This window comes from Chroicocephalus ridibundus, chromosome 3, assembly GCF_963924245.1.
Source record: "Chroicocephalus ridibundus chromosome 3, bChrRid1.1, whole genome shotgun sequence".
Classification (NCBI taxonomy): domain Eukaryota; kingdom Metazoa; phylum Chordata; class Aves; order Charadriiformes; family Laridae; genus Chroicocephalus; species Chroicocephalus ridibundus.
The window spans coordinates 88,667,875-88,739,603 of NC_086286.1; the positions used below are offsets into that span (position 1 = coordinate 88,667,875).

At 43.1% G+C, this 71,729-nt stretch overlaps 2 protein-coding genes across 5 annotated transcripts in view; one reads left to right on the plus strand and one right to left on the minus strand.

The window, feature by feature from the left end:
- The first annotated feature begins 15,808 nt into the window (after nt 1–15,808).
- Nucleotides 15,809–49,063, plus strand: LOC134513385 (gamma-aminobutyric acid receptor subunit rho-1). Of its 2 annotated transcripts, none has more exons than XM_063329995.1 (10): nt 15,809–16,449; nt 32,631–32,684; nt 34,424–34,530; nt 36,298–36,365; nt 40,067–40,290; nt 44,001–44,083; nt 45,305–45,445; nt 45,908–46,060; nt 47,755–47,951; nt 48,776–49,063. In XM_063329995.1, exons 1-10 carry the CDS (start codon nt 16,328–16,330, stop codon nt 49,061–49,063), a joined length of 1,437 nt encoding a protein of 478 aa, XP_063186065.1. In that variant the 5' UTR covers nt 15,809–16,327. The 2 variants fall into 2 exon arrangements, with proteins under 2 accessions (XP_063186065.1, XP_063186066.1); XM_063329996.1 differs by lacking the exon at nt 15,809–16,449 and adding an exon at nt 27,659–32,489.
- Nucleotides 49,064–54,731: 5,668 nt separating this feature from the next.
- Nucleotides 54,732–71,729, minus strand: part of PM20D2 (peptidase M20 domain containing 2) — a 17,678-nt gene continuing 680 nt past the window's right edge. The window contains exons 2-8 of one of the 3 annotated variants that reach the window (XR_010070402.1): nt 71,651–71,729; nt 67,957–68,099; nt 64,799–64,953; nt 62,550–62,685; nt 60,659–60,794; nt 58,091–58,198; nt 57,271–57,300 (exon numbers count right to left, since the gene is read on the minus strand). The exon at nt 71,651–71,729 is cut by the window's right edge and continues 70 nt beyond it. Coding sequence is in view for 2 of the 3 variants with exons in the window: in XM_063329997.1 (XP_063186067.1) it covers nt 57,098–57,300; nt 58,091–58,198; nt 62,550–62,685; nt 64,799–64,953; nt 67,957–68,099; nt 71,651–71,729 (824 nt within the window). In the remaining variant the exon portion in view is untranslated. The other 2 variants (XM_063329997.1, XM_063329998.1) reach the window with 2 other exon arrangements.

Sequence of the window (71,729 nt, forward strand, 5' to 3'; positions counted from 1 at the left end):
TCCACAGTGATGCCAAGCTGCTGAAAGCAGATTAAATCTGTAAGAAGTGTGAGAACAAAGTAAGTTCTGTGCAGGCGAAGGACTTCAAACGGGGAGGAAGGCTGGCGGCGGAGATACTGTCATAGGCGGAGACTTCAAACGAGACGCAGCAGGTGATTAACTTTGCAACTAATCAGTGCAGCCGGAGCTAGGTACGTAGGCTACGTGAGCGAGGCTTCGTGCTGCAAATTTCTGTTTACATCATTCCTTTGAGTTTTTGCCATTTTCCTACACCCGTGTTAAGGGGATGTGGAAGAGCCCCGTGCCCGTGTCTGGGAGCACAGCGTTGCCCATAAGGGCTTCCCCTTTCCCTGAGCCCTGGGGATGGGAGGGCAGGGGCACCGCCGCTGAGGGATCGGGCTGCCAATGCAACAGCCTGGCCAGCAGCACCCTGAAACAACTCCATGGCTTAAACTAGACGCTGTGGCAGACAAGAGAGGCAAAAGGAAACACCACTGGGGCTGCTGCCCAGACTAACGCTGCCCAGGGAAGACATCTCCAGAAGGCCCCAACCACCAAAGGGCCGTCAGCCGATGCTACCTGGGTGTGCGAACAAGGCTTCCTGACAGGCTGCCATGCAAGCAATGGGGGTTGGGTACTGGTGTGAGCAGAGAAAATGGTCATCGCCCCCTCTCTGAGCCTTTTTCACACAAGTTTTTACCAGCAAAGTCCATCAGCAGCTTTATGCTTCTCAGCACAAAACAAAATCCAACTTCTTTTTACTCATGGGCTACTCTGCATGTGCTGTAATGGAAATCACAGGCCACATTTATAACAATCAGTAATTTTTGTGACGCTAATACAAAGTGAGCAATGTGATGATAACATTTGGTTATCGATATCAGAAGTGGAACAGCAACAATAGACCATCTCTCAAAAATGCTGAATATTTTCTAGTACTTTATCTGGGCTACAAAAGAAGTTACTGTTAAAGGGATGCCAGCCTGGAGATTGTTGATGGCTTTTTTGGCTCTGGCACACTGAGCGATACTTTAATGCTGACTGGAGAGATGAGGTCTTCTAAGGAGCTGCAGAAGCCATGTGCAAAAAGCATGTACAAATTAATAACAACCATTTTTTTATTTGCTCCAGCACTAGAGAAAGAAAAAAAGAACAGTCAAGGTTCTGGAGAAATGCTAGTATGTTCTTGGGCTTTGGGGTTTTAAAAGAATCAAGTCTTAAAAAAAAGTTCACCAGCATTTTCTGTCTCAAAATGTTCTGCTTTAGAACTGTTTGCTTTGTAGTTTTTCTGGTTTTATTTCACTTCCTTGCTCAGTCTTGCTATCAAATGAAGCTAGGGAAATGAAGGAAGTGAACAAAAGGGAAAAGATTGAAAGGCTTCCAGAAATATTTTAATGGAGAGGGGAAGATGATTCTGGGGTTTTTTTTTGCTCTGTTTGTTTTTTTTTTTTTTAAATGTTGGAGAAACAGCATTCTCAGGCTCAGCTCCGGATGGTAGCGTAGGACACCACACACTAATGGCTGATGACAATGTGTGTGCTGGGGCTTCGCGGGCACATAGGGCAGCTCTTCCACATCTCCCTCCCAGATATATATCTACCATTAGTTTTTTTTCTCTGCCAGAACTATAGTGACCCTACCTGGTGCCCACTGTAGACAGGGGAAAGAAGGTTTGTCCCATAGGGAGTCTCCTCTTACGTAGGGAATTCTTCAGTGCAATGGCCAAAAAGAAAGATGTCTTCTTCCTCTGACACCATACACGCAGAGGAGAGGAGTATCGCCATAAAGGAGTACTCACTCACAGCAGTGGATATGCTCAGTAACGCAATGAGACACCCCAAGTCACACTTTGAAAGTGGCCATGTTTGGAAAAACCGTGCAGTTTCATTTTTCTACAGTGATTACAGGTTTATAATCCATAGATGAATGTAATCATGTCATATTTACATTTTTGGTCATGGAAAACCAACTGTTTTCCTTTTAAAATTAAAACTTAAGTCTGATCTTAGAATATTTTTTTCTTTTGGCGAGGGCATGTTGTTTTCCCAGACATGTTAAGTTTTATATATTCAGCACAAAACTCAGCCATCATGCTCCTACATACCATGGTCTGGTTTCCAGAGGAGATTTTTGCTTTTCCTGGACTATTTCTAGGCTGACATCAGCACGCTGTGCTGCAAAGCCATAAACTTGCAACTACACATGCCAACAGTCTGCTTTTTGGGTCCTTGCCCAGAGCATCTCAAACCACTGTCTCCCCTTCTATGAGCTCTGCTCTGGATTTCTCTCTGAAATAATTACATTATTTTCCTTTAAAAAGAAACCATTCAAATGCTATTAGTATCAAGCCTCTGATAACAAATTCACTCGTGCCAGAGAGGGAGGGGAAAGGATTTGGCCTAAGAAATCAGAGCTCGTTTTCAAGTGCCTGAGAGTTCAGTGAAATTGCTGTTCAAATCAGAGCCATAAACAAAACCAGTAATGCTAGGCAGCTTTCCATAATTAAAGAGTGATGTCTTTTGAAGAGTGAGGGTGAAGAAAGGAGAGAGATATTTTATTTTGGTTTCTTTTCCATCTTTGAGTGAGTTTTACCACCCACAGGAGCTGCTCGGCCAGCTCTCCCTAAGTCTCTGGTTATCTTCGCGTTAGGACGGCTGTGGGCTGTAGCAACCTGGATTTTTTCACACTTCCCCCACTCTGGGCAGTTTTATGGGCCACGAGGGACCTCCCCAATCCTCTCCCTTCTCCAGAGGGTACCAGGAAAGTGTCATTTCCTTCCAGTACAAACACACATCTGCTTACAGTCTCTTTTTCATACTGGGGGAAACTCCCCTGATACACCAAATTGCATGAGTGAGATGTTCAAAAGCCACGCATATACTAAAGAAGAGTCTCCTGGTCATGGGGTTTTTGCATGAAACAATGACTCCTCCCCTTAGGAAGAGTTTTTTTGTATTGCTTTTACACCTCCTTCCCTTTCCACTCCTGCCACGGCTTGCTCAGGGTGACCAACATACAACCAGCCCTGTGCTGCTCCCCAAACCCCCTTTACCTCCTCCCCAATCCACCCCGGCCCCTGGGCGATGATGCTGGGGTTGCACAGTGTGGACATCCCTGCCATCCTTTGGGAACCCTCTTTGCCAGGCAGCTGGGATAAGTAGCTGTGGAGCTGCTTGTCTCCAGCAGGTGGGAGCCTGCCTGCACTGCTGCTGCCTGCCTGCCTGCACTGCTGCCTGCCTGCCTGCCTGCCTGCACTACTCGCAGCACCACTGCCACAGCTGCTGTCCCCCTGCCTGCACTACTGTCCCCACTGCTTCCCATGCCACTGCCTGCACTGCTGCCCACATTGCGCTCCGAGAGGCAGAGAGCCAGCCTGCGTCAATGTCGCTTCCCGGCACAGCCGTCTGTTGCAGAGCTTGCAACTCTGGCAAAGAAAAAGTACCGGGCTGGTAATTCCAGATGGAAAAGCACAAGAAAAATAGAGTGAACAATAACAAAAATTCCCCTTTTCTTTTCCTTGCCTTCTATGTCCCTGCACAGCAACAGAAATAAAAAATGCAGATGATCCTGTTGCCCTGGCTGCAATTACAGGTGCAGCCAGAGACTTCAGTGCTGGGTGTAAGGCCCATGCACCTCCCACCCCATCTCATCCCCAAAGGTCCCCAAGGCCAGTCCCAGGTGGGACACAAGCGAACGGCACTGGTGTCAGAAGCAGGGCAGCCACGATGCAGACTCATGTCCTGGGGGGCAAGCAGCTGCTCAGGGCTGTGTTGTCCTGCTGCCACCGCGGCTCATTTGCTGCTGGATACCTTGGCTTGAATGTGCAATGAAATGAGAGCAAGAGGTTGAATTAGGAAGGTGAGGTGCTGGTTGTGACATAGGGAAAATAGGACAAACGTGCAGGAAGAAGACAAACGTGCAGAAAGCTATGATATGAGAACCCAAAACAGTCATAGCAAAAACTATATTAATTATGTTTGTGCTTTTGTCGAGGCTTCCCTCTTTCATGGGTGCATCTAATATGTTTTAAACCACCACTCTGCTAGTGTGCTTGTAGAAAGGTATACATCCAGTTTTCTCTATTTTATCTGGAAACATAAATGCTGCCCCTTCTATCTGTTCCCTCTCAGTGAGCTGCTGAGACCTTTCTGACAGACCTTTTGTGTCCTGGTCCCCCCGGCGCTGTGCCTCGTGCTCGCTCATGCACTTCAGTATCTCTTTTTAATGGCTTCAGCATGTGACCGTTTTAATGGGACGGGCACGGATTCATAGAACTGGCATTGACCTGGTTTGGAAGGGAAAAGAAGAAACAATGGTGAAACCACGTGGGGAAGTTAAAAAAAAATAAAAACACTGGCTTTTTCTAGAACGCAGCTCACCTACCGCATTACAATCCTAATGTTGTACTCCTTCCCTTTCAACATCTGGCACTCTGTTTTTCCTACACAGCTTCTGCTTGCAGCAGGTCAAGGCCTCTGTGACCTTGCTGAGCTGGATGTCCCCTGCTTAATCACCGCTCCCAGGTCAGCGCAGGAAGCACTGCTTTGCCCAGTAATGGTCACAGCACATTCAGGAGGCTTTTGTGTTTTCTGGGTGGCATAGACCTGTTCTCCGTGATGCTCGGCGAAAGGCAAAGTGTCAACAGTCACAAGCTGCAGCAGGTACAAGAAGAAAGCTGCTCAGAGAGGCTGTGGAAACTTCACCCTTGGAAGTATTCAAAATTCAATTGTATGGGGCCCTGAGAAGCCGGGTCTAAGTTGGATCTCCCAGGTTTAAGAGCAGAAAGTACCATCAAGACTTTTTTAGTAGATTGTACAGGAAAAAACCAAGCCTGTTCCTCCCTGTATGCTCATCAAAAAAGAAATGCACTCATCAAGACTTCCTCTTAAGGCTGAGTTCATACTTGTATAAAGATTCAAATATCCTTGCAAACCAGAGGGAGAAATTAAAACCATGGCATGGGATAAATACATCAGTGGTTGTGTTAATAAAAAGTCTGGCTCCCAAACAATTTCTTGGAATAGCAAGAAACCAGATACCGAGGCTGATGGTCTACATCCAAGCCCCATTGCTTTATGACTTTGATTTGAAATGAGTCTGTTGAATACTTCAATAAAGTCTCAAGAGATCAATGATAATTTGTCCTTCAAAAGGAACGTCAAAATGACACTAATAAAAAATTGTAAATTATATCAAGACTAAAATTAATAAAAGCTCTGTTCCAAACACAAACCTGTGACGCCACTAAGATGTGACAGTTAATAGCTGCTTCTGGCCATGCAGTCTGGGAAATGACAGGACTAAAGCCATGACTTGGTAGCTCTGCTGAATCCCTGAGAAATCTCAGCAGCCTCCATGGAGGTAACATTAGGAGCAGAAGAGGCTAAGATGGGCAAAGGGGCACCTCCTAACTGGGAGCAAGCTGCCCAACACCAGAAAGCCTACCTTGATGGAGCACCCGTAAAGGAAGGATAGCACTCTGTGTGTCACCCTTACCTAGAGAGACGCCCCATAAGGACCAAGAGTGTCCTGTGGACACTTCAAGAAATATCAGACAAGGAGAATTATTGATGTCAAAAGGTAAACTGGTCATAAATAGAACTGCTCATGAGTAATGTAAAACTGGAGACTAGAAGATTTCTAACTATCACCAATGTTGAGGAACTGTATTACTCACCAAGCAGTGAGGTCAGAGAAGCTAAATTGTTGCAAGATGGGGTGTAATGAGTTTATGCAGATGAGTATATAGGCTTTGGGCATCCATTTTCCTGGTTTCTTCACAAGGGTGTTGCAAGAAAGCTGGTGGTGAGGGAAGTTGATGGTTGTCAATTGTTTGGATCACACGGGTTTAAGACACATACTTTGGTACTGACCTGGTCACCTTCACAGGCTGGGACGCTGCCCCACTTGCTCTTCTTCATACATGTCACTTGGGTGACAGACAGGCCAGGGGGGCTTTGGTTTTTCTTTTGACAGTGCAATGGAGCTTGGCAACAGATGGAGGACACTGAGCACTGAGTTCTCCTCTTCAGACTTGTCCTGAAAAAGCTTTTAGGTGTATGCTTGATGCATTTTGATGTTGGTTTCCTTGGGTGATTTTTTGATTTTTGTTTCCCTCTGTGACATGAGCCACTTCCAAGAATGGTCTGTGCTGACACCTAAGGAACCCTCTCATTCTGCAGAGGGACAAGCAGGATAATCTAATACCCAAGAAGCTCGACAGACATACTAAGCTTGCTCATTTGCCAATGGCAGTGATTTCTATGCTACATAATCTGTTGATTCCTGTACACTTGCAGTCTCTTGCTGCAAAACAAGACCTCTTATTAGTATTTTATTTCAGTTAATTATTCCAATCAGACTAATGTTCTACTAATCACAGTCTTGTGTCTTCCCATATTGCACCATATGGTATCTGCAGGCAAGGGGCAGAAGCTAAGCTGGTGGAGATACACAATGTGCTTCATTGTGGATCTAGCCCACTATCTGTATAAAGGCATTAACAACCGCAGTAAAACAAACTGGGCAAATTAATGTCTTGCTAAATTGAGATCGTGGGAGACAATAAAGCAGGCAACTGCTTCAGTTAAAATAAAATTTAAAAATAGAGTGCAAATCCAAGCCGTATCCAGTACAAGAAGTTTTGACAGGGAATTAATTTGTTGAGAAAATGGTCTAAAATAACTCCAGTTGCCCTATGTAAATCTGGAGGACAGAGCAATTGCCCAGCAGTGGGATTACACTTATTGGCAACAGACTACATTAGGCAGCATGGGGAATGTCTGCCGTGGGATTTCTGTTTTGTCACAGATCTGAAGACCTGGAAGGCGTGGAGGCAGTTCGAGATGCAGAGACAGTAAACAGTACCAGCTGTGGTGGTAAAACTGTGTCAGACAAGTTTATCTGTGCGATTTGGGTCATCTGCGATAACCCATCTAGTAGCTTTTAGAAGCTAGCCACTGAAATCAGAACTGCATGTTAGAGATTTGTGGCTCCTGTTTGCTGTTCTCTTCCTGGTGAGTTTCTGTGCAGTTCATAGTACCTTGTCAGTTTGTTTTTTATTGCTGCTTTGAGGCATCAGTGTTCTAGTGATGAAGATCAGTAGCAGAGGAAAAGGAGCCAACTGGTAATTTTCCAAATGACCATGTATAATTCACAGAGCTTTGGTACTTCCAAATGTCAGACTAACGTCATTTAGGACAGAAATTCAAGGAATATTGTTATTAGAGCTGCCTGGATCTGCAGTCATGTTCCAATGTCAGTGCAAAACCATGAAATATCTCAAGAGTTGACAGAGCTGGAGATGCTGCAGCATATTCACAGAGGAAAACAGAAGATTCTGTATTTCTTTGTGCCAAAAGGAAAAGGTTGCACTGACTCCAGTGAAGGGAAACATGTAGGAAGCCATGGGGACAGGTTGACCATGGGCATTCAACATAGAATCATAGAATTGTTAGGGTTGGAGGGGACCTTAAAGATCATCTAGTTCAAACCCCCCTGCCACGGGCAGGGACTCCTCCCACTAGACCAGGTTGCTCAGAATAGAATATACGTATGAGAACATATGAGATTCTGTGAGAACAAAACAAGAATAGAAAGGTGGAACTTGCTGACATTAGTCACATCATTGACTTTGCACACTTAGAAAAATACTCTCACAAGCCCACAAGGAGGATCCCACGGTGCAGCTCTCTAGGCCAGCCACCTGCACTGGGCTGCCGTCCTCCTCAAAGATGAGAGACGGCGCAATGCACCTGACTGACTTAAGACAGCTGCCTCCCGATAAAATGTACCATTTCCTAGAAACACTTCCCCAGCAGCCCCTGATGGCTGGCTCAGATGTAGCTGTTCATGCTCCAGGTAAGGAATGTGGACAGGCAAGGCCCCCTGGCTGCTTACACGCTGCTGGGAGGTGCAGGGTGCTTCAGGGACAGTCCAGAGGCTGCCAGTAGACTATGTAGCTTTAAAATGCTTTTCTCAATTGTCCTGTTCTTGTGTTGATCCCTGAATGATAAGCTATACAGATGCCTAGTGTTTGACTGAAAAAGTTAAAAGTGGTGATGAAGCCGTATTTGAAAAGTGCGAGTCCTGTGAGCGATGGCCAGACAGGCCATTTGTGGCTGGTTGGTGGGTCCGTCAGATGGCCACCCAGGGAAGTGCATGATTCCAAGAAGCAGCTTGCTGAAAACCACTGTGTACCTCAAAGTACATCTACCAAGGGAGAATATTGTGATATTTGCTTCTCTTTATTTTTAAAAATACCAATTGATATTAATTTGTTATTTGCTTAAGAACTTCTTTTTGACCAATAATTATGTCAAACTTAACTGTTACACTGCCCTCTGAAGTCAGTTATAACTGCCAAATTCAACAAAGGTTGTCAGATCCAAACAAACCTGTCTTTCAAAAGCACTATTAGAATTTGCCACATTAGCTTGTGCCAATAATTGATGACTCTAAGACTGTCTCGTTGACTATTTAATCATCTAATCAGCTCTTCTTTATGGCACTAGCTATTGGACTTCCCCAGATTTATCCCTGAGAAATAGCCCATGTCCTTCAGAAAATCATAGTATCTTCAGTTAAAAAACACACTAGAAGAGAAAAAAAACTTTCTTGGTTACTGTTCAAAAAAAAAAAAGGGGGAATGTATTTCTATTTGAAATTTGTCTTCTGTGGTCTTCCAAACACTGCAACTTGTAACAGATTTAATAAAGCTATTTTAATAAATCTCTAGCTTTCTGGATAGAGGAGAACACTTGCTTTCAAGATTCAGACAGCTTGCACCATCTATGTAAAGAGGTAATATAACCTTCATACCCTTACAATACCCTCTTTTTTAAACACACAAGCAAGTAAAAGTGGGGATTTTTTTTGGCCACTTTTTTGTATGGGAAGCTACTGTCCAGTCAGTTTTCCAGGAACATTCTCCATTGATGTCCAGAACTTCTCCTCCCTATCCTAAAATTGTGACCCACATTCTTGACTGTTAGATGGGTAGTTTTCCAGCAAGCTGTAGTGAAATGACACAAGTAGTTTCTGGATCTTTCCCTAAGTTATTCCGTTTACTCTTTGTCAGTCATCCTTCAGTTTTTCTGACCTACTTCATGTTACTGCAAGCTTAATCAGGAAGCAGTCTGCATTTTATTCTTGCTCATTCAACAGGACAGAACAGGACAAAGACCCAGTCTCTTGCTTCACCTGATGAAGATTTGCCATTTACAGTAATATATCAACAAGGGGTTTTTTATCCAGTTTTTAAATACAGAATCATAGAATGTCTTGGGTTGGAAGGGACCTTTAAAGGTCATCTAGTCCAACCCCCCTGCAGTAAGCAGGGACATCTTCAGCTAGATCAGGTTGCTCAGAGCCTCATCAAGCCTGGCCTTGAATGTCTTCAGGGATGGGACCTCCACCACTTCTCTGGGCAACCTGTGCCAGTGTCTCACCACCCTCATTGTAAAGAACTTCTTCCTAATGTCTAATCTAAACCTACCCTGCTCTAGTTTAAAACCATTGCCCCTCGTCCTATTGCTACATGCCCTTGGAAATGGCCCCTCCCCATCTCTCCTGTAGGCCCCCTTTAGGTACTGGAAGGCCGCTATAAGGTCTCCTTCTCTTCTCCAGGCTGAACAACCCCAGCTCTCTCACCCTGAATATATAATGAAAATATTGTCATTATTTTATCTTGATACTGTATTTGTGCAGTTCCTTAATCAAAATGCCACGTGGTACAACATCAAGTGCCTTACAGAAGCACATTGCATAGCTTCATTTCCTCCAGCAAGCACATTTTAAATTAATCAAAAAAGGATTAGCTTGGAAAGATCTATTTTTCTTTAAAGCCATGCTAATTGACATTAATCAAATTACCGTCTAACTCTTTATTTATTGAGTGTCATATCAGCCATTCCAATGTTTTGCCTGGGATCAGTGTCAGGCTGAGGGCTGTAATTACTCCAGTTGTTCATTTAATCCTCTCTGAATATTGGCAGAACAACTCTCTTGTTAAGCACCTCTGCCTTCTCTGAATTGCTATTGACAGTTCTGTAGCTGTTATTCATACCTGCCTTAGCTTTTGCCTCAAGATGGCCCTGTTGGAGTCTTGGTGTTTGTGTATAAGAATTTCTGATTCACCATCCTTCTTTTTTCTTCCATGTTGTTGCTGTCTGTTGAAAAGCATTTTGAATTATTTCCTGGTCGACAGGCAGGGGCCCTTAGCCTATTGCTGGTGAAGTTCCCCATGGGGTGATGCAGATGGGCTGTAAGAACAATAGAGAAAAGTGGGAAACCCTTTTTAGCTAGGGTTGTATGTGTAAGAAATGTACTTATTGCAAAATAAGGGGAATCGTGTGGGCAGGATAGGAGGGCTGAGGACCAGAATCTAGTAGTCAGAGTGAAATTAGTCCCTATCCAGGATGTGCAGAGCATAATTTCAATCCAGTCTGAATGCTCTTGTAACTTTTAGCTCTGGATCTTCCAACAAAGCTAAACTCACACCCTTTAAGAGAGCAGTGCCTCCTGGTAAATGAGTGTACCATGTGCTCTGGGGATTAGGATATATGGGGGAGCATCAGGTGAATCCTTAATACCCATAGCATCCTGTGTCTGCCTCCTCTAGTATATCTGCTAGTAGCAGACAAAAATACTTGCCAACAGGCTTCACTAGGCACTAATGTCCATGTTTCAATATTTTAATTCACCCCTCTTAAACTGTATGTGCAAGTATCCTTCTAAAAGTGTCTTTTTATCTTTTATTTCTCTTTTACTTTTTTAAGTATCTTTTTCCAGTTTTAGTAGCAGAACCTTCGTGCAAAAAACTCAGGTGCCCCACGGCCGAGCGCACACAAAGCCGCCTAATCCAGCTAATGCAGCTCCGGGAAATTGCAGAACAGGCTGAAACAAAAGGACGCAGCTCAGCACGCAATGCACATAATCTCTCAGACAGAGTGTAAGACCACGTAAAGACACTTGCAAACTCCAGTATGTCTCCACTGGCACAATGACACATCATGTGGGGGGAAAAGAAGCATTCGGTGGACAAAGACATCCTTGAGCAAAGAGCTCTAATGAAATCAGAGTGGTATTAAAGATGTGCTTCGTTGGGGTGCCGTAGCATTGTTATTCATTTCAGCAGTGAGAAGCAGCAGCTGAATGCATTAGTCCTGAGGCACGGCAATTCACTCAAGCACATTGTTCGCTGCAGCCTTTCAGGTTTCTGCCCAGTGCAGGCTTGGCCTATTTCCCTTGCCTTTCATACAGTGCACAATCCATTTAGGGATTTATAGCGGCTTAGAGGCACATGTACAGTGCCTTGCCTCTATCTGATTTTTGTTCTGTGATAAGAAGGCTTGGGGTCATGGGTTCATTGGCACTTGTCTCCTCCCTGCCATTCTTCTTGTGTAGAAATCTAATTATTCTTTAGTGTTTGGGATTTCTTGAGGTCTACTAATGTCCTCATCACTACCTGGAGAAGTCCCAGGGTTTTCCACAAAGAGCACGTGAATCAGCTCTGATGTGAGGTTGTAAGTGAAGGGGTGCAAGAAAGACCAGAGAGGAGCAGGGCCTTAAAGACAAATATGATAATAAAGCACAAAAGTTATTGGTGGTGAAATCTTTGGCCAGTGTAAAGTGGCATGATTCCCATCTTTGTGCACACTTAATGCCAGCTCTTATATTGGTCTTCACAACTGAAAAGTAAAATCTTCCTGTTGGGACATTCCTCCCCACCCCACTCTTGCTGGCAGCTCCTGGTCTCCGCTCCCCACAAATGCAGCCCATTAAGTTACAGATTGGAGAAGAGTGTCCTTGTCTCTTGTGCCTGCAGAGGAAATATTATCTTTCCCTTTCTGCATGGAATCCTTTGGTTTTAATCACTTCAGTGTAAATACACGTATTCACACTTCTCTCATTTTCTCAACTTCCTGGAGAGTTTGATTTCTAGTTGTGCAAGAGCGGAGCTACAAGTGCTATGAATGGACACCAGCTCTGCTGGCACCACCATAGTGAAACTCAGTGGGTGTGCCACTTATCCCTAAGTTGTTCAAATTCTATTAATCATCTGTACTAATATTCTCCTCGGAGATGGTCCTGTATCCAACAAACACAAAGGATACAGCTGACATATTTAACCTTCTGCGGAGCGATCAATTTTTTCTTCTGACTATGCTCTCATTTAGGAGACAAACAGGTTTTAAATAGAATTGGGCAAATAGTTGACTTTTCGGTGGTCAAATGGAAAAAATGTATCTTTGGTTGGCTTTAAACTTGTTTATTTAACAAATTATAATAATTTGTTAAATTATTTCCGTTGGGTCAAACGGAATGAAATGTTTACTGTTGTGACATTTCTTATCATCCTTTGTTAATGAAACGCCAGGAAATACAGGATTAGAGTCCCAAGCAGCCTGGGAAACCTGCATTTAGATGGCCTCTAAGTAAGTAAAAGCCCACGGTCCCATTGAACTCCTCTGAGGAGCGAAGTGACTGAAGTGCTAAAGCCCTGGAGCAGGGACAGCGGTGCCAGCTGGTGGGTGTCAAGTGGGCCCCTCAGCTCAGCAGGAGCTGGGGGTGGCATCTCCAGGGAGAAGCCAAGCCTCTGTGCACGGGGTCAGCTACTGGGGACTGCCCTCCAAGACGAAGGATTCGAACTTTATTCATTTCTGCTTGAGCAAGAGATCTACATTTTGTTACCTCTCCTGTTTAATATCGTTTGTTTCAGGTGCCTAAGATGCTTTTTTTCTTGTGGATTGTTATTTGCATTCAGCTCCTACTCTAACCCATATAAGCCTGGTATCCAGCTTCAAGCACAAAACCATTCCAGGAAAGGTGGCTTCGGCCGTAAAAAGGAAAAAAGCCTTTCCTACTGCAAAACTCAACATTGAATTGACTTCAGGTCTGCAGTCCACCCCTACTTCTTGATCTGTTCCTGGATCAGCTACTGACTCTCTATGAGAGATTTGGTGCAATCATTTCACATTTGGGTGGCTGTCTCCTATCTCTACAACTGGTGTTAAACTTAGGAAAGTCAAAGGGAAGTCAAGAAAATCAATGGTATTGTAGCTTTCAATTGACATGTTAAAATTTGCTCTGGGATCTGGTGAATGTTGTCAGATGTGGGTGGAAGGTTAGTGCTGAAGTTATTACTAGTTGGGAATCTGGAAAGCAGAGGTTATGTTTAATTTCATGTTTGTGAGCACTCATTTGACGGGTGAACAGGAAAAAAATGCCTAGGGATTATCAAAGCAAGTAAAACTAAATAACAATTCAAATTTAAAATATTTTGTCACAAATCCCTAGGATCCCAAATATATCAGCAGATAAGCTTAAAAAATAAAGTTATTTGAGGCGACTGCTGTCAACTTACAGCTAGTCTACAAACTGTAAAAGCAGATGAACTTGTTGAAAATACTGCTCGCTGCAAAATAATCACTCTTTTCTTGTTTCTATCTACTGAATGAAAACGGTGCTATATCTTTAGTCTCTAGTTGTCCTTATGGAGAAAACAGACAAAATTAATTCTCCATCTAATCAAGCTCAAGATTAAGCAAAATTTGAGGACAATATTGAAAAATATATTTTGTTCAGTTTTTCTGTTTTCTTCAATTTTTTTTAGTTAAGGCACATAGCCACAATTTGTCTTTTGCCTGGATATTTGAATTTTCCACGTTTGTTCTAATTGTCGTATGCCAACTTTCCACCATTTTTCCTCTGGGAAAATCAGAAAGAAATAGTGCTGGAAGTGACCCTGAGAAGTAATATAGTTTAGCCATTTGTCCTAAAACAGGATTAGCATTACCTGTCTTAATTGTAATGACGGCAATTGCAAACCCTGCCCGTGTAATCTACTGCAACGCTTCATTGTCCTTATTGTTAGAAAATATTCCTAGTATGTAATCGAGTATCTAATCTCATTTTTCCCTTACTAATCCCTCAGCCCATTATTTTTTGTTCTGTATATCATAGCCATTGGGAACAGAGTATTTTTCTCTTTGAAGTGAGTTTACATACCTCAAGACATATACTGTGCTATTTCTACCCTTTCAAGCCTTCACTTTGGGTTATGCACCCAGGTGGTTCACCACTTCCTTGCAGATCATTTGCAAAATTTGCTACTTTCTTGCATGTTGGTAGAGTCACAGATAACTGCTCTTGAGGTGCATCAAGATAAAAGAAGCTAAATCTAGCAATGTTTTGCATCAGCCCTACAAATATTTCATGAGGACCATGCTTCCCTGTCTTGCTTATGAGAATGTTATGTGAGATGGCATTCAAAGTTTATCTAAATCTACTGCTTCTGCCCAGGCTATGAAGCCTTTTGGCCTGTTGGGGAAAGAAATTAAGTTGATTCAACATGTTTGTTCTTCATGGACCCACGTCTATTCCTCATCCAGTCATTTTTTTTCCAGGAGTTTAGAAGTTGTTTGACGATTTGTTCCAGGGTTTTTCTATGAATTGCTCATATTTGAACTTTTCTGTGAACAACAACCCAAAAAAGGGGAACTGAACACATTTTTTTTTTGACTTCTCTATGTCTTCTTTTATTAAATTCCCTCTGTTAGTGAGAGGATGAATGTTTCCCTCCTTCCACGTGTACCAAGGGACCTCCAGCTTTTCCAGGGCAGCTGAGTGAATTCATAGTTATCCCTTGCTTGTCAATCCCCATTGCTCCTCCGGTGCATAAGCAAGGGACTAGCATTTTTTTAAAATGTGTATGAAGGAACAAAAATGTATTTCAAACAGAAGAAAGAGTTCCTTTGATGAAAGATGTCATAAAAATTCATATAGATTATTGCAAAGACTGAAGAGAGTATATCTAGAATCGCCACAGGTGAAAAGAAGAGTTATTAAGGTACTTTTTATCCTCCTTGAGAAGGATACGTGAATCAGTGGAGACCGAATGCAGATAATTTTCAAAGATAAAATGGGTACAACTTCTTTGAACAGCAACAGCGATTAACCATTGCAACAAACTGCTGGTGAGTGATTGCCCATCTCCTGAAGGCTGCATGACATTGTGTAGGAAATGTTTTAGCCCAGCAAATCATTAAATTGAATCTTGGTTGATGGATTGAAATTTCAGTAGCTTTTGATGTGTTGTTTCTGTGGATCCTGAGGCAGGGTAAATGCTCACTGAAATCAATAAAGCTGTGTCAGCTTAGACCAGGTAGAGATCTGCTCCCCAGGGTTTTTAGAAAGGGATTTCATGAAAAGAGAGGGGTGACTTGACAAACTGGTCTAAAATAAAAATCCATGGGTAACTGGCAGAGGTAGAAGAGCCATGTCAGCAAAGGGATGGGATGGGCCTGGTGGTGTCTGCAGAGCACTGGGCAACATCTCCGTCATAAGGCATAGGTGGGACCAGAGCCGTAAGGCCTTGTGCGGAGGCACAGAGAAGAAGAGTAAACACAACTGTGGGTTATGCAGGAAGGGGGGTGAGCTCCAACGAGACAGCAACGTGGGTGGCTCGACTGTGTATTTTTGCCCATGCTGTTTTATTTTCTTTAGTACCAATGCTAAATTTTGTCAGCCACATGAGACCCAACACACCAGCCCCTGAGCCCTCCTGCAGCTCTGGCATTTGCTCCTCTGCTTCGGCAGGATTCCTCCAAACATCCCTGTGCAGAGAGGAGAGCTATTTCCCCCCATGCTGTCCTCCCCCCTCCCTCGGTACACCAGGATTCTTTCCGGGGACCCTGCTCAGCAGGGCAGTGAGGTACGTGACACAAGTCCTGAAAGCACCGACCGCTCCAGCCACAGTGCCACTCTCTGTTCAAGTAATGTAGAAAACAACACAGGGTCAAAATACTGTCTTGCAGAGCTAAACGGAAACGAGTTTTTGCTGGAAAACTATATACTTATGATCACTTTTCAATCTATTGGGATGCCCGTAACAAACATCACTGCTACACAGATAAGTTCGGTGATTAAAGAACAACTAATGCCACCTGCCTGACTAGCTGCACTATTTTGGTTAACCAGGCAGAGAGAGAGATATGCCATTTCCCTCAGGTACTTGAAAAGGGTTCAGTTTAAACTAATTAACAAAATAGCCTGTTTAGACAAAAAATAATTGTTCTCTGAGAATATGTGAATTCACCACTGCTAGAAAATCCCTGCCATCTGACGTAGAAGGATTTATAGGTTTAGTGGAAATTGCTTTCCCCACTGTCCAGATTAAATACTGCAGGATGATTTTTTGTATGAGTAAACATCCTTCCAATAACGATCAGACCGATAATGTCTTAAAAAGAGGAACAGGATCTTCATTTTGGTTTTCTTCTTCTTCTTGTATGGACTATTTCTGGATACAGAACCTTCAGGTAACATGTTGACTGTCCATAAAATGCATTTTAGCATCTTCCTGCTGTTGTGGGGATGGGTTTTATCCACTGAATGCAGAACCCACCGACAAGGAAAAGAAATACATGAGGTATACAAAAAAGGCAGGTGAGTCTCTTTCTTTTTTTCATTCAAATAGCTACAGTTTGGACAAATGTCATGTTTCAGGTGAAGATATAATGACTAACAGATAATTAGAGTTTGCATTTGCAGATTGTGATCTCTCAGTCAAAAATATTTTCTGTTGCTGTTTTTGCCAATGAGCAAGTTTTAATGCATTTTCTTATTGCTCCCACCAAAAAAATCAGTTTGTGAGGTATCTCAAAGTTTGAAAGGGTGCAAAAAAAGAAGCATTTGCTTATATTTATTGTAGTTAAAATGTGGTAGAGTATTTACATGAAAGTGGAGAGGAAATTTAGGTGCATGGGTACTGTTGCGTTCACTGAAGATTAGACTGACTTGAGATCTCAGATCCCAACATTCAGAATTTATTTTATTATTCCCATACTATTTGTTTTATAGAGCTTTTGAGAGGAAAAAATGAAAGTATCTCTGCAAACTTCAAGGCTATGATCAGTTATCAGAGGAAACAGCATTCAGTGTATTGAATTAAGATATTTAAAATTATTTAAAATATTGGCTGTTCTTCTCTTTCTCTCTCTAACAAAAAGGCTGTGTGATATTTTTCTCCCACTATCTTGTAGACAGCCATTTTAGGAGGTTTTGAGTTGAGGAAGGTTCTTTGCTACAACTGAGTTCTGATTACTTGTATTCTATTTGGGGAATATTTGGAACTTTCTATGAGGATTTTTATACTTAGGCACATAACGACATACCCCTGGAGGAGAAAGCCTTTGGGATTTTTTGGAGGATATAGCTGACGTGTTTAGATCACTGTTCAAATGTTGTGTATTTCTGCTTGTGACAGACTGAACCTATGTCATTTCTGCTTTCCTGTTTTTCCCTGTTTCTATTCTGTAATGACTCCGCATCACCATCAACACTGCAAAGTGTACGGGGATGCAAATGCAGGAATGTCACAGTCATGAGGAATTCAAACCATTGCTGTTAGCCATCAGAAAAAATGAAGAAAGCTGGAAGAGAAGAATCATAGAATCATACAAAACAGAGTGCTTTTTTGTTTTCCCTTGTAGCAAGTCAGGGCTACTTTACAAAGTGATTGCAGTGTCCTGGTTGGCATTTGGGGGCCCATGAGCCATCATGTACATAGGAAATGGCTTTAGCAGTGACGCCACCTTCATGGAGGTATAACTGGCAAAATGGATGCAGTGGCTCTGCTCACGATCAGCCCCCAGGGCACGTGTTCCCAGAGGCAGTGTGGATGCAAGACAGCCACGAAACCTCTGTTTTCGTTGAGGCTTCATGACAGCGGCAGCAGAGGTGATGTGCTGACTGTAGTGAAATAAAGGGGTGAGAAGCAAGGTACCGCAGTCTGAGTTGAAAAGTCTCCAGCAGAGAGGAACGCGTACACGCAACCATGTTGCTATTTAGCATCTTTAACAAAAACTCCCACTGCACCAAATGCTTAACAGCATCAGTGCAATTAAGTGACGATACAACAAATCACAGCAGAAAAGAGTGTTAATAAATATGTGAAAATGGAAAAGAAATACCTATTGAGTTCACTTAGGAACTGCCTCTTCACCCATGCTTTGTATGGATGGTGTAATTGTGCCAGGACAAGCCCATCAGAAAGCCCTGAGGTATCGCAGCTCTGAGAAGCTGGGTCCACTGCCCTCCCAATGCGCCCACGCTGGCCTGGGAGGTCATTTCTGCCCTATTTCTGCCTCAGTAGAGCAGTACTGATGCTGAGGAAGGCTGACAGGGAGAGAGGAATAATGCTGGTGCGTGGTCATAGGGTTGTCCGTCAGCAGCGTGGCGCCCAGTACAAGTCTCACTTTCCCCTGTGATGGAATAGGCCAGAAGAGACCAATGGTTTTAATAGTCTTGTAATTTGTAAAGTCAAAAAGGACAATTGTGGTCATCCATCTGATTTCCTGCAAAGCACAAGCAACAAAGCCTTCTGTATGGATTGTACACCGAACCCCTAATTTCTGATCATTAACTACAATGCCAGATAAACACAGAATATAATTGCAAGTATTTTTTAACTTTGGCTTCCATCCATTTTCTCCTATTCTATGTTAGCTTGTCTCTTCTCCATCCTGGTGGATCAAGCCCCCTCTTCATCTCCTCTTAGGTATATTCAAAAGACTAAGCTTCTAATATTTCTCAGCGTGGGCTGTTTCCCAAACCTTGACTCTGTCATTTGCTTGTTTCCTCTGTCCTTCACTGCTTTTTCAGGGTTGACATCAGAACTGGGTGCAGTGTTTGCACAGTCCTCACATAGGTGCTGTATACAGAGTTACTCCAGTTGACCACCTGGGACTGGGGTCATGGTCTCCATTGCAGCCACGCAGTGGGAGATCATGTTTGCCCAGCATCTGTGTATGACAGGACACTTTGTCTTAAAGATACAGCCAGTTCTCTTTGCACTCATGTGTAGTTCCCTATATGTTAAGATGCTGATCATATCAGACAGTTTTGAAGTAGACATGGTTCCTTTGCATTTCGGTCAAAGTCAAGGCCTTTTTCCATCACAGAATTAGGTCCTGGAAGAAAAACAGAGCAAAGGAGGATGCTATATAACATCAGAAAAAGCTTGCGGTGAAGATTGTTCCTGAATGTTTTGTTATTGACTCTGTTTCCCCTCCCTTCAAGACTCAGTCCTCAATATCCATCATGCAGAAGAAGTTATAGCAATTGACTTTGTGATTCCTCTCTGAGCACTGTCATTTCTTGCTCCATAAGGCTTGTGGTAAGGACCAGGATGGAAATCCATCCCTTTCCTATAGCCTTTATCATCTGAAGAGAGCCACGTGCCTCACTGGAGGCTGATGGGAGGCTGGTGGGGGAGAACTATTTGAAGTGGAAAAGGCTGGCTCCACACCACCACTGGATGCTCAGGGTGGGTTGATTTGCACCCATGGCCTTCCTAGCCTCCAGAAGCCCTTTAGGGGTACAAGATCATCGACTTGCCCTACTGCCAGGGCTCAGTGCCAGCCACCGGTGTTGGCAGGCAGTGCAGGCACCTGCTGTAGAGACCTGCCACCTTGGGTGTGCTGCCAGCATCCTGCTGTCCCTGAGAGATGTGTCCAGTTTTGCTCCTGATTCTCATGCTGCCGTTGACGGAGGAAATAAACAGGCTTTTAGCTTGTTTCTTTGGATGGTGCCATCCTGCAAGTGTTAGTTTCTTCCAAGGAGACACTTGCTCTGAACTCTGTTTTCAAATAAAAACTCACCGTTTGCTCTGCGGTTTTCAGCGTCAGGGTTTGTCTTTTCACCTACCCAGATCCAGCTAATCCCACAGCCTTTGCACTCCTGCTGACATGGTGAATGTGAGGCCACAAGGTCAGACACACTCTCCAACATAAGTTTTGGCACTGCAGGTACCCCAAGGTGGCCATTCTAGAATGAGACAGGACAACCTTGGAGAAGGGTGGGCAGACGGGCATGGTTTTCCCTATGAGAGTTCATGCACACGCCAGAGTCTTTTTGAGGCTGGGCTTGCATGACAGGAATTTTGCAAAAGGTCCCAAGTAATTCCTGAAATAAAGCTGATGAGGCTTTGGGACAGAGAGTGACAAGAAAATGGCAAATAAGTGTATGCATAGTATGCACACAGTCACAGTGAAAGCAGCAAAGCTTTATTGCATGGGACTTACTACAGAGCCTTCCAATATTGTAATTCACTGTAAAAATGTCTGTGTGCCAGTCAAAGACTTAACTACATATTTTTGCTAATCTCCAGGACAAATCACCTCAAAGGAATTTCACTTCAAAGAGCAGCAAGATAAAAATAAAAGCTTTCTCACCTTGCAGACCTGTTTGCCGTTTGCAGTCAGCTGGGTGCAAATCCCGCAGGGTTTGCAAAGCTTTTTACTCCTGCTAAATCCACAGTGCCAAAAATCCTACAGGAAGGAGCTGAGATCCAGAGCACCGGCAACAGGGCTATCTGCTGCTTTCCCAACTGCTCCGGCTCTTGGAAAGCCACCAGGCTGCACAGGGGTCACTAGAAGGGTACAAAGAATCACTAAAAGTCACAACATCGTTATGCCAACAAAAGGGCCAAAACCTGTATTGCTAATTAGACTTGCAGAATCTGCTAGAAAGGATGAGCAATAGGAAAAAAAAATGGCCTGGAGCTGAGCCCAGGCTGTTCTGCCAGACCTAACTGCTGGGAAAAAAAAATCTCTTTTAACACTAAAATCTCCCCGGACAGCATTATAACCACCTTTCAGACAAACAACTCTCAGCAGAAGAGATTTCACTGTACAAGATTTATGGATCATGTTTGTTTAATCTTAACTAACAGACCCTCTTTGTGTTCATTCAACCTTGGACATGTTATAATCATTTTGCCTCACTCCGGTCTCCAAATAGGAACCCATTTTCTGCTCCTCTAGAGCTCCCTGTCCATGTTTCTGTCAGTACGAGCTGTCTTTTACAGCAGTTATGTGACATCCTCTACTTTAAGCCCGGGGCTTGTTATCACAAGGTCTCTTTCATGGCCAAAGATCTTTGTCTCTATGATGTTTTCAGATGTTATTACGATCAGTGACACTCTTCCTAAGTGATGGGAGCCACCCTGCATCATAATGTCCATGGTACCTTCCCGGTCCTTTCTCACAAGCTCAGCATCATTCTGAACATTCGCAACATTAAAGTCACCTTCCCTTGCTTTTGTTGAATTTGGATAGGACTTCTGTGTTGTCAGCTCCTCTGTACCCCAGCCACATTGTGTGCGAGCTCCTTATGCTCTTTAAATCACACAAAATGGCTATCCTGGTACCCTCACTGAGGTTGCCTCCTACACAGCTCCTACCTTCTTGCCCTCCAACTGCTTTCTCTGGCCTCATAAATTCATCCCTAACAGGATTTCTTCCTTTACCTCCCAGAAATCCTTAAGCTGTTTTCTTGTCCTGGAGTTTTGCTCTTGTATCTTATCTTCAGGATTGATGCTGAAAGCATTTGTTTGCATGAACAAAGCTTACTAATGCAAGCTGTCTTTAGATCAGATCTTCAGAGTGCACGATAAGCCCATAAAATGCCCGTTGAAAGCATTGCCTATAGGAACACATTATCAACGGCGAGCCAGATCCAGTGGAGCACTGAGCACCAACAGCTCCCAAGGCACTCCTTTTTAAGATCAGCAGTTGGCATCGTGCCTTGACACCATCTGCACCAGCAGGGCTGGGTATCAGGAGTGCAGTAAGAAGCCCAGAGTGGGCTTCAGGCCAGTGCAACTGGAGTCTCTCCATCTCCCCTGTTGGTAAATTGCGTTTCCGTTTCCTCCTTTCACTTCCACCTCCTTCATTCCTTTTTTTTCCCCCATTCAAGGTTCCTTCTCTTCTCCAAACTGCTCTTTCTCTTTTTTGTCACAGATTTTCTCTGCCCTCTGCTTCAGCTGTCTAATTTATTTGACCCTAGGCACAGCCATTTCCCCTGTCACACCATTCTGCCAAATTTTCTACAGTTGCTTTTAACTCTTTATTATTCTGTAACTTCCTCCCCATCTTTCCTGTAGGCCCCCTTTAGGTACTGGAAGGCCACAATAAGGTTTCCAAAGAGCCTTCTCTTTTCCAGGCTGAACAACCCCAACTCTCTCAGCCTGACTTCAGAGGAGAGGTGCTCCAGCCCTCTCATCATCTTTTTGGACATCCCTGGACCAGTTCCAACAGGTCCATGTTCTTTTTACATCAGGAGCCTCAGTACTGAACACAGTACTCCAGGTGATGTCTCACCAGAGCAGAGCAGAGGGGGAGAATCACCTCCCTCAACCTGCTGGCCATGCTTCTTTTGATGCAGCCCAGGATACGGTTGGCTTTCTGGGCTGTGAGTGCACATTGCTGGCTCATGTTGAGCTTCTCATCAACTAACACCCCCAAGTCCTTCTCCTCAGGGCTGCTCTCAATCCATTCTCCACCCAGCCTGTATTTGTGCTTGGGATTGCCTGTTCCCATGTGTAGGATCCTGCACTTGGCCTTGTGGAACTTCAGGAAGTTTGTGCGGGCCCACCTCTCAAGCCTGTCCAGGTCCCTCTGGATGGCATTCCCTCCCTCCAGCCTGTCGACCACACCACACAGCTTGGTGTCATCAGCAAACTTGCTGAGTGTACACTCAGTCCTACTGTCCATGTCACCAACAAAGATGTTAAACGACACCAGTCCCAATACTGACCCCTGAGGAACACCATTCATCACTGATCTCCATTTGGACATCGAGTCATTAGCTGCAACCCTCTGCGTGTGGCCATCCAGCCAATTCGTTATTCACTGAGTAGTCCATCCATTAAATCCATGTCTTGCCAATTTAGAGACAAGGATATCATGCCAAACAGTGTCAAGTGCTTTGCACAAGTCCAAGTGGATGATGTCAGTTGCTTTTCCCTTATCCACCAATGTTACAATGCCACTGTAGAAGGCCACCAAATTTGTCAGGCATGATTCGCCCGTGGTGAAACCATGTTGGCTATCACCAATCACCTCCTTATTTTCCATGTGCTTTAGCATGATTTCCAGAAGGATCTGCTCCATGATCTTGCCAGGCACAGAGGTGAGACTGACCGTCCTGTAGTTCCCTGGGTCTTCTTTTTTTCCCTTTTTAAAAATAGGAGTTATGTTTCCCCTTTTCCAGTCAGTGGGAACGTCACCGGATTGCCATGACTTCTCAAATGTGATGGATAGTGGCTTAGCAACTTCAACCACCAGTTCCCTCAGGACCCGCAGATGCATCTCATCTGGTCCTGTGGACATGTCCAGCTTCAGGTTCCTTAGGTGGTCTCGAACCAGATCTTCTCCTGTGGTGGGCAGTTCTTCATTCCCCCAGTCCCTGCGACTTGGGCGGTGTAACTAGAACACTTGCCAGTGAAGAGTGAGGCAAAAAAGTTGCTGAGTACCTCAGCTTTCTCCATGTCCCAAGTAACAAGGTCTCCTGTTTCCTTCTGGAGAGGGCCCACATTTTCTCTAGTCTTCCTTTTATCACTGGCTTACCTATAGAAGCTTTTCGTGTTGCCCTTGACATCCCTGACCAGATTTAATTCTATTAGGGCTTTAGCTTTCCTAACCTGATCCCTGACTGCTCGGACAATTTCTCCATATTCCTCTGAGGTCACGTGTCCTTGCTTCCACTCTCTGTAGGCTTCCTTTTTGTGTTTGAGTTTGTGCAGGAGCTCCTTGTTCATCCACGCAGGCCTCCTGGTGTTTTTGTCTGATATCCTCTTTGCTGGGATGCATCACTTCTGAGCTTGGAGGAGGTGATCCTTGAATATTAGGCAGTTTTCTTGGGCCCCTCTTCCCTCCAGGGCTTTATCCCATGGTACTCTGTCAAGCAGATCCCTGAAGAGGCCAAAGTCTGCTCTCCTGAAGTCCAGGGTACTGAGTTTGCTGTGCGCCCTCCTTGCTGCCTTAAGAATGCTGTGTGCCCTCCTCAGTGCCCTAAGAATTTTGAACTCCACCGTTTCATGGACATTGCAGCCAAGGCTGCTCTTGAGCCTCACATTCCCCACCAGCCCCTCCTTGTTGGCGGGAACAAGGTGCAGCATGGCACCTCTCCTTATTGACTCTTCTATCACTTGGAGAAGGAAGTTATTATCAATGCATTCCAGGAACCTCCTGGATTGTTTATGCCCTGCTGTCTTCTCCCTCCAACAGATATCGGGGTGGTTGAAGTACCCCATGAGGACGAGGGCTTGTGAACGTGAGGCTGCTCCTATCTGTCTATAGAGGGCCCCATCTGCTTGGTCAGGTGGCCTGTAGCAGATCCGCACTATAATGTCACCTGTCTCTGCCCTCCCATTAATCCTGACCCATGAGCTGTTGTCAGCTCCTCAGCCATCCCCAGGCTGAGTTCCATGCACTCCAGCTGGTCATCGACATAGAGAGCGACACCCCCTCCTTGTCTCCCCTGCCTGTCCTTCCTAAAGAGCCTGTATCCTTCCATTCCAACACTCCAGGCATAGGAGCCATCCCACCATATCTCCGTGATGCCAATAAGATCATAACCCTGCAGGTGTGCGCACGTCTCTGACTCCTCTTGTTTATTCCCCATGCTAAGCGTTTTCGCATAAAGGCATTTAATTTGGTCCCCTGATGGAGACGACTTATTGGCCAGAGTGTCTGGAATTCCTTTGAGCTGCACTTCAGGCGCTCTTCTACTGACCTGTGATCCTTCTCCAGGCTCTGGGCATCTACTGCTGGCACTGGCATCAAATTGGTAAGAGTGAGTGGATCGAGGTTCCCTTCCACTGGCAACTTTAGTTTAAAGCCCTCTTCAGCAGCTTGGCAAGCCTCTGACCGAAGGTGCTCTTCCCCTTCTCTGACAGATGGGCCCCATGAGCCCTCAGTAGACCAGGTTTCTCAAAGCAAGTCCCATGGTCTATGTAGCCAAACACCTGGCTGTGGCACCATTTGTTGATTAGCCAGATTCAAATGGTCCTTCCCAACCCCTTCCCTTTGACCGGGAGGACTGATGAAAAAACTACCTGCATTCCAGAAAAGTGCATTCTGAAAAGTACTTCTGAAAGTACATTGAAAAAATGCAAAAAGACAAAGTACAAAACAATGTACAGTATTCTGAATTTAGTAACACTGAAGTCCTGCTGTCATTTTATCTGAAGTCACTTGGCATCATGAGGTCCCGCTGTAATTCTCCACTCCCAGTTCTGATTTTGATTACCTCGAATGGTTACACATCCTCAGTAAACATTGTTGCCAGTAATTATTCTTTCCTCCCAAATAATTGACAAATTTATTGAACAACAGAGGTCCTATCATAGATTCCCATGGGACTATATTGAAAACCTTTCTTCACAGTGAAAACTCTCCATTACTCCTTTTGTTACTTATTTTGCAACCATTCACAAGAAGGTAACTTCCCTCTTTCTGACCAGCTGGTTTCTTTACAGGCCTCTGGAAAGGACCTGTCAGCATCTTTTTGGAAACAGAGGTACACTTTGTCATCTTGACCACCCTCATCTACAATGTAATTAACTTTTTAGAGAAGTCCATTATAATGCCTAACATCCCTTGAGAAAAGTCATACTGTCTCTCGCTCTTCTTCAATATATACTATATTGATCTGGTTTTTACTATGGTTGTAGCTAATTTGTCCAGTGGAGCAGTCTGTAGCTTCTGAGATCCCATTTGGAGCTCTTTTTCCAAAGAACTGGAAAATTGTCACCTTCCGCTCCTGTGACACAAAGAACAAAATAAATGCTTGTTCAACAGTTTCTTATTCATCTTTCTTCTGGGTGAAAGCTTGGTGACTTGTTACTGTTCAGTCCCTTTACTTTAAATCTGTCTCTGGTCCTGTGCCAATATGAATATTCCTTAATACCGGCCCAACAGCAGAATCGTTACAATTCTGTATTTTTGGTGGTGCAAACAAATTCCTTAGTTGTTGATGTTTTTGATTGGCCTTATGAAGACCGAGTGCTTTCATTCCTGTAAGCAAGGAACTAAAGTGTAGTGTTGATAATTAGCTAGTTATTCCCCATTCTGCATTTGTACAATTATTTTTCTGTACTGCTTGCAGTTCTTTGTGTTCTATTTTACTGAAATTCCTCTTATTAACATCAGAACATTTCTCCAACGTGTTGAGGATGCTTTGAATCCTGATCCCAGACCTCAAATTTTCTGTTTCTCTTTCAAGCATGCTGTCACGCACGAGTTTTATAGTTCTGTCCTTTGCATTACTATTGAAAGTATTGACTAGTAGTTTCCAGGATGAAATCTGTGAGATGTCACTTAATATCTCTTGACAGCAAAGTAAAGGCATTTACTCTTTGGTCTTCAACCATGCTCAAAGTCACAGTTTTACCTCAACCGTATTTCCCTAGTTCAGTAACGAAAAATAAAAAACTTAATTCAAATCTACTTTTCCTCCTGCTTACACCAAGGCAGCCAGTTACACTGTCAGAAAGGACATTAGACTGGTTTGACGTCAATTATTGCAAAGATTCACATCGAGTGATCTTTATAATCTCATTATCCCTGGAGGGGCAGACAAACGGATCACGAGTTTGTCCCAGTTTCTTCCCAAACGTCAAAACTCCAACATCCTTCTTTTGTCCCCTGCTTAAAACCAGCTTTTGTGTTCACCCTCACCCTCTCTCAGGGGTATCACCCATCTGTGAGGAGTCCTCGGAGGTGCCTGTTTACAGCTCACAGGCTGTAAGAGCTGGTACTCCCAGTGCTGCCATCAGTGGCAGTTGACTTAAATACCTCCAGTTTATCTTAATATACCTTAACGTGCCCTTCCCTCATCTGCACTGTGCTGACTTTTCTTCAAAGACTTCAAAGACTGGGGCAGACACGAAACCTTTCAGCACGCACCGTGTTGCCTCATTAGTTTCTCCCCTTCCCTTCATCCATTTATCTTTTTCACTTGGCTGAGCCCCATCACTGTGCCTGTCCCCTCCTCAGCTTGCAGGACGGTCCTCAGTCACGCTCCTTCTGCTCCCTTCGTCCCTTCCTTTCAACCTGTATAACACAAAACCCAAGAAACGCACACACACTGGATGCAATTTCTGCCACCTAGGGGCACTTTAATTTTTGACGCGTCAGTTACAGTGCCAAGACATCAGGTGGCATCACATTTCTGTGAATAATCAATATGCGTAGGTTTGTTTCATTTTTTTTTCCTTTTGCCAGTGTTTATGTCCAGGCAATGTTTGCAAAGGAAGTGCAAAATTTAAGGGGTGTGTGCCTTCTGCCCTTGCATATTTTGCATTCTGAGATTGACCTATATTCAAGTAATGCTGGATTAAAATGGGGTTCTTGTTGAATTTTCTGTATCACTCAAAAATAAGATGGTAGAACAGCTGCAAATCCCACCGTTTCTCAGACTTTGGAATGTGAACATCAAGAATAGTGCTCTTTCCCCATTTCTTTGCAGAGAACGAACCACCTATAATAGCAATGGGTCACCTTTCTTCACAATCTTTAAACCTACTAATCATAAGGACACGTGACCCAATATAATTAAGAGCAAACAAGGGCTTGTCAAATGTCAATACATTTTGTGATTAATTTTCTTCAGTTTTTAGTGGTTTGTTTACAGCTCACAACTTTGTAGTTCTCCCAATTTGAGTGCAAAGTAGTGGGTTTCTCTCCTACATTATCCCTGAGAATTAGCATGTGATGCAGTGGATCGTGTCTCCTGCAGTGCATGTGGCTGGATAAGAGCAGCTTCTTCCTGTTGCAAGTTTGCTCTCTCCTTCCTCAGGTGCTTTTCTCCCCGTTTAGCTGGCTCACTTTGCCTCCTTCCACAAAGCTCTTCTCTGGGCTCTGGACTACCTCTCAGTCTTCACCCAGACCTGCTGCACCACCTGTCCACCAGCATCTCCTGCTTGCTGAGAAGGTCTTCCCCATTCATTTGCAAGTCAAAGGCACATTAGGGGGAACTTCCTGTGAACCCCTTGCCCCAAAACTTCTTTCCTTCTTTTGGGACACAGCCTGGGAGGTTCTTTATGTATTTCCAGGGACCAGGCAGCATCTCCATCCTGCACCGCTCTGTGGTGATGGGACACCCCAACTCATTCAGGACTGTCCAGGGTGTTCTGTGCCTCAGGAGTTATCCCACACAACGATGAGGCACCATTTGAGCCTGATGTCTCCTCTCTGCTCCTTCTGACATCTTCCCCTCCAGCCTTAGCCAACGTTTCCCCTCCGGCCTTACCCAGTGTTTCACCCCCCTTCCCATCTCTGCCTGTCCAGCCTCTTTTCTCCTCAGTCTCACCCAAGGCATAGGCTCTGTTGCAGATCCAAGCTCTCTTTGCTTCTGCCCCACTTTTTCTCTGCAGAAACCTTCTGTATGCGTGTGCATACAATCCCCAGCCCCTCCCTGCCTCTCCCCCATTCCCTGACCCGGCACCCCCTGCCTGGTTTCTGCCTTTAACATGATGCTGATGTGGTACGAACCCAAGTCACTAACTGGTCATAAAACAGAGGGAGAGACAAAACCTAGTCAAATATTTAGGCATAGGTCTTTAATAAGATCTCTACAATTCTCACAGCTCTTTAGTAGTACCAATACACCTTTGTCGTTCCCATGTCCTCCCTGTCAAGGGGAGGCTTTGTCCCCTGTAGGGAGTTGGGCTGCCTCCACTGCTCTGTCCTGGTCCTTCTGCCTTGGGCAGCGTTTCATCAGGGCCTTGCCCAGGCATAATTTTGCTGGCAGACAGAGGAGAACACAGTTCCTGCCATTCCCCTGCCCAGCATGGCACAAAGACTGTGCAGCATAGTGGATGCAGAACAGAAGGCACCACCCAAGCTGCCTATCAATGTCCACCCAGGGATGGGGAGCTCAGAGCCAAGCACCATGAGGGAGCTTTCATCACTTTCATCCTTTCCAATTAAAAGTCCTGCTGAAAACTGGCTCAGCAAGCTCCGCACCCTCTCTTGCCTTGCGTCAGTGGTAGGAGAGGCTGTGGATCGGCCGCACCGCAGCACAGCATGAGTTGCAGAGCTTGTAGCTGACAAATTTAAGCGTGTCGTGCTTTCAGAGGGTAAGGCAGGAGAGTCCAGAGTCTCTGCACCGGAGAAAAGGTGGAGGCATCACCCGGGCATGAGATAAGCAGAGATGAAATGGGCATCCTGGGTGCCTCTGCCCCAGCCGCTGGCTGCCAGGCTTCCTGGGGCGATGGGCACCTCTGCTCAGTGTGGGAGGTTTGGGGTCAGTTGCAGCCCCAGCTCCTGGCCAAGGTGTTGCTGATGACACAAGTAACTGAAGGGACAGAGATTATGCCACAGCCACATCTCAGCAATATTTCCCGTTCTGACATCTCTTTTCTGATCTGCCACCCTCTTTGCAGACCTAAGAATATCATAAGAGATGGGGAGAACAGACTGTCCCAGAATTTAATGAAATCTGATAATAATAATGTTAGTGTTAGTGCAACCTGCCAAACCCACAGCACCATTCCTCGAGGATGTCGTCCCTTGGACCCAGGAAAAACCGTGTGAATTACTTCATTACTTCAGCAAGATACTTTCCCTTTTCTCTTGAGGAAGATACATGGGATCTGGCTTCTTCCTGAAGAACTGAAACTGTATTTTGATTTAACTCCTCAAGGAAGAAATGTTCTCAGATCCTAATGAGATTATCCTAATAACAGTGTAAAATAGGTCACTGTCTACTACAGGTATATTGCCTCCCTCAGAGAAAAGAGAGTATGATTTATAGGTGGGAAATGTATGCTGCATAAGTAATTACAAACTAAAATACTAAGATGGGTAGTGGCTTCTCTCAGATTTGTTCTGGTTGCTTCCAAAAGCTCTCATTTCAAAGACAAAGAATACTGTGGGTTTTCTGGCGCACACTGCAAGTGTGGACCTGACACTCCTCTGGCACACGTCCTTTGAAGCTGGGCATTGGGAAATGCTTGCTGGGACATTCATATGTCACAGTTGGACTGTGTCTTCTGATAATCAGACATGGTTATCCCTAACTCTGAAACCCTTTTTGCTGTGTTGGAGGGACTACAAGTACTATAGTAAATCTCAGGTTTTTAAAAAAAAAGAGTAACTGCTTTTTGCTTTGTGTCTGTAGCAATAGTGATGAGAAGCTGATTTTGCTGATTTTTTTCCCTAGCTATCCTAAACTTCAGTCTCCTCATCTTCCCCCCAGCCCCAGCAAGCCTCAGCCTTTGGGGCAGAGGCATCTCATGACTCTTGAAGTAGTAGGGGGATCTGGGGGAACAACGATGACTTTGGAGAGGTTGCATCACCCAAGTTGTCATCAGGATGGGCCTGAGAGCTACTCTAGCAATGCACAGGGAGCACTGTGAATAAATGCCACTCTGCTCCAATTGTTGCTTTTTCAAAAAGCATCTCAGTGAGCTTCATGAGCCATGAAATGCCTTTCAGTGCTGTAACTGTTAGGAGATAAATATTGACATTGGGAAAACAAAAAAAAAAGGTTGTTCATTATTCAGTATATTTTACCTCAGGAGCTATCAGTTAGTTTTAAAGACAGGCTGTCACCCAGTGAAGGCAGGAGCAATACCGTCACGCTGTGTGGCCGTGGTGGCAAACAGTTACATTGAGCAATCTGTGAACAATGTCTGGACCAAATCCCCTCAGTGTGGCTGCCTGCTGCAAACGCTCAGGGACAGCAGACACGCAAGGGGAAGCCGTAGCTGTTTGCCATTGATTCACAGCCTGAACGGGCGGGCTAATGGGGTCCCGTGATGGAGCTGCCATTGATCACTTAGCCAGCAGAACACTCCCCAGGAACTGGACCAGAAAAGCTATTTATTGAGTAGAAAGAAATGGGTCTTCAAATCGCAGTAACTGGGGAATGATTGGCAACAGGTAAAAATGTTTCGTTGCCACAGGAGGAGGCAGGGAAGTGGGGGAGGCTCGGTAATATTGCAGGTGTGACAAGGGGAATGGAGCTGGCAAAAAAAAGGGAAGGCGCTAAACTAAAGCACAAATGAACACGGTCCCCTTTCTCCATGTGGTGGCTGGAGCGTGGGGGACTTTTTATGCTGGTTTGTGACAAGGAAATAAAGTTTAGTTTAGAGGGAATGGAGAATTGCCTGGAAGAAATAAGAGGAACCACTTGGGGTTGCTGGGTGGAGAGGACAGGCAGGATTTGGCCACGAATCCTTGATGGCCATGCCTTGAAGGGTGTCTCGACAGGCAGGATAGGGCCAGGGCCAACATGAAGCATTAGGTAAGCTCTACAAAGAGAAACAAAAATTAGAAATTGAGAGAACACGGCCTGTTTCATCCCTGCTCAAATACCAGCATTATTCCTGAACAGCCAAGAGTTTACTAGGGCACTTTAAAGTCACGTAAGTAGGTCAGCTTGTCGCCAGAATCTGCTTATCCTCAAAACATGTGAAATTACTTCCTGACAGCCAGCAGACGAGAAGCAGGCAGCAGCGAGACATGACAGCGGTGCCCAAGGCTGTATCGACAAGGCAGAAGACTCCAGAAAGTGCATTTTGCATTTGCAAGTGCATTTTAATGCATGACGTCCAGGTCTGAGCAGTGCCAAAGAAGCTGCTCCTTGCAATAGCAATGGTGCTGCATGGCCCGAGGCTCCCCCGAACAGTGGTCTGCCTGTGGGCTTATTCCCGGCCCTCATCTGGGAAGCACAGAGCAGATTCTGGAAAGAAACCCAATCCCACTTGGCCAACGCTTTGCTTCAGGGCGAGTCAGTGATAGAGTCCGGTGTGCCCGCCCCTAGTCCGGGCAACGTGGAGGTTTCCTGCTTCTCTGTGGCAGCAAAAAGATGAAATTTCCCTCCAATGCTTTCGGCTTTCAGAGAATTCCCAGCCCAGGGAAAAACCATCCTGCGAGGCTTGGTGTTCAGCCACTGCTCACCAAAGGGATGATGGTGCTCGGGTGGTGACACTCGTTAATGCAAAAGGAGTTTTGCTGCGGTAAATCTCTACAGAGCAATCTGAAATGTTATGTTAATGGGAAAAAAGTCTCGTTAGTAGAGGTGATTAGAGTTAGTGTTTATTACAGAGAGAAGCTAATGTTTTTAACTTTTAATTAAAGATGAGTTAGAACTGTTAACTGCTTAAAATGTTACTTTTGCACAAGCTGGCACTTACATTGCTAAAAGCAATATTCGTTCCTTTAATGACAAAATAAAATACTGGCCAAACACCTCAGAGGAGCTTTCTTGACAGCCAGCTGGGACACAGTATGAAACCAGAAGTGAATATTTCCAGGTTTTGTTTTTTTTGTTTTTACTTTTCTTTTCTTTTTTCCCCACGAATACTTTAAAAAGGTTTGCTTCTCATGCAACTACCCAGCTGCCTCTGGTGAGCAGATGTAACGGCTGGCAGAGGCCCCCGGGCAGCCTGCCTTGGCCCATGCAGCGTGGCCTCTCTCCAGAGCCCCTGATGGCGCCGGCCATGGCTGCGGGAGGAGGGAGGCGAGCCACCTGCCTGGCTCCTTTTCCAAGGCACTCAAAACCAGTGGCGTCCCACCTCACAAAACCCATTGCTTCCCTCCTTTGGCCCTGTCCCGGCTGCAAGCCCCAGAGCAGCATTGCCCTCCATGCCCTCCGCCATGCCCAGCCTGACACCAGCCTTCGGTAAAAAGGTAAGAGCCATTTCGCACGTGTGACAGAAGGTAACGCCGCGGGGACCTGGGTCTTCCCACCATGCTTCCCTCCCGATGTTGTCCCCCACCCGCCCGTCGCCGCCTGTCTCAGCTCTCCCTTTTCCTGTCGTTTCCATGCAGCCGGCCGCAGCGGCAGAGGCGGGAGGCCCACGGCGAGGCGCACAAGCAAGGCAGGTAGGCGAAACCCTCTGGCCCCAGCCCTGCCGGCCGCATCCCCCATGGCTGGGCTGAAGCCGTGGCAGGGGAAGGGGACACCACTCGAGCATGGCAATCATATTTAGGTAGGAGTCGTGCCCAATCGGTACAGTGGTTCCCAGAGGAAGCCACGTTGTCTGACACCCTCATGGGGATGAGGTGTGATAACACAGCCATTTTCCACAGACCCTTGGGCTGCATGGTTTATGTCGCCCATAATGTGCCAGCAGGTGCCTTCCCTTCAAGCATCCTTTCTGCAGAGCTGAGCCCCGCTCCACAGGCTCTCCATCACACGGCTCGTCCTTCCCTCTGCCACTGCCAGGGGAAAAGCGCCTTTCTGAGTGTGGTCAAGCCTGCTCTCAAAAGTCGAAGGTTTTGCCAGTGACCTGCTAACATCATTCCCCCTTCTCAGACGGGTATAAACCTTTAACGACGGATGCTCCCAATGCCACACGTCTTTCAGGGGCCGAATTAAATCTAAAGCAGAAGCAGGGGCCACCTTTTAAAATGCCTGAGGGGTAATTCATGACTAGAAGAACTCACTGACGGAGGTAGACGACTCGCCACTTCTAGAGATTATTAAACTGAGACTGAGCATCTTTCTGAGATACTCTGTAGTCAGATCAAGCACTGGGTTTGAGAGAGGAGTCGCTGATAACATTGCTGGCCTCTGTTAGGAGATTGTTGTATTGGCTTCTCTTGGTACAAGTGCCCAAGAGTGTGTGAGAAGTACAGCATGGCTAAGCAGTCCCATTTAGCAGGAGCTTTATCTCAGGAACATATTCCCCATCAAGTTTCTTTGTTGTCCTGTTTTCCTTTAATCTATTTCTGACTTGTTTTGTGTATATTCAGACAGGTGCCTCTCTGAGCACGCCATCTTTTCTCAAACTGAGAACCAGCAAAACCTTTCCTCCTGTTTTTGAGCCCCCCCTGCCACCCGAGTGGCTGGCATGTGGCTGGCTCTGAGGGCAGCAAAGCTTCACTTACACGGTGGGGCAACCGAGGAGCTGCTGCCACCACCACCCCAGACAAAGGGCTGGAGTGCTTAACAGCATTTTGCACCTTGCATGTGGAGGAGGAGCAGATCATCCTCTGCCCAGCATTTGGTGCCACTCTAGCAGCTTCTGGAATGACCCTCCCAGGCTCTTTAATGCTCAGAGACCTCCCAGGTCTTTAATGTTCCTTTTTATCCTCGTTAGAAATCTGGGGCAGGAGCTCATAATTTTATCCCAAGTCAGGGGATGGCCTGCCTCCTGGCCTGGTTCCCAGCCTGTCTCCATTTTGTTTCTGGGCAACAGCCAGGAGCTTATTTGATATATTTTTTCCCTAATACTTGGCCTCAAGCCCCATCATAACTCAACGTCGGAAATGCCTTCCCCTCTCCATTTCCATTTCCCCACTTATCCACACATGCACTATTTCTCCAGCCCACAATTTTGAATGGTTGTCTCCAAACTGTGCTATAAGCAGAGATAATTTTTACAGAGACAAAAAGTCACCAAACAAAATGTTTTCTTAGTGCCAGAATTATCACAGGTGCCTAAGCCATATCTTGAGTGCAGGAATAGTTTTTTAATGACACGCTGCCAACCACTGCAAGCAATGGCAGGGTTATGGACTAAGGGGTAAATGGTCTACGGGGTAATGGAGCAAAGCGGGCACATACTTCTCACAGGCACTGCCTAGGACTCATAGCAGTGCTTCTCTCTTCCTGGTAGCCCAATCCTAAAACGAAGCCCTGACATCACCAAATCTCCCCTGATGAAGTCAGAGCAGCTGCTGCGAATAGATGACCACGACTTCAGCATGAGACCAGGTTTTGGAGGTATGAAATGTACATATTTGTCACTGTTTTACACTGTCGCTTCTTTATACTATAACATGTAGTCAGGCGAACAAGCAGATTGATAAACAGAGTCTTTTCTGTCCCTAATTTTTGATATTTTGTGTTGTGATTTCATTACATGTTTGGGGGGATATGCGTGCAGTAAAATAGCCTTCTTCCTTGGATGAGCAAATAGCTTAGTCAAAGGCATGAAAATGTGATTACAGGCAATGTAATATTCCTGGTATTTAGTCACACTTTCTTCTGATAAAAATCTGCAAATACATCTTATGTTTGTTCCCAGATGATGGGTAAATGATGCTCAGAGGGCTGGAGCACCTCTCCTATGAGGACAGGCTGAGAGAGTTGGGGTTGTTCAGCCTGGAGAAGAAAAGGCTCCGGGGAGACCTTATAGCGGCCTTCCAGTACCTAAAGGGGGCCTACAGGAGAGATGGGGAGGGACTCTTTATCAAGGAGTGTAGTGATAGGACAGGGGGTAATGGCCTCAAACTGAAAGAGGGTAGATTTAGATTGGATATCAGGAAGAAATTCTTTACTGTGAGGGTGGTGAGGCACTGGAACAGGTTGTGTGCTTCCAGGGAAGCTGTGGATGCCCCGTCCCTGGAAGTGTTCAAGGCCAGGCTGGATGGGGCTTTGAGCAGCCTGGTCTAGTGGGAGGTGTCCCTGCCCATGGCAGGGGGGTTGGAACTGGATGATCTTTAAGGTCCCTTCCAACCCAAACCATTCTGTGATTCTGTGATTCTGTGAAATTCTAAGATTTCATCTTACTATAGTAACGTGTGTGCATAATCAAATCATGTACCATGCTTACCACGTTTACTGACCTGGCCATTCCATTTATAACCCAAAAGAGAATATTTTGACTACCGTGTGTTAATGCTTGCTCACAGTTTTGTGGCTGTGTGCTAGAGCAACGTAAGCTTTCAGGGACATGGATGAAGGAGAACACGTTTTCTTTCAGCCCATCAGATTAGAGAATGTTGTAATTTATCTACCCTTTCTGGCTGACAGATGGTCATTCAAATCCAGGATACCATTATATATTCTGATGGAAGAAGATTTTATTGCTAAATGCTCAATATACCAAATACCAGCATGTTCAATTAATTTAAAAAGGTTTCAGTTTCATAGCAGTCTGCTAATGTGAGCACTATTTATCTTGACAGATCTCCTGTACTGTAATTGCCAGAGGTACGTGAGGGACTAGTCAAAGCCTGGAGGAGGAAAAAAAGATCGAAATCCCTGTTACTTGGGGTCACAGCCCAACCCTTCCCTTGGGAGCCCTAGGCTGAGTGGCACATGCCTGTGTCCTGTAATGCGTCCCCTCCCGTCAACCTGTCCTTTCCAAGCTGAGTGTTGAGCGGTGTGAAAACAAAGTACGTGCAGCAGCTCTCAGGGATGTTGTTAGATTGAGAGGGGAGCAGAAGTGAGGGAAAAATTTGGAGTAACCCTCCCACATCCCCTTAGCTGTGCCACTGCTGCCCTCCGCGTGGATGGGTGCTCTGCTGGGCAGCCGGCTGGTGAGCCCTGGAGCCAAGTGCTAGAGACAGGGCTTTTAAAATTTCAGTTTGATTGTTATTAGGAGGGGTTTTTTTATGAATTACAATCATTTCTATTTTCAATTGGTTTATTCTTGTTTCTATTTCAGACTGAACATCTATTTTTGTCTCTAAGAGATGAAAGTCAGAGGATTACTTTGTCTCATCAGATTTATACTTTCTCAATTTTTAATTTTTTTTCCCTCAGGCCCTGCAATTCCTGTTGGGGTGGATGTCCAAGTTGAAAGTCTGGACAGCATTTCTGAGGTGGACATGGTAAGAGTCACAGAAGGGCTAACGTCCAATGGGACATCTGGAGACCATCTAGCCCAAACCCCTGCTGAGAGCAGGGCTGGCTAGAGCAGGCTCCTTGAGTTTGTGTCTGTGGGGTTTAAATACCCCTGAGGACAGACACTTCCCAGCCTCCAGAAGGCAGATTTGGGTTTGATCTGAAACTGCTGACAATTGCTTCTATTGACCTCATGCTACCATTTCATCTCCCTTGAAGAAGAAGGAAGAAATCTGACAGTTTCTTTTCCCTAGGACAAAATGATGCAATGCTGCCAAGACTGTCTCAAAGGATTTGGGTTTTTACATTTTTTTAAGGAGTGGTAACATGTTTAAAAGCTCTGAGGAGACCAATTAATGTGTTACTTTTAAGGCTCTTTGATATACTGCAGACACTGTCTCACTTTGGCCATGTTCTGAGGTGGTCAGGGGCCGGCTAGCTCCCAACCACAAGCCACGTAGCCATCCTGAGAGCAACACTGGTTCAAACTGGTAAGTCCTGCTCTTGACAGGGCAGCCAGAATGAGCTTGGAGGGGAGAAACTCCTTCAGAACTTGCCTTTGGTGCATTGGCAGTCATATCACCCTGCTGTGTGCTGGGGACCAGCATAAGGCTCTGCCGGTCCTTCCTGTACCCTGTACACTGATGCTGAAGTAGGATTTCAGGGGCATGTAGGACTAATACTGGTGCTTTGCACGGTCTAAATTCCTTACTAAATCCCTGTCTTTTGTTTCCTACTGTACAATTAGTAATGTGAAAACGGTCAGTTTTCAAATGCTCTTGAAGTGGTGCAGATCTTGACGATTTTTCTGGAAGGGCTTTTTTCCATCACAAAACACTGCTGAAAGTAAGGTATGATTTCTACAGGAGATTTTCCATGGAAAGATTTTACATGCATACATGACATGTAAACAACAGCCTGTGCAGGAGAGCAGGAGCACAGAAGGGGAACGGGAGATTGCCCCTGCATGTACATTGCAAGACCCGCTCCAATGTTATTCACCCTTTCAAAACCCAGAGCTTGAAAGACCTACCCTGTTAGAGCATCCCCAGAGTCCCTCAGCAGCTCAGCTTTTGCTTTGGAAGAGCAAAAAAAAAATAAATCACTTCCCAATACAGAATACATTTCAAAATGCTTTGCTCTCTCAACAAACGTATCAAGCAGCTCTAAAGCTTTCAAAGGAAACGCCAACTTCTCTGTGCTCCTAATTAACAGCCACAGGGTTAAGAAGCCTGTGCCCATCCTCCTCCCGTGTCCAACCCAGGAACATGGCTGTGTGGCAGCGCAGCTGGTGTTCGGCAGCCACCCCGGTTGCACGCTGGGCTCATCTCACTGCAGCTATTCCGGCTTTTGAGCGGGCTGGGATATCTGCAGTCAGCTGACCACTTGGAGGGTACGGCAGGAATGCAATGCTGAGGCACATCAGGGTCCACATTCTCCCCAACCCCAGGGAGGCCCCAGTTGTCCCCCCTGCCTCTGGTGCTCTTGGCACCCTGAGCACCAGCTGTGGGGACTCCAAAGTTTTGCCTTTCTTGGGATGGTGTCAGCCCTTCTTGTTGAGGAGATGATAGCTTGTGAAGGTGCCCAGAGAGGCCCTGAAAAGCCTCAGGACTTGAAAGCAAAGGGGAAGAACTTAACGTAGAGTATTTTAAAGTAAAAAAAACCCAAACAACAAACCCACTAATTTTTTAAGCAAGTATTATGATTTTGAAAAACTTCCCCTGGCTTTTGAATACTGCCCCTGCTCCTCGTGTAACATCATGCTGCAGCACCCAGCAACATGGGAAAAGCACTGAACGGCCTCGGGTAAAACAAATATTCAGGGTCAATTTTGGCTGCTTGCAAAATAACGCTAGAGAAGAATTTATATTGTCAGAATCAGTTCTTTTTAACTTGTGCAGCTTTATAGGAAAAGGCCATGATGCTTTGCAAGATCATTGCTTGCTTTTTAAATGAAGAGACGTCAGTGACAGAGATATTCACTCTGTACTAAATTTAAGCTTGAGGAGTTAGATATATCACTCTTTCCTTTTCTTCTCCTACTTTCTAACTATTTGCAAGAAAGTGGTAAAATAATAGAGGACATTATAAAACTTAATTAGGATGTCACAAATCAGATTCTTTTTGTCCAATTAATTTAAAAATTTATAAATATCTATTATGGGCCACTGACCCTGAAATTAATGGAACACTTACAGGATGTGTGGGGCAGCTGTTTTATCTGGAGGAAAGATGAGAAAAAGGGAAAAAACAGATTGTTACCTAGGACTGGGAATTCATTTGCAAACATAATGGGAGCTAATAGTGTCTCTGAGAAACAGACCAAAAGAAGCGCAAGATATTATATGGTTGTTGCTTAGGGCATTTTCAGATGATGCGTTGTAAAATACTGTGGTTAGTTTAATAGCCTAAAACTAGTATTAATAAATCTTTCCTAATGAAAGCTGACAATACTTGGTTTGTTCCACAGCAACCATAAATATAATTTTATGCAAAAAAGTGAGGCATTGAGTTCTTGCTGAAGAACAAATAGCTGTCCATTTATTACTGTTTAAAGGACACATTAACACACAGGAGTCGATGCAAGAGGTTCCCCAGAGAGATCTTCTTTAAATTTGAATACAGGGAAAGGATGTTAAAGAACACTGTAGAATGGATCAAATTAAAAAGAAGAAACTACATGGTCAGTGGCTTTGGGAGCTTCAGAGCTTCAGATGCGATATAAAGCATTTCCAAGAATATATTGGCCTCTAGTGTAATAATAACACAAGCTGCAATTAACAAATTACTTCTACTGTAAAAAGACTGCAGAAACCCCCATATTTCAAAATGCTGGGAAAGTATTGTGAAAAAAAGAAATTAAAATGTCAAATGGTTTCAAAAAAACGACCCCAAGCCCATCTGACTTCCTCTACCCTAGACACCAAGGCAGACTGGTCAGTCTTAGACACTTCCCTTAGTTTATAGGCAGTATGTTACACTACACTCAAAGATAGCGTGCTTATAAACACTTGTGCATGAACTTATCTCGAGATACGTGAGGGCTTCCTTTGAAATAAGGAAAAAGGCAAACCCAAGTGTACGTGCCTCTGGGGTCTGACTCCAGTACAACAGAGCTCAAAGAGAAGGAGTGTGACTCGGATCGAAGAATAAAATATCTGGGGAGAAAGAGCACAAAAACCCCATTTGGGTCAAATTCTGAGTCAAAAAGATTTCAGTGGCTGTGCTGGAGGAAGAGCTCCCACTGCAGCACGGCCTTCCAGCTGCCTGGGGGAAGGCAGTTGCCAGAGCAGCGTGGAGGGCAACGCAGGCAGCAAATACTTCTTCACTGATGGCTCCAGAAATGCAGCATCATGTGGTTGAGGGAATTAAGCAGTCGGCAGCACTCTCCACCTACCACTGCCTCGACATGTCTGCCTTTTAGTCCCTGGAGTGGCTCGCAGACACCAAAATGCAACATTTGCACTTCAGAGGTGGATTCGCCACCTGGATGGTCTCTGATTTCCGAACCCAGGAAGTCAGTCTGAGCTGGGGAATAACCAAGCTGCAGCCGGTTGTGTCCCCTGCAGCTCAGGGAGTGGATGTGCTTTCAGGAATGGTGCTTCACAGCTTGTGGTTTGTCCCAGAGAGGAGAAATCACTGCTATGCCGATAAAGTGTAAGTTGTGACACAAGCCTTTTTGTTGCAGGACTTCACCATGACGCTGTATCTGAGGCACTACTGGAAAGACGAGAGGCTGTCTTTCCCCAGCACCAACAACCAAAGCATGACCTTTGACGGCAGGCTGGTGAAGAAGATTTGGGTCCCCGACATGTTCTTTGTCCACTCCAAGCGTTCCTTCATCCATGACACCACCACAGACAACGTCATGCTGCGGGTCCAGCCAGATGGGAAGGTACTTTATAGCCTCAGGTAAAGCTGCATTTGGTCAATGTGAGCTATTAGTGGGGTGAGAGAGAAAGCTGAGTAATTGATTCCTGTATTGTATTTTTGCATGACTTCATACTAAAAAAAAAACCAAACACATAAAAGAGAATGAATGTGCCAACATCTGAGTCCCTGTGCAAGTTCGGTAGGTGCCTGTTGCGGGAAGCCGATTTCTGTTTCAATTTGCCAACATTATGTCGCGTTAAAAGGACTGTAGTTTCGATATTTGTCTGTCAGAGTCCCAGGACTTTCACTGATTTACTATCAGAGTCCCACCAAAGGACTTTCACTGAATCAGATTCACAAATAATCGAAATGAGTTACTTTATTGAGAGCAACAGTTGCAGATTCGAGATTGCCGTTGATAAATTCACTGACTACAATAGCGCTAATTACTTAAGGTTAATATTGCTAGCAAAAATAACGATAGTACAACAACCCGGGGTAACATTCACCAGAGGGTGAAAGGCGCAGCGCTTACCCAGAAAGGCGTCCCTGCCTGGGGTGGAGGAAGAGAACGCAGCCCGTCGACTCGTCCGTCAGGTATCAAGTTTCTTCACTCCCAATTTAACAGTGACTTTCTCCATCCTTTTATCCCCAAAATTACAAGGTTTCCCTCCCCTAGGTGACGTGTAGTATGATTTGGGTGGAGAGACGAGTGCTATAGTCGTATATGTTTAGCATGATCTCTAAAATCTTCATTAGCATATACAGGGGTGTCAACTTTAATATGCATTTCACAGGTAATGAGGCAAAGGTCAATTACCAGGCATGGGAGACTCTCAAGGAAACAAAGAGCTACACAAAGTCTCTGTTATCTTGATTTTACTGTCTCTGCTGACGAAAAGCAGGGCTGTCCTGGCTCCCCAAGACTACCCCGTTATTTATGTATCCTGTGATAGCCAGACAAGCCTTCACTCCCCTGGGTTGCACAAGAGATAGCAAAGCCAGTCTTAATTGCTCTTTGAGCACAGAGACTTCACCTCATTATGCAAATTCCACACATTGCTGATTCCACCAGGGTCCCTTCACCTTGTGTGCATGGTTAGCCTCTGCTCCTGCTGTTGGGAAGCTGTGGCCAGATGCGGCAGTCCCTCGGGGCAGCTCACCGGGGACCAGCGAGCTGCTATCCCTGCTGGGCACTGTGGAAGAGGCAAGGCACAAGCTAAGGAAGAGGGCAACGTCTGGTAATAAACAGAAGTCCAGAGCGGCTATAGTTATCCACTTCACTATACAACAAAGTCTCTGGGCCTAGCAAATTATGCAAATTCTATTCTTACAGGTAACTATGAAGAAAAATAAATTATACTGAGTGCAACTTTAGCTTTACGATAAGCAACAGAACAGATGGAACACCCTTCAGCAGATGAAGTGGCACGTTTCAGAGCAAGGGTGTATAGCTCCTGGTGACGCACATGTATGGCTAGAGCAACCCAAACATGTGACTTCAACTCTTCCTGCTTTTTGCTCACATTTCATGTGACATGCATGAAAGCTCCCTGAAGGGGACATTTTGGGTAAACTTTGTTTTGTCCTCTAGCATGAGGGGTGATCCCAACCCTGGATTTCTTCCTTATTTTCCAACTGGTCAATCAGCTTTGAGAGGAACATTGCTCAGCTAAGTCTGAACATTATGAAACCAGGATTTTTTTTCTTTCTAAGAAGTAACACTTCCATACTTGGAGATGCTAAGTGAGGAGCACCAGTCAATCTCCAAAAGCAACTTAAATTGGTGCTTCTGTTTTTCTTGGCTGCAGCTCCATTCAGTTAGAAAACAAGTATTGCCAAATGACAGATAAAAACCTATTAGAGAGGAAATTGCTGTACAATATTCTGATGCAAGAATGTCGACATCACCTCCACAGCAATGAAATAGCAAATTATATGATAAATAAACAAAGCAACAGGTGATAATGTATTCTGAAGGACAAAAAAGAAGGAAAGTCTGACCGATAGGAGGTCAGTATCAGCAAGATGCATAGATTTAACTAGTGATAAGGTTGCAGAACTCATTGCTTGGGAAGGCTGTGGAGGTCTTCAAGGGCACGTTAGCAACCTTAGGAGTGGCAGAAGTAGAGCTTAGCCTGCCACATGGTGAGGAGATCAACTTCTAGCTTGCCAAGGTGTTTTATGATTTTATGAAAGGAAGGCAAGCAAAGCAATGCTTGATTCCCTGTGGGGTATCAGTTTGACAAGAATTTTCATGTTCTCTGATATCTTTATCTTACTGTTGATTGGAATTCACAGCCTGAACAGTGCCTACCTTCTCATTATTAAAGCTTTTTCTTCACTTAGCATATTAGACAAGGTTCAGGTGTTCCTTAGGCCTTTGCAAAGTTTGCTCAGGTCCTTAGTACAAGAAAAAAAGGACAATAAAGTGATATAATGTTCAGCTATAGCATGCATGCTATATACTCTTTCATTTATCTGCGTGATACCAATCATCTGCGTTGCAAGCATTTATGGTTGTCTAAAGAAGAGGGAACAGAAGAATACGAAACTACTCAGACCCTGCCACGCGCAGTCTTCTGCTTAAAAAATGGTCCTGTACAAAATGGTGGTGAATGTCTTAAACAGCAAATTGACAGAGTTTCATTAGTTTATTCAGTGGTGATTGCAGGTTGGAGTGCTTTATGAATGCAGGAGAAGTATGAATGCAGATCTCCCCTTAAGAGCAAACGGGTCATTTCTGCCTGCCTGCCTCTGCTGAGTGCCTTTGCCTGTAGATTGTATTTTTCATTGGTGTCTGCCTTTTTAAAGTTCTTTGCCAGACTTTGTCTTCTTTTGTTTTGGAAACCACTGTAGACCTCACTGGCACCTAAACAACAAATCTGAGCCAAGCACTTCCACTCAAAGACTAAGTTCAGATAGGACAGTAACATCAACGGGAACCCGCACATGCGGAAGGACTAACACAAGAGACCCCACTTTACTTTTATCATTACGTGACAGATGTCTGTCTAACATTAGCCCTGCTATAATTCATTAATTCTTTCCCCATTATGATTTATACTTCTATTTTCATTTACTTCCCTAGAGTTCAAGCCAGCTGAGTCAAGATTTATGGATGTTTCCAGTTCAAACACAAAATTATGCTATTAAAGATGAGATAATCGGACTACAGCAAGACCAGAGCTTTTGATTGATGGGGCAGAGCATTTCAGTGGTCTCCGCTGCATACCAACTCCAGCCCTAACGCGAGGCACTGCTTGTGCCCCCTGGTGGCTGATACCCAGGTGTGATCACCGGGTTCTCATTGAGCAGCTGAAAATGCGCAGTATGTTGATAAATTACCTGCATCTCTCATGGCACTAGGATGGCTTTGGTAAATGTAAATTATTTTATCGTACAAAGCATCTGTTGAAAGCACAGATCTCCGCAGAGAGAAATTTGCTGACAGTCAAAGAGGAAAAAGTGCCCTTGCTGCTCTGTCCCATTTTCTTCTCCATTATTTTTGTCCTCTAGTAGCAATTTGTGGTGGCCTAACTTTCCAGTCATCTTTTCTAACGCTAGTTTGCTGAAGAAATGGCTTTACCTTAAGTGGAATGGCTTTAGCTGAATGGAAGGTACTTGTTTTCAGTGGACTGCTACTGTCTAGATAGTTACGTCATAAAAAAAAAGAACCTTTCAGCTTTACTATTTTTCAGTCACGTGAAAAGACAAGTTTTTAATGGGGTGGTCTTTATTATTCCTAGAGTTACAGTAACAGCAATGTGCAACATGGATTTTAGTCGCTTTCCCCTGGACACACAGACGTGCTCCCTGGAGATTGAAAGCTGTAAGTACAGGGGAGGCATAGGGGAGCCGAGGGCTGCACCTCATGGGCACCCAAACTTGTTTAAGTAAATCAATAATTCCACCGACAATGAACCTGCTCCTACATTCATGGGAGCTCTAACCAAAGTCAGCAGAATTCAACACTAAGAAAATTTCCTGCCCATATTTTTTCACATCAAGTAGATGATGTTTCCAACAGTGCAGTGTTTTTAAACACCAGCTGTGAGCGCTGTCATGCCAGTGGCCCCAAAAGCCAGCCAGGCTGCCCCACTGCCACCTTGTCCTCAGAGGACCTCAAGCCGCTTGCCTGCAGGTTGGCTGTCCCCAGCAGCACCTGCTGGCCCAGGTGCCCTCAAACACATAAATAAATGTCGCTGTGCCCCTCATGTGCACCATCTGCTCATCTGTGGTGTAGATGCCATGACGGGGCAGCGACATTAATCACCTTCCTCTTACGTTTCTTATGCCTATGAGAGATAAATCCAGCTTATACCCACTTGTAGCTCCTTTGTCCCAAGTATGACACAGGCACAAATTGGCTGGATTTTGTACAGAGCTACTACAAACTTTTAGCTTTTTAGGAGGCTTTTTTTCTTCTCCTTCTTAATCCTACATTAAGGAATTATAATCTTAATTCTGTTTTAATATATTCATGTGTGATTTTTTTCTCACTCTCTGGGAATAGTTGTTACTAAACCCCATCTGAAAGGATTAACTTTACTATATTTCCACATGTATTAAAAAACAAAGACCTGTAATGTTCATGTGTGCATCACAGGCAGAAAATTTACCCAAGAATTTGTGCTCCCACACACCTCAGACTATTAATAGCCCGTTCCCCCCATTACCCCAAGCAGGTTCTTTCCTCTAAGTCTCCTTTCCTTTGCTTCTGATTTTAGGATGATCATAAGGGACAGTTTTTGAAGTTCCGATGCAGTGGGTTACCTGATGCATGGATTATGTGTCCAAAATTATGATTAGAGAAACAGAAGGATTTACAAAAAGCACCAGGCATCAGGCCTGAGGGCTGTAACAATGAACTAGTCCACTCCTTGCCACAACCATGCCCACCATTGGCACGGCTCTCAGCCGGGCAGTGGCATTTGGCCTTTTCAGCCAGGAACTCACAGGTAGCCTGGAAGGTGTGTGGGCACACCTTGGGTTGTGGGTGCGATAGCAGCTGGCTCAATGCACCGCACTGAGGTTTACTCTGCTCCCATAGATGCCTACACTGAAGATGATCTCATGCTCTACTGGAAGAATGGGAACGATTCCCTAAAAACAGATGAGAGGATATCACTCTCCCAGTTCCTGATCCAGGAGTTTCACACCACAACGAAGCTCGCCTTTTACAGCAGCACGGGTGGGTACTGGAGTGCTTGCCAGAGAGTGGGCTGGGAGAAGGAGGAGTGCAAATCATTCCTCTCAACCTTGGCCATGGGGGATTGTCCCCTGGGAGGTCTCCCTGTGGCCCATCAGACCTGCCTCTCTTCCATGCTGAGGCTGCTGGCCCTGACAGCCTTCCATCTTGATGGTTGCGTAGTCTTGAAAGGCAATCCCTCTTCAAGATCACACCAAGCCCTAACATGAATTAAACTCTCCAGGTGCACAGGTTATATTGTCTTCTCTGGAAGATGTGGTCCTAAGAGACACTTTGATAGTTGGTTCAGTAAGGAGTCTTTTCTGTAAAGATCAATGATCTGTCGTCGTTACCTGTGTTTTTCTAAATGCAAATGAGGGGCTGTTCCCCTGATGCAACATCACCTTATCTGAAAGTAGTTTGATGTTGATGTGACTTCTCTTTTTCCTCCTCTCTGTTATACAGGGTGGTACAATCGCCTCTATATAAACTTCACTTTACGCCGACACATCTTCTTCTTCCTGCTCCAAACCTATTTCCCTGCCACCCTCATGGTGATGTTGTCTTGGGTGTCTTTCTGGATTGATCGCCGAGCAGTTCCTGCCAGAGTCCCTTTAGGTAAAAACAATCTTGTAGTCAGCAGACCTATGAGACAATTGCTACAACTGTGGCCTTGACCATCAAGACAAAATCCCCTGTGCTATACTCTGCCCCTGCGTTGCCTTGTGGCATGGAAATCAGCTATGCCACACGTGTGTCCCCCCTGTGGGGGACTGGCCATGGTACAAACTCGCCATCTGCCCTGCAGTGCCAAGTGGATTGCTTTCCCTGCTTGCAAAAGCACTAGTTGCACGTGGTACAAATCAGAGGACAAACGTCCTGTTCAGCTTTTATTGATGTTAACAGAGACAGGGCGCATATAAAGCCAAAGTGCCAAAGGATACCTTCAGTGACTCCAGTGAGCGAGAAGGTGAAAATCAGTATTAGCAGCCCCGACAAAATCTCGATTTATTGAGTTTTACTAAAGGAGGGAGGGTGGAGGTAACACTGTCAGCTGAGCTCTGCGGTTCAACTTGTTAAATGAGTTTACAGTGCAATGCGAGGGATTCAGCTTCCCCTTTTGTGGTATCTTTCAGATAGATGAAGCCATATGTCAGAGGAGTCACCATGGGAGCAGAACTATGCTATGGACATAAATATTCTTCTAAAGCGGATGCTTTGCCCTTAGCAAAGTGCTGTTTGTGTTTTTGCAGACTTTGAGCCCAAGCTGGCTTCTGCTTATTCCAGGCAACACACCTCAGGATTGTATTTATTGTTAAAATCGTATTCCTCAGTGGAGTGGATATATAGAGGCAATGAGGCAGTTATCCATGTCTGTGTTTAGAAACAGCACCCATTGCCTTGAGACACCATTAAAAGGGTTTGGGCCGTGGCTTTTCAGAAGGTGCAGGCACTGCCTTTAGAAGTACTTTTTAGCACCTAAATATTCCTGTGAATACAGTCCTTTGTGCTTACATACATACACCATTTCAACTTTCAAAGGGATCATTAATATGACATAATTAGCCCCTGAAATAAGAGGGCCACAGAGTGCATCCCTCAGAGCCAGGGTAACACTGAACTACAGGAGCTCCTGCCCTTGCTGACATGTTCATTGTGCTCACCCATGGTGTAACGTGGGGCAGCATTGCCCAGTGGGGCCCCATTAGTCTCTGCTGCTGCACCGGGGAAGGCATGAGAGCCAGCTGGTGACTTCCATGACTTCCCATGAAGCAGGACTTCCCAAAAGCAGACGAAAAACACAGGCCTGGAGAAACTGGTGGAAGCAGCCGCAGATGGGCTTCGCTTGTGCCCATCTTGTGGAGAGGTTGAACTAGAAGCTGAGATACTCAGAATCATAGATTCATAGAATATGTTGAGTTGGAAGGGACCCATAAGGATCACTGAGTCCAACTCAATGCACTTGTACCCCTCCAGGGACTGTCCTGAGCCTGGAGATGGGGTGCAGCCAGCACAGGGTCAAAGCGCTGCTGCCTGGCCATGGGGTGGGAGACTGGTGGTGTGGCGAAGAACCAGGTTAGTGACACCCTCCAGCCAAAACTAGAGCTGTTTTCACCAAAAAGACAAGAAAACCCCAGTTAGAAACCAGGGCCTGCCTGGACCCTCCTCAGGCAGTGAAACCCATCACTCAAATGTGAAAGACAATACTGCAAGGTAAATTCAGATGTCAGGAAGTTGTAACAACAGCTGTATTTGTGACGAAGAGTCTGGTTTGAAAGTGTCTTATAGTTTCTCCGCTGGTGTATTCCCAGGGATAACCACCGTGCTGACCATGTCCACGATCATCACTGGGGTGAACGCCTCCATGCCTCGTGTTTCCTACATCAAAGCAGTGGACATTTACCTGTGGGTCAGTTTTGTGTTTGTCTTCCTCTCGGTGCTGGAATATGCAGCAGTGAATTACCTGACTACGGTGCAAGAGCGGAAGGAGAGGAAACTGCGTGACAAGGTGAGGTTTTCTATCTCCAATGCAGCTTTATGGCCTGGGAAAAGGTATGGCAAATGTCTAGAAATGTTCAGAAGTTTGCAACTGCAGCGTGCTGCGCTCAGCTGCCTGGGGAGAATGTGGTGCCTGTAAAGAGACACCAGCAGTGAGGCATTTTGGGTTATAAAGATTTGTTACAGCCAACCCTCACCCAAGCTCACTGCTCTTTCTTCAGAGTCTGAGGACACTAGTTCCCTCTACGTATAGTCCTCCACTGCCCCTACGTTAGGATTTTACCTTTAAATATTTTTTTATACTGAAGATCCAAACCTGTGAATAGCACCAGATGGATACTGTGTTTTGGGTTTGAGATAACATGGCAGACATCCCCTACCTTTCCCCAGGCAGAGTCTAAACTTACACAATGGTCCAAACTTCTCCCTTCTGCCTTCCTTACACTAAATTATAACCACCCAAAATTTCAGCCTAAGCTCTTCTCTTCAATTGGGGCGAGCCTCGTACACTCCTCCCTGTGGCTTCCCTCTGCCCTCTTCTCTGATTTTCTCAGCTTCAAGGTACAGGTCCAACAACCTTAAGCCAAATGAGCTTTTCCACAGACAGCCGCGCTCTCTCCCTGACTGCGCTGCGTCTTGCAGGCATGAAAATGGAGAAGGAAAAAGCTGCTGCCCAGCTCCATCCTCTCGTTCTCCCTTTCGCGTCCCAGTAGCCTGAATTCCCCAGGCTTGTCCCCCTCCTTTGCCCCCCTCCGACAAAAGTCGGGAGAAAAGGGTTGTCTGCGTACATCTAGACACAACTCAAAACCACCCTGCACTTACCTGTGTCCGCAGCTTCCCTGCGCGTGCAGCCTTCCTCAGCCTCGGCCCATGATGATGGACGGCAGTTTCAACGACGGGGATGTGAACGAACTGGGGCACTACGTGTCCGAGAACGGAGACAAACAAGACCGCATGATGGTGCAGCTGGCGCTGGGGTCTGAGAGGGGCTCAGGCAGGAGGAAAAACCAGAGATACGTCAGCATGCGGATCGACACTCATGCCATCGACAAGTACTCCAGAATAATATTCCCTGGTGCATACATTCTATTTAATTTGATATACTGGTCCATTTTTTCATAAATATATGCAACTTCTGTAGTCACAGAGCATTGTGACATTAAGCGAAAGTAGCGGCTCATAGGCTAACAGAAGGAAAATGCAGAATTGTTTTAATTGGAAGGATTTTTTTCAGGTTTTTTTTTTTATTAGATGCAACTCACCTGTGGCATAAATAATTGTGCAAGTTTCACATTTCAGCAAAATATAGGATATACAATCTAAAATTTTATACTTCTTTAAAGCTGTGCTATGTTCCTTCTTGTGCCTCACAGGCCACTGTAAACTATTTTAACAAGTGACTATAATTGCCAGTTGCTTATATATGGTGCATCCTCCATTTTGCGCCCCTGAGATCCTAATTCTCTCAGCACCTGTGCGCACGCATACATCTCTCAACTCAGCACACTTACCACGTTCAATACCAGTAAATACAAAGAATATGCAAATACTTGCGTGTTTGCAGGACGAGGTCAGAAATGGTCATCACAAACACAAAATATCCAGTACCGGGAAGCACTCTGGCGAGGTCATTGCTGGCTAAAGCTTGCTAACGCTGCTAAACGCGTGCTGCCCTAGCAGCACTGCACTGACAGCTCCGTGCAGGAGAGCTTTCACATTTGTGCTTTGTCTTGGTCACATTTAAAACCCAGAAATCTTTCCCAGCTGTTTTGACTATCTTTTTAAAATAGGACTTGCAATGTACACCTACTAAGGAATGAACGAAAGCTGGACTTTCTGTGATGCTAATCAAGTGCTCTGGGAAACACGGGAGCTCTCCTGGGATCTGCTTATTTGGGTCGGTGGGAGTTTTGCTGTTGAATTTCCTGGGAGAGAGCACAGGTTTCTCGAGAAAATGATCCAAAGACAGTCAGGTGTCTACAAAAAGGCTGAAGGTACTACAGGAGAAGCCCCTTCTCTCCGCGGTAGTCTGGGCGTTACTGGTCTGTACAGCCTGAGAACCTGTTGCAGCCTGTAACTTCTTGTCCTTGCTAAAGCCACTAGTAATTGCACCAGTCCATCCACTTTTAGTAAAAGCACAATAGAAAGGTGCTCAACAGGTGACACAGCAATTGTCAGGACTTTATATCTGAATCGCTATGGATACCAAAAACTTTGGAATGAAGCAAAAAGGTGCTTCCACTACGAGAGAGCAGCTCCATTGCAGACCCCGGTACACCTAGCCACCTCTGCTTCCGCGCTGCACCCGTCTCCCCTGCACCCTGCCATGCCCTTAGGGCAGGCTCAGCACCTTCCAGGGCAGGCTCAGCACCTTCCAGGGCAGGCTCAGCACCTTCCAGGGCAGGAGCGAGGAGACAGAGCCGAAGCTGGGGGCACTCAGTGTTAAGTCCCAACTCTCCATCGCAGTTTCTGCAGAGCAGGCAGCCAGCTTAAATGCTCCTTATGAAAAAGGCAAAATCTGTAAACGTGGAAGTAACGAAATATTTCAGGAAAGCAAGAATTGGTTGAATGGAATCAGGGGCCTTTACAAAAACAGGAGCACCAGAGGTGTCTCAGAAAGCGCAGTCATTCAGTTGGTCTGCTGCCACGTGTTCTCCACCTACATCCACACAGCTCAGCAAGGGTGCGGCGGTAACAGGACTTCAAACACGCGCATGATTTTGCACACAATTATGACAGTCATTATTCCCTGCACAGCAGACGTGGTTGTCTTTTACAGGTGTAGCTGCCCTGAGAATTAGACCAAAGTACTTGTGTCTCCAAAAGGAAAGTGAATCTTCTGACACAAAATCTGCCCAGGACTGACTGATCTGCCACTGTATGCGTAGTGCTCGTGACGCAGATGTCACAGTTGTTTGAAGACTGCTGGTTGTTGCTTTAATTTTCTAACGTAAATAAATGTCATGTAAACATACTCAGCGTTTCTTACAACTGCTAAAATCATGACCTGCAAAACTACCTACGCTCACCTTGCACTCACAGCCTACCCTCCATAGCTAAGGCAACGAAATCACAAAAGCTAAAATCATTAAAAGACACCCTACGCATCAGGTAGTTTTACTACTCATTTCTACATAGCTTTTTTTTTTCCCACACACGCATACTATCTTAGCTTGGTTTTATCAAGTTTCCTTCATATCATGTTATTCCCCAGTGACGTTTTTTTCAAGAGATTTAAAAAAAACCCCCATATTTTCTTAAACCATAAACGCTTCAGTCAAATGAAAATAGAAGGGTCACTCTGGGAAAGGCAGATGAAAGGCTGGCCACCGGGGGTGGCCACCCTCCCTTATTCCAATGGCACCTTCTCCCACAAATGGCGCCAAGATTTCTTGGGCGCTACTCGCACCGGAATGTATTTAAATTCTCAGTATTGTAAGAACCCATTTATTTCTACAATTCTAAGAACAGCAGGAACAGGAGTGCCAGATTTTATAGTAAGCTCTCCAGTTTCATAAGAAGCTTAATGCTATGTAGTTTGCTGCAGTACTGTACATTCCTTAATCTCATACTATATACGTTACTTGGCATCTGACCAGGATATTAAGGGAGATTTTGAAGACACAAAGGGGAGATGGACTTTTGAATTCCCTGGCTATCAGTGAGAGATTGGTTTCTAATTTCCCATGTGATTTTCAAAGTCTCCCTTGCAGCAAGTCTCCCTAAACAGATTCCCCAACCTCCATGTTTGGATTTACATTGTTAATTTACTTGTGTTTTATTTGGGAAACTCTAGTGCCTTTTCAGTCTTATATAAATGTGTATATAGATGTATTCTGTAAGTACAAGGATATGCCATACACAGCCAGTGTTTGCTATCAACAATTGTACTCATTAAACATATTTACATACGCAGTGTTTTGGCTTTTAACATTCCAGTGTATGGTTTTGTATCCAATCATTAACACTCCGCTCCTTTCCATTTCCACAACAAACCAGAGTGATTTGTTTGGTTTTGTTTATTTCTAGAAACACTCAAAAATCACAATAAAACTTCACATTTATACAGCACCGTCTGTTTTCTGCCTTCAAAAGAATGATCTCCATGAGTTTATACACGTACACAAGACCTTTTTTTGCTCAGGACCCGATCCAGTAAAATACCAAGTGTCCTTAAATCCTGTGAGGGGCGTAGTGCTGGAGAGCCCTGGGATTTCACAGGCAGGGCTCTGGTAAGAAGCCTGCACACAAACTCAAAATCACCAAGAAGATGGCACTACACTTTGCACCCCGACTGTGTACGTTATGGCCCTCATTCTTCTTCCTTAGGGAGACACTTTGCAGTATAATTCAGCCCAATTTCTTGGAAGTTAACTCAAAGCCCAGCCTGGGATGATGCTGTTGTGAGGAGCTGAAGCGTATTGGCTGGTCTGTGTGAATTATGGATAGGCCCCAGTTCTGCCTGTGAGCATGTCTCAATTGAGAGCTTTGGAGACTGAAGCCTTTAATGGTCTTTAAGGATGCTGATGATCACTACCAGGTGAAGCAGCAAGGAGGTAAACTTCAGTCAGGAACAGACAGAGCAGTGAGAAGGCATGAAAAAAGATCAATGATCTCTTTTCTTCCCCAGTAAACGGATATTCTCACAGTAATGGTATTATTGTATGTCTCTCTTTCTACATGCTGCACACCTGAGCAAGTGATTCTCTCAGGACAAAACAGATCCAAATTCCCTGCAAGCCCTAATGAGCAAGTAGAAGCCCCTGGGACTCTGCTCTCCTGCACTTGCTCATACAGCAGCATCATATTTGATGGAGCACAGAAGCAGCAGCGATGAGAAATAAAAAGCAGCTGAGACCACCCGCACTGCGTGTTCCACAATGGGACTCGGCACTACAAGGCGTGAGCGCGGCCGTTCAGACACTGAAACAAATACACGAAAGCTGAACAAATTGTAGGGTGTGATGCATATTTTGGTCTCCAGAAACTGAAAGAATAAATATAAACAGGAAACCTAAGGGAAATTACAACTCCTGATGAATTTTAAGTACTTACCAGATATGAAGCAAGATTCCAGCACTGTGACGAACGTGTGCTCAACGGGGTCTTGAGAAGCTAAGAAGAGAGGAGCCAGTATTACATTTGCTGGTTATCATTGAGACTAAACAGCTGAAGTATAACTTTGCATAGCAACCATAAGTGCTAGCACTGCACAACAGTGTATAGCTTATGGCTCTTGAGGCTATCCACAACCACACGGACTTCATTCTTTCCTAGGACCGAGGCATTTGGCTTCTTGCTACTTTTAAAGAGGGAAGTCCAGATGTGGTTTTGGCTCAGAAAAATCCTTGATGAGTTTTGTCAGACACTTTTTAGCTGCCATTAGTGCCCAAAGGGAGCTAAAAGAGCAGCAATCTTGCCCCAGTGACTTCAGCACTAATAAACACACCAACGCATGGATGCCAGCAGCAGCCAGCCAGGCCGGCGGACAAAGGCTCTGCAGAGGGCTGCTACTTTCAGGACCAGGGAACTATAAACCTTAGGGAAAAACAGGAAATCACATAGGCTTTTTCTTTATTTTAGAATGATTTAATCCCAAATATTTTGCTCTACAAAAAAAAAAAAAGATCTGTTTTAAAGAATGCTATTAGAAAGTTAGAAGACCACTTTTCATGAATACTATCCAAAGACTTATTTCAACAGCTAACGTGTCACAGCTCTTGTTCACAGGAAGAGTCTTGCTCTCTGTGACAGGGTACAGAGCACTCAGGCAACAGGAAATAATTATGGAAATATAGTTCACAAGAACATAAAGCTGCTCCCCACTTACTGTTTGAAGAAAGGCTGCTGGACCTTTCTACACCAGATAGCTTAGCTCGCACATTACAAGTTCTCTCCTTCAAATCTTTCCATAAAAAGAAATCCATCGCATTTCTTTTTTTTTTTTTTTTTAATTTTTGTATTAAGCCAGGCTGGATTAAAACATCTTTCCCTCAAGTTCTAGGAGAGATATTAAATAAGGAAACACTGTAGCTTGGTAGACTGGCAGAGGCCTTAAGTTCTTCACAAAGTCTGGCCATAATCACCTCATCCTTAAACAGCTGTGATTTGCTATCAGCTGTTCAGAATCACTTCAGCAATTATGGTTTACTACTTACACCTTTTGATTTATTGCCAGAAGTACTACTCTTGACAAGTATGCCAGTATTCTTAAATTACAAACAGCTTGAGGAAGACTGCTGTTAGGGTAACTTAAAAAACATACTGGATATTTTCACATAGATGTGATTTCTGAGCATAAATTAGTGAAAATCAAAGTGAGTTTTATCCCCCACAGGAAATAAATTTCTCTCATCTACAATATCATTGTGACAGTAAAATCTTAATGTTAAATCCCAAACTGCTTTAGTTCTAGGATTCAGCACAAAGCCAGGCTCACCTGATGCAGTGTGGGTGATAATCCCACTTCAAGCTGGAGGCTGGACCGGGTTTAGCCTAACAGAGATACTCTGGAGAGCCCTCCCAAGCACCATTCCTATTATTCTATGAATACTAACATGCTGTAATAGTTAAAACAGCCCTAAAATTATATTGACTACCATTAAAATATCGTATTTGAAAAGCATCAACCCTCACATAAACCTGCTCACTATGGCAGACTGAAATGGAAAACTTAACACACCCTCACTCTTACATAATCATACCAAACTAAAAAAAAATAAGATCAAACATGCTCTTCAAATGCAGTCATGTAGCATCCTAGTATGAGTCAAAGGACAAGAAAACTCAGTCACAATTAAACTGCTTTATTGATATCAACTCATCTTTAATCAGTACTTCAGTTTCATTTTAATTCCAGCAATGATTACAACAAAATTAAGACATGCTTTTAGTGCAGAAACATTTAATTAAATGATCATGGACATGATGCAGCCAACAGCCAGCTGCTCTGGACAAAGAGCACTGAGAAGGCTGCAATGCACATCAGCTTGCAGGGAACACAGCAGTGCTGCATGTATCCCTCCCACTCCAACACTCCATCTTAAAAACAGCAAAGCAAGAAGTTAGGCAGTTCATGCAGCAGGACATAAAAAGCCACATATGCTAAGGAATTTCACAAACTACCTTGCTAACCCAGCAGAACATAATGAATTGTAATCATGCTCGAGAACTGGCAAGGCAGGGTTTAAATTTAAAGTTAAGGAGAAAGTTCCTTTGACCAACTTTGGGCCAAATTTCAGTTGGATTTAGTATCCAGCTCACTATCCTGGACATCCCTGTAGCTCAAGAGTCCAACCCTCAGCTGTTTCATGCATTCATCTGTCAAAATGGTCTGCTAATGAAAGCAAGGACACTGGTGTAAGGATGGACCATCTTGTAACCCGGAATACTTATGGCCACGCTCAACTCTTCAAACAACTGGTTTGTAATACAAAACATTGCTTATACCTCTAGTTCTTACAGAAACAGATACACAGTTACTTCCTTTTTCCAAAGACACAGAGCATTTCAGATATTGACAGTCTGTGTCCTATTACTACGAGCACAGAGTATCTGAAGTATCATCTGAAAGTTAGGTTGCCTACAACATCTGCTTGACACACAAGCCAGCCTAGGCATACTTTTTCCCTGCTAAGGGAAAGTCTCAATAGAATTCTTCAATAGCAGCTGGAGGTCTGTGTTAAAGAGCATGCACAGAAACGCAGAGGGAGCCCACAGTTAAACCAAGATAACGTTTTTTCCAAATTTAGAAATATAATAAAATAAGTTCTGATTAGAATTCTGGAATTTATCATTTAGAGACCAGTGCTGTTAAAAACAAGGTTTCTGAAATTATTTTGGGTGTTCTGACTTCCTGGGGAACAGAGTTTGCCTCACTTCTTTTCAGAAGCTTACTATAATACCTATGCTGAGGGAAATGTTAACCAGTAAGCTGCTTTTTCACCCAGCCAGTCCACTGACTCAGCAATTCGCATCTGAAGATTAGTTCCTTCACTACATATTCACATGATTCTTTAACAAGCAAATAAAAAAAAATCCTAAAAAGGTTTGGACACACAGACCAACACCTAGATGAAATCTGCAACATTAATGTCTCTGGGAAGCAAAATAACAAGGATTAAACCGACTAACACCACAACACACAGAAAGGACGACTGGCAAGACTTAACGGATCTGCTGCTTAGGATGTGGGAACAAACAGGTTTGAGAAGCCAGTTATTGCACAAGGAATCCTCAGCGCAAGCTTCTCAGAGCTTACAGCAGGGGTTTGCATGCAACCAGTTTAAAGTTACCGTCATTTACTGCTTCATGGTACCATGCCTGCACCTTTGTGGAAAAGATTTCTACTGGTTTAACTAAATTAACACACACCTTTCGGATCAGTTAAGCTAGTACAACACCTGGTGTGGACACTTGTATTGCCTTAGAGTAGAACTTAGAAAAGGTGCACATGTTTTCCTGCAGCAGTTTAAATGTGTTAATTTAAACAAATAAACATGTAGTTGCTTTCCAATTTTTTGATCAATGACTTCTCCACAGCACCTATAAAATTAATTAGGAGGAAGGTCAACGTGTTTCACAACAGCCAGCCTTTACAGATCATGTTTCCATACAAACTGTTCTTTTCCATTGCTAGAAGTTACAACTGTCAAAACCAGGCACACTTCCAAACATACACCCTTCTCTCCAGTGAAATCAGCTCAGTTTTTAAGCCTTTATCTTGTCCCAAGAACAAGTGACTGGCCAGAGAGAAATGCCTCAAAGATCAGATTCAGCCTATGATCACCAAGTGAACAGTGCTTATTTTAGAACAAGAATTTCCATGTAAATGCTGTATTTCCCCTATAAGGAATATTACTTCAGTAACACAGAAAGTCACTGACAAGGGATCTAAACACTATCATTTATTCAACGCTGCAACTTAAAGACAGCATATCTGAGGTCTCTCTGAAATACATCACCATATTGAATACAGCAAACATTACAGCTAGATGAAATTGCACATTTTTGAAAGCAATGATACTATTTGCTTCTCCTAAAGTCCAAAAAAAAAAATCAACACATTTCTTCAGCTCTGTGTTTATCCAGCCCCTTCTGGGATTTAAACACAGCATCTCCATTAAGTCAATCCTACTGAGGGAGGTTTAATAAAGTTTAGTGTGATGCACATGCTCCTACACCAACACCAGATTCTTTGTTTGATTCTACTGGATTTATTTGTCCTTCTTCTTTTAGCTTCACCTGTCTAAAGTCTTCCCTGACTTCTTCTAGCAGACTTGGCTTGAAAATTACATCCAGTGCTGTCATTGCCAAAGCTTTTGCTGTACGCAAAGCATAGAACTGAGCATTCTGTGACCCTGGAGGAAAAAAAGAGAAATTTCAGGTTAGATTACTAATACTAGATACAAACCACTAGCTTACTGCATAAAGCATATTCTATAAAATAAAATCTTCAAGTTTCAATTGCAAGAACAATTTCTTAAAAAAAAATCTACTTGCATGAATTTTTCTAATGCCTCAAAACAAAACTTCACATGAAAGTACTTAACTTTCTGCAACTGATGTAAACAGGAAAATGCGAATTCACATTTTCATTTTTAGAAAATGCAGAGTTTTATACTGTTATCTATTACTTTTCCAGAGTATCATGCTTTAGGAGTAAAAGTTACTTTTATCTTTCAGCTCATGTTTAGAAACTCTTCTGAATATGCTGCCAGGGATAATCCTTCTAGTTTCTTCCGTCTAGATAGTATGCTAAGTCAGGCTTTTAGTATGAGGAGTGGTCATCCTTCCCATGTATATTTAACTTCAAACACAAAACCAGAAATTCTACATTTTTCAGTTTTTTTCTGCAACACTGTAATTAACTAAGTAAATTGTTTCAGGGTCCATATTCAGCTCAGATCCCATCATGCTTGAAGAAAGCAACTCCATTTCTACATAGATATTCACATGCAGCCACTTTCAGATCTAGTACTTAACACTTTTATATATTTACTACAGTAGCTTTGAATACCATAGAAGCATGTGAAAGCTTTAATCCACTAACTTGAAATATTTGTAATTTTAAATTTCCTGTAGTGAAGAGTCAGCAACATGCATAATGGTTCCAGATATAAATCTCTCAGACTTTTCACTTCCACTCACCTGCAGCTTCTGTGTACTGCTCAGTATGATTCAATGCATCAGAGCCAATATAAAAATAAGGATGAAGCCCAGGGACTACAAACGTAACATTTCCAAAGTCTGTGGAACCTAGAAGCAGCACAGAAATTTTCTTAATGAAAAAGCATTGAAGAGTTTTGAATGCTGTAAGAAAATGTATGATAGATATTATCTCCAGCCCATATCTAAAAAAAGAACAGCCTTTGCCCCAAATACTAAAATAAAAGCATTTCTAATGAGTCATTATCCATTCAAAGTCTCCCATCACCAAGATGTTTTCCCTAACTAGCCATCTTCAGATGCTGCCCTCCAGTGCGTTTCTAATCCATAATCATTTACTGGACCGCAAGGAAGATGTATCATGTTCCTGTTCCATTTACCATCAATTTTTCATCAAGCACCTCCTGATAGTAAGCTGTTAATTCAGAAACAATGAAAGCTGCAAACCTTGGGAGTTTTGGGCAGTCCAGCTATTTTTCTGCTACAGCCCTTAGAACCAGGTCCAACAGTTACTGCTTTCTACCAGTATGCAAGTATTCAGCACTAGGTAGGGGACTCTGAAGTAGGAACAATCTTTAAACAAAAAAGACTGAGGAGAACTATTTTTTTCCTTTGTTTTTCGATTATTCTCAGTTATGGAAACTTTAACAGCACAAGCATTCTTGAAGTAACAAACAGAACTAAACTCCAGACAAAAGACTAGTGCTCTGTAGACAAAAAAAAAGTCTTGATAGCAATGCAGCAGACTTTAACGATGATTTTCATACCTGACTAGCACTTTCCAGTATGTTAGTGACAGTACCTATCTCAAAGTACTACCTTATCTATCTAGTGATACCATCCAGAAGTAGTAGACTGTTCATAGTAAATCATCCAAGAGTCTGCAACTAGTTCCTGGGTGTCTTTTTTTTTAATCCCAAACAAGCAATCCACTCAGTATTTGTTAAAATGACATTTAGAAGCTGGAGAAATCAACATGCCAGTTATTGTGAAATTCAGATACCAGAGGAAGTATTGTTTCATAGCAAGGAAAAATAGGGATGACCAACTAAGATCTAAATTCACTTTTTTCAGGCCAATCAGAGCTGTAGGAATTTTTTTTTCTTTCTGTAGCAATGGCATATAAAATGACTGTTCCAAAGATTTAACATTATTTGTAACCCATCAGGTAGCCTCCATATGATACTTTATGGAGACAAGATATTGCTAATGCCTTAAGACTTCATTATTAAGTGATTGAAGAATATAGATTTTACTTGGAAACATATGGATGGTTATTAGAAGTGAATCCACAGAGCCTACATTATGTGATCAAAGAGGACAAGACTAGCTCAATATTTGCTCTGCCTGCAGACAAATGGAAGCAGGAAGGCTTGTCCAAAAAAAAGATCTTTTCCTATAAATTCAGTATGCATTTGAAGAAAATCCAACTCTTAGCACAGCAAGAAGTTATTTTTATTTTCAGTTGTCTACACTATTGATCCATTCTTTGGTCAGTCTGGAAAGACAAACCAGAAGTCCAGAAGTTCTGCCTACTCCAGACTACAACCAAGAATTCTAGACTTTCCTTACTAAGCCTTAAATACACAAGCTGCTGGAAAGACTGTGTTGGCCTTTTTCCCCTGCTCTCACACAGCAAATGAAGCATTAGGAATTTCAGTGCATCCCAGCTCTCAGTCATGTAACTCCACTTAAAATTATATACATATCCAATCTACTTGCAGTTTACAAGTTATTTTTGCTGGATGCAAGGGATTTAAAGTTGGCATTTTCTACTAAGATGGAAAGGTCACCAAGCCAAAATCCAGGCAGGTTTTTAATAAAAAATGTGACAGTCAAATCTTCCCCTTTATCATACCGAGTGGCATGTTTAAAACATCAAGTGGTCCAATAGTTTCCATACAAACATGTGGAACTGTATGCTCGAGATGTACAGATCAGGTTTCCTTCTATAAGCATAATTGCACAGTTATCAATACAATATACAGACTAGTGCAGTCTTCAACAAAAAGGTAGTGGGAGCTCCAGCCTCTCAAAAACCATCCTGAAGCTGATACTGAAGCCTATTCAAGTCCCTGAGCATATAATGGAAGGCAGTATTACCACAAATATGAATGGAGGGGAAAATGGAAAGATTCCAGGAAGCATTTATATACAGCCTCATGCTTCAGAAGTGGTATTTTCAAAAACATACTGGCTCCTTCTTACATTTATCTTTATCAGTCTTGTGCATAGGAAGCCAATGAACCCCATGAATGCTAAAAATATCAGAGCAAGTTGTCACAAGTATCACAAGTGTGGGTGCCTCAACTAAGGCATTCTAAATTAAGCCATCTGCTTTGGGAGGTTATCAGTATCCTGTAGTAGAGGTACCCTACAAGCAGGAGAAACAGGTCATGACACCTGGACAAAGCTAACTCAGATTCACATTATTTCACACCACCCTGGGCTGTGTGCCAACGAGTGGAGTGTGCACAAGGGACACACAAGGTAGTGTGATTTCATGGACTAAAGGAATTCTTCATAATGCTTAGCTGCCTAGAGCGATACCTGTAAGTAGACCGATACTAATACCCATGTAGAGGTGGCAGCGAGTATGCTCATCTGTTAACGACTTTTCTGCTGCACAGACATGGAGAAGCAACTGAGCTATCTTCCTTCCCTTTCAACAGAAGAAACTGATATCCTAAAAGAAAACATTGAAAACCATATGAAAACTAAATAGAAATAGAGGTCTTGAAAGAGATGAGACAAAACACTCAACCCCTCCCAAAAAGGGTAGCATACAAAATTCCACTACTATGTCTCTGGAGACTGTGCTTTGTTATCAATCCTGAATCCCCACTGCAAAAGATTCAGAGAAGCAGCTGTGGAAAGAAAATTCAGTAAGGCCTGCTGCAGTCTGCAATAAAAACGTAATTGCTCAAGCACATTTTGACATTCAACAAGCAATTTAAGGACAGGACAGGCACATTGAGAATTTCAGTTTAAGCAAAAGTTAATTTTTAACATTTAGCACATCATGTAACTTACATATGAAAGCACTATTAGAATTAGGTGTCTGTACTATGTTCATTCAAAGTCCTCTGAACCAGCATGATCGCCAGTATTCATGATCTTCACCCTTAATACAATGGTTTGAGGGAAGCAACACAGGGCTCCAGAACGTTCCACTACAGTAAACATTCTAAAATAAGGTTCCTCAGCACCCTTCTTAGGCTAAATGAGTAACGTAGTAGTCTTACTTGTATGACACTGAATAAAGAAAAAAAATCTGCCTGCAGTTACAATTTGTTTGTAAACCCAAGACAATGAATCCATTGGAGAAAATATGCTAGCATTGCCTTAATTTGGAAGGAAAGTAAGAAATAAGAGAAAAACTACCAGAATACCATTAGATGTGCTGTCTCCCACACACAAACAAAAGTTTGGAGAACTCTATCCCCAAACACCAAGATCTCTATTATTCTAAGATAATCTGCATTTAATATAGATAAGATTAGTACTACAATAAAACTAATTGGAGTAACAATTTTTTTATTGAAAACAATCTTTTCCTTCTAATCGAAGAACCTTTAACACGACTGTATACAGTTATGATCAGTAGTGAAGCCCATAAAGTATCAGCAGCACTTATAAGACTTGAACAAAGCTCCTGTAGGAAAATTTGGGGGGGAAAAGCCTGCTAAGTGTATTGAGAAATCCACTTGAGCATTCAAGAATTCAAACTCCTATTAGTAAGCCTCTGAGACACCAAGAAAGTGAAATAATTTGAGACATAGTCAAGACCCAGAAGTGAACACCTACTTGAATGGCACCCGTTAGAAAACTAGTCTGTTGAACTCATGAACTAAAATTAGAGGCACAGTATTACGTGTTAATGGAGAGACGTTTAAATTAGGGTTACTGAAACACTTAAACTTCCACTTAATCTCTTCAAAAACTCCCTCTAAAATATTAGTTAGATACTAGTACATTTGTCCATATGCAAGCTTGGAAAATATTGTTAAACTAGGTTCCTGAAAATTGAATCATAAGCTTCATTCATAGCATAAACCAGAATTCTGTAATTCAAAACAACAGAATAAGCCACAATTCATTCCACATCCTCATGTTCTCAGTAAGACAATTCTTATCTTTCCATCCTTCCAACCCTCCCTCCAACCAAATCGTTTCTTTCTTGAAATGCTTTCAGAAATATTGTCAGTAAAAGATTACTGCTTTCCATACCTGTTGGGAAAATTTCTCACCTTTTACAACAAATATGTAAACACAGGCCGGAAGTACAATCCTTCTACAAAGCTTCAATTTTTCTAATTTGTCTTTTTTATTCTGACCAAACTATGTTTAACCTACCTCTATCCCATTATTTTATACACTTAAGAGTTGATCAATCTAAGCTTAAGTCATAACAAAAAAAACCCCACACAGATCGAGTTACCTGACAAACCATTCAAGACAGAATCTTCTGATATAAACTCTATTCCAAGCTTCTTTCCATTCTCCTTGTAAGCCTTCTGCAGGCTCTTATTTGGAAGCACATTGTAGTAATCGTTTGCACCACCTTTTATTTCCACCTAGACAAGAAAACCCACATGATTAGAAAGTTTTCACCAACCTAAGCCAGTTTAATGTAAACAATTTAAAGCCCGTAGAAGTTAAATACATGTCCATACTTCAAGCTCACGTCAAAACAGACATAATTGCTAAGTTTCTTTCAAAAATGTGACACACTGCCAAATTATTAGCCTTGATCAAAACACAGCTTGTGTTCTGTCAAGCTTGCACTAGACAGCCAAATTCCAGAAGCATAGATTTCATGCAAAGCATCTCCAAAAATAGTAAAGCAAGCATTTCCTGTAACAGCTTCTCACGATTTCCACTGCAGGTACTATTAAACTACATAGAAATCAATTCAGTCTTTCACCAAGTTCTATTTTACTGTTTTTGTTCAGAACACCTCCAATAGCTACAGCCCCATTCATGAAATGGCTTCACACAGGCAAGAAATTTGAAAACAAATGTGAAAAAAACATACCAATGTCAAGTTTCAGAAGAGATCTTAACTTTCATTCTGCATAAAGTACACATTCTGAAATCCTTTTCTAGTTCTGAAATCCTTTTCTAGTTAGAGTGGAGGGGCCACACCAGGAAAACAGCATCTAATGCCTCAAATAGACCTTAAAACTCACTAGCTCACATTCATATACACAATACCTATCTGTTCTGATGAACACAGACATGCTTTTCACAGCTGTATTAGCCATTGACCCGTAACCACAGAGCAGGCAGAACCACGTATCTTCGTAACACATTACAAGGTAATGATATTGCTGGAACCAGCAACAGGAGAGACACTTCTACTCACTAAAAGCAAAAAAATAAGAATGCTAACTGAAATATCATTCAGTTTTTCATATTTGTTTGCCACATGAGCCTGTTTAACAGGACAAAGGAAACAGAGGGATGCTTCAGCTCACTGAAAAAGAGCTAAAGGTCCCATCCATCTTGAAGGGCCAGGAGGAGTATCTTGGAAATTACAGACTGATCGGACTGTCCTGCCCTCAAGCTCCTAGGAAGATTATAGACCAAATAAATCCTCTTAAGACCCATGTCCAGGCACAAGAATTACAAGGTGATTGTGACTATCCAGCATAGATTCCTGGAAGAGCAGATGGTGCACAAACCAAGCTTAGCTTTTCATGATGATAGTCTGGCTCAGTGGACACAGAAGACATTCAGGCTCAAAGTCTTACAATCAGTGGCACAAAAATCCAAATTGCTGCCTGTTACTTGTAGCATCCATCTGCAATCAATACTGGTGCCATTACTGTTTTAATATCTTTATTATTAATGCAGACAACTCCTGTGAGACCACAGCTGGTGTACTGTGTTCAGTTTTGTGTTCCTGAACTCAAGACTAGAGCAAGTCCAAGAAAAGGCTATCAAGATTGTTAGGGTGCTGGAGAACATGATATACAAGGACAGGCTGAAAGAACTTGGTTTGCTGAACCTTCAGAAAAGGGTAAGCTGTCAGGGGGTAGAGATAAGACAGAACCAGACTTCTTAGAGATGTCCAGTGATACTATGAGAGGAAAATTCCTATTAGAAACAGCAGAATCACAGAAGTTGGCTGAAGTTGGAAAGCACCTTTGGAGGTCATCTTCTCCAACCTCCCCTGCTCAAGCACGGTCACCTAGAGCTGGTTGCCCAGGACCATATCAACGCAGCTTTTGAGTATCTCCTAGGACAGAAACACCACAATCTCTCCAGGCAACCTGTTTCAGTGCTCAGCCATCACAGTATAAACATCAGGAAAAACTTTGTTCACCATAAGGTGGGTAAAGCACTGCTGAGAGAGGTTGTAGAATTTCATCCTTGGAGATACTCAGAAGTCCACATGGCCCTGAGCAATCTGCTCTAACTGGTCCTGCTCTGAACAGAGGGTTAGACTAGATGACCTCTGGAGGTCTCTTCCAATCTAGGTTATTCTATGATTCTGTGCCATTCTACTTATAAAACAAAGCTTTCTTTCAGGACACAAAGCAACAGAAGAGCAAATAGTATCATTGACATTTTGATACCTTTCAGCTAAACACCATGCAGACAAATGCTGTTAAGCCTCAATTTCCTATTCTGCCCTACCTTATCTCCAGAGTAATGGAAACATGACCATGAATACATTCTTACTTTGCATCCTGTGGCCAGTGCTGCAGATTTGAAGCAGTTCTCAACCTTCTCTGTCAGAACAGAAAGGTCTTTCATTGAAGGGGCACGCAAGTAAAACTCTAGTTCAGTGTAAGAAGGAATGATATTAGGTTTCACGCCACCATTTTTTATTACACCTGAAGAAAGGAAAAATCACATTACCAGTGTTAAATACAAATGCTTGATCTTCAGACCTGTCATGAAACTCCTTGCTCAAGAACTAAATACAAAAGCAAAACCCAACAAAACGTTAACTGAGCATGAAACATATAAAGAATATCAAAGGTTCAGTATGTGGACAAAGTTTCTTCATCACATCAGATTAAGCAGAATATGTACATGTTTTTCAGCACAATTTCTTTGCATTCTTTGGTTACCCGTTAGAAACCTAAAGACAAGCCAAACCAGCATTTGTAATTAATCCCCTGAAATTCAATGCATCAGAGTTGTAAAGCAATTTGGCTGCCATTGAAAAAGAAAAAAATTGTTACTGGGTTCCAACTTTTGGATTCCAGCTTCTAAAGGTTTCCTCAACTAGAATCTTTCCAGCTTATTTTGCCAGCTTGGAGAGAAACTGATTAAGTGGCATTTCTTATAGTGCATGGAAAGTTCATTAGATTCCTCATACTATTTCTTTAGAAATACTGGGGTGTATAATATATGTACAGTTTTATTCAAGAGTGAAGTTTGAGCTGAAAGTGCTCCCTCAAGGAAATGTATGACAACTACATAGTTTTCTATTATGGCATCAGAGGCTTTACCATAAAAGACCATAACATTTAGATATTTCAACAAAAAACCCGAAACACATTGTAGACTTTGTTTCTACATTAGATTTCAATGCATTAACAGCTTATTGCTTTCAACAGGCTGCTTGTTTCCCTGGCCTCCTATCTTCAATTTATGTATGTGGAATAAGATTTAGTTTCTTGGGTTCTACAGAAAACATCACTATAAATAGAAATGCACAAAGTTACTGACGTGTGTCACTGAAGCCTGAGAAGACAGCACTATCAGGATGCAAACAGGCAACAAATCTTTTATTTTGGTGCAGAAAACCTATTAAGACTATGAACTCTCCCCTCAGTCTCAAATACAGTCAAAGTAAACAGAATGCTGCATTAAACTACTATCAGTACTAGTCCATAACAAAAGAAACAGCTCAGATAAGAGTGACAGACATCACAGAAAAGGAACCAGCAAATCAGCAACTAAGTAATCATGCAAATTTGCATGACACATCATAACACCTTTGCTCAAAATAAGTAGCTTAATGGGCTTTCACTTGTCTTCCAACACATTTGTAAATGGAACTCGATAAAGTCTAAGAGTATGTCTACACTCATATTTCAAAGCAACTGTAATATGGACTGGACACCAGAACTAGCTTAAAAGTAGGCTGCCTGCACACTACCAATAGCACCTAGATTGTCCTGCTTCTAGACAGAACTTTCTTACAGCCTTTTAAATACAGTTTTTGAACAGAAAAAAAATCTACATTCCTATTTTTCAAGGGGGTAACATTTACTCATAAGCAGGGAGAAAAAAATCAAATATTAGACAAACTGAAACCAACATTGTTCAAATAAATAAAGCATTGCTTAGAAATTCTAGACTTCAAGTAATGGAAACTATTTCAGTTCTTGTTAAGTGAGTTAACACTAAGATTTTTAGGATCACTTAAATCAGCCACAGATGTTACTGCAAGCCTACAACACAAGACCTCCACCACACTGTTGTAAAGAAAGCATTCCTAAAGTTAAATCACATTCTGGCTGCTTATACTTTCCCAGAGGTATTCAAAATATTTCCAGTTTGAAAACCAGGCTTATGACAGCAGTTGTATCAACACAGTAAGTTTTGCTGTGGTTCAGGAATTGTTATCTCTAGGAGGCTTGTTTAGATACTTAGTTTTTTGCCTGCATTACCCATTTAGCCTTCAGAAACTACGAAAGAAACAGTATTTAGGGTTTTAGGCTTAGATCCAATAGAAGGCTTAGGCACCTCCAGTCTTAAGCCTGCAACACATGTTTCAGACACCAAAACTCATAATTGCGTGACAGCGCTAAAGCTATGCCCGCTGTCTGAAATTCAGCTGGGTATGCTGCATAGCATAACTGCAAACATCTTCATCTACAGTCAAAAGGGTTAGGGCTTCCAGACTCCATCCAGATATCCTGGAGAGAAATACGCATATATATTATATAGCACAAGCAGCCAAGATACATAATAATCATTAGCTCAGAACTTCTGGAAGCGTTTTAAGCTCTTAACAAGTTTTCCAAGTAAACAGTTCTACATTCCTAAATCCTGTAGACATGGAAAAGTTTCTTAATTTCAACTTGGAAACAGTTGTGTTGCATGTAATAAGAGAAACCTGGGTTTATAGCTAAAGGGCAGCTTCCACCTCAAATTCTGAAGCTTTCTCACTGTACCAAAAGAAATACATGATGTTGATGCAGTATGAGTCAAGCTTAATGATTAACACGTCTTACTGCAAAATGATCTTTCTGCTCCAAGGTCTACTAGATATTAAATATTAGGATTCAGTGCACATCTAGTTGATTGGGCTACTAGCCAGAACTATAGGCTTCTGCCATCACTTGTTTTTTGTACTTCAGCAAATAAATTTCAGTCACTCTAGACTACTACACCTTTCCATAAATGTCAATATAAATGCCATCTAATTAATGGAATGTCTATTACAAAAGCTATGCAGTAAGTAATACTTCATTTTTCAAAAGCATTTAATCTTACACCTTTGCAAAAACATATACATTAACTTTAAGGAATTCAAGGCCACGTACCAAAATAAACTTCGCGCTTTTTTTTCCCCTCTTCCTGAACTGCAACTTCAAGTGCAAAGACTTAAAATTTGCCTAGCCTCTACCTAGGTACTAGCATCCTCTTTTGAATCTGACTCATAAGCCCATTTTCAGAAATTAGTTCTGGACACTGACATGATTTTAAAGACTATAGAAAAACTGTTTCAATGAAGTGGTGCTATTTCATAATATTTGAAGTGAGTATACTAATTCAGTGCAATAATGCAGTATTTTAAGTTGTGGGATTTTTGTAAGTTAGTATTTCAACAGCCTAAACTCTTACTTGCTGGATATTAGATTTAATGAAGATCTCACCATGAACTCTCCAGGTCGGTTTCATTTGCTGTCTTAAAACAGACAGATTGTTGTATGCAAGAACAGCAGCATCTAATGCATTAACTCCTTCCCAAGGATAAGCAGCAGCATGAGAAGCTTTTCCATAGTATTTCACAGTCACACTAGGAAATAAAAGGCATTGCTTATTTGTTTTTCATTCACTGAAAGATACTCTAAAATAAGAAGTTTATTTTGTTCACACAAATTCTTGTTATTTTTGTGCAGAACACCAAACAATTTACCTGGCACTACACTGTTGCAAAGTTGAACTATCTTTGAGTGCAGGAAGATGCTGAAAGATTTCTAGAAAAATCAATGAAACAGAATATCAAGATCTAGCCAGGCAAAAGAGCTACCAGTAACATACCACTGTACAGCCACTTCCTGAGAAGTACAGGCTTCATATACTAATTAAATGTCTCCAATCCTTTTTTATACCTCCTGACTGTTCCAAGACTTAAAGTTACTAACATCCTTAAATAGAGGACAATAAACCCTTTTCTCTGATTCAAAATTAGAGGTTGATTGTCCTAATTCTTATCAAACTTCAATAAAATGTGTACAGTAGATAAGACAGCAACAGCACGTTATTAAGATCACATACGAGCCATATCTAAACAGCAAAAGTCAAGTTTTATAAGTGCAATAAAGGCATAGCCTAGTATAAAATACACATTACCATGCTACAGCAAGGATGTTCTTTCCCTGCACACCTCAAAAATGCTGGTAGAAAGACTTGCAACAAGGAAGTAGGGTAGTGCAAAGGTTATCCTCTAACACATCCAGTAAGAATTCATGCTTGGCTTCGTCTTATGAGGGTGCTTTATATTAGCCTTACAAAATAATTTAGCATTTCAAGTTATATGAAAAGTCTTTACATAAGAAGCAAATATGAAATACTGACAACTACATAAGGTATTACTACTTATCAAATACACAAATATTAGGGGGTTTATCAATACTAGATATTTTAACTAGATCAGTTTGTACTCAATACCCAGTACTTTACATTAAAAATCTCCATCCTTAAGCTCAAAGAGCATCCCTGAGACACACAAGCTGTCTCTTACCCAGCTAGGACAAGCTTAACTTGCTTGTCCCTCTGTCTTGCACAGATGCCAACCTTGCAATTTACCCTGAACTGACCCTTCATGCTCTGAACCATGCCATGGCTGTAAGTTAATAACGGAACTTAAATAGTGGATAGCACAGGGACACAATGGAGAAAATGTCTCCTGCTACTGCCTGCAATCCAAATTAACTATGCCCTTTCCCATCCTCCCTCATCCTCCAAAACAACCAGCCACACATCCCATTCTGTAAAGTATGTTTTACTTATAATTTACTATCATTATGAAATCAAGATAACAAAAACTTATCCATTAACATCCCAAGTATTAGACTACAACCCCTCAAATCAACTCACAAAGAATGCAGGACAGATGCCCAAATATTCTCAAAAAAATGGAGGGAAGACAAAGTAAAGCAGAAAGTAATGCTGCAATCTTTTTTTGCCCCCACAAAAAACATGTGCTTCTTAAAATATGTTCTTTCTTGCACTGCTATCACTACACAAATGTCACATACTCTCAGAAAAAAACAACAGATTTTGGTGAATAATGAAACCCTAAGCCAGTTTAAGAATATTAGCAGAAGAATGTGGATCCTGTTTGACCAACAATAAACAGGCTGACTAGGTGAAGGATAAGTGAATAGGAATCAGCAAATTTTGGCATGTATTCACCAGCTATCTCACTATGTTAATTTTCCTTCAGGCACAAGCCAGCTTCAGAGTTTGCAGACACAGTAATACTATCAATTTTGTGATGGCCAGTCCTTGAATTCCTTGGAAACAACCAAAATAGCAATTAAAAATCTTGAAAGCTCTCTTTGTACCTTTGGAACCTCATAATTACATAACTCATGAGATAAGCTGACTGTTTCAAGCTTTTGGAAGTAGTAAGCTCTTTTGCTTAGTACTTCAGTTCCATGACTCCTTCATAGTCAAGGTTTAAAGGCTATTTAGGACTTGTACCCTACAGCATACCATCATCTCTGAAGGGATATTTTCAAATCTTACTGTATCAAACTCAAAAGACAACTGCAAGAGTTGAAATGAACAGAAAGACAAGTTATCAGTGAAAACTGCACCTTGAAGATTATGAATATAGTCATACGGTACAGCAACAAAAATCCAAGCTGAGGTAAGTCTTGAAGGATATAACAATAACCAGTAACACTCTTTAAAAATACAATGACAGAATACAGCAGAGGGCTAGCTAGGCAAGGAAAACTAGGTGTTGCCAACCTTATCAGTTTCTATCATAAAACTCAGTAACAAAAGCAAATTATCCACCAGGAACAGCACTGGCAAAAGCAAAATGGCCAATAAAATCAAGCATATAAGTGCTGAAAGATAGCACAACCAAGATGAAGGCAACAGTCTGGACGTCAAGTCAACAATGGTTGGAAAACCAGTTATTTAAATAATACAGAATTTTGTCAGAAACAGCCAAACATAATACTTTGAACCAAGAATCATTAGTAACCATGGCATAAAATGTAAAAACAAACCTGCTGATAGACCACAGCTAGGACATTATGAAAATAGAAGAGGTTTATAATACCAAAGGAAGAACAGCATGGCAGAGCAAAGATAGATTTAAACTCAAAAATATTTTCAAAATCCTGCTTACAGACTAAGCATTCATCTAAGAGTTGATCGCTTGAAAATGACTGAAGAGGAAGCCCCAAACATGCCAGCTGTGTCCAAAAATGATAAATAGACACTATGGTCCCAGCACCAGCTGAGTAAGGTCTGAGGAAATTCCACCTCAGGTACTGTGTGCAATTCTGGTTATGCATATCCAGGAAGGAGTACTTCAAGACAAGTCAAGTCACTTCAAGTACAAACACACAAGTGTTGACACTGAGCAGCAGGGTTAATCAGAAGAAGACCAGGCATAATTTTTGAAGAGTTATATGGCTAGCTGGAAAAAAATAAAAAAGGACAAGTGAGTGTATGACTGCTGTCTATGCTTATATTGGGGGTAAACATGAAAAATCCAAGAACTACTTTGAATCTAACAAAAAGTTGATATGAAAGTTAAGTTATAAAATGGCCATGGTTAAATTTAGGCTGGAAGTTAATAAGGTTCCAAACAGCAGTCAGGCTCAGCTGGCCATCTCTTTCAAAAGTGGGAAAGAACACCTGAAACACTTCCAAAACTGATTAAAATGCATACAGAGGACTACATGACCTAGAGCCCAGGAAGGCAAGGAACTATGATCCATGAGACTCCCTCCAGTTGCATATTCTAAAATTTTGAAGAACAGGTGGTTTTTATTAAAAAATAAGTTTCATTTTAAAATGATAACCATTTGCATGTATAAAAAGAAACACCTAGAAACATCAGAAGAAAGAATGGATTTTGGGGACACATGCAAGATTATCTCAGAGAAATCAGAGATCCTGAATGCTGTACTTTGGAAAAACAGCTCAGAATGTCCAGAACAGTAACCTGGCTCCTTAGCTGACTGCAAATACTTCATCTGAAGGGCACCTGCAAGGTCCCTGGCCTTAAGTTCAGCCTCTTCCAAAGCAGCTCCCCTACTCAGGGAGGGGAGAAAAGACTAATAACAAGTAGACCAACCCTTTCCACTGCTCACTCACTCGTGCTCGGCCACATCGGGCAGGTAAGCCGCGTTTTCTTGCGAGGGGTGTGCCATAAAAACCACATCCAGGCCGTCAA

What these genes read in the sequence shown, in the direction of transcription:
- LOC134513385 (XM_063329995.1), top strand. Translation starts at nt 16,328, where the DNA reads ATGTTGACTGTCCATAAAATGCATTTTAGCATCTTCCTGCTGTTGTGG. An exon ending in GCATTTCTGAGGTGGACATG is followed by an intron (nt 36,366 to 40,066) that starts GTAAGAGTCACA and finishes TTTTTGTTGCAG; the next exon opens with GACTTCACCATGACGCTGTA. An exon ending in CGCCTTTTACAGCAGCACGG is followed by an intron (nt 45,446 to 45,907) that starts GTGGGTACTGGA and finishes TCTGTTATACAG; the next exon opens with GGTGGTACAATCGCCTCTAT.